This window comes from Phragmites australis, chromosome 1, assembly GCF_958298935.1.
Source record: "Phragmites australis chromosome 1, lpPhrAust1.1, whole genome shotgun sequence".
NCBI classification, from domain to species: Eukaryota; Viridiplantae; Streptophyta; class Magnoliopsida; order Poales; family Poaceae; genus Phragmites; species Phragmites australis.
The window spans coordinates 34,718,839-34,790,927 of record NC_084921.1 but is presented as its reverse complement, the minus strand read 5'-3'; the positions used below and the strand labels follow the sequence as shown (position 1 = coordinate 34,790,927).

General features: G+C 44.7%; 3 protein-coding genes and 1 pseudogene across 3 annotated transcripts; 2 read left to right on the top strand and 2 right to left on the bottom strand.

Moving 5' to 3' along the window:
- Nucleotides 1-10,751: 10,751 nt before the first annotated feature.
- LOC133916398 (uncharacterized) lies at nt 10,752-11,562 on the top strand. The gene is made up of 2 exons (XM_062360049.1): nt 10,752-10,966; nt 11,067-11,562. Exons 1-2 carry the CDS (start codon nt 10,877-10,879, stop codon nt 11,367-11,369), a joined length of 393 nt encoding a protein of 130 aa, XP_062216033.1. The 5' UTR covers nt 10,752-10,876; the 3' UTR covers nt 11,370-11,562.
- Nucleotides 11,563-25,792: 14,230 nt separating this feature from the next.
- On the bottom strand, nt 25,793-26,348 carry LOC133884326 (uncharacterized). Its single transcript, XM_062323686.1, has 2 exons — nt 26,163-26,348; nt 25,793-26,090 (listed from the first exon to the last, which is right to left on the bottom strand). Exons 1-2 carry the CDS (start codon nt 26,231-26,233, stop codon nt 25,793-25,795), a joined length of 369 nt encoding a protein of 122 aa, XP_062179670.1. The 5' UTR covers nt 26,234-26,348.
- A 16,964-nt stretch (nt 26,349-43,312) lies between these two features.
- On the top strand, nt 43,313-44,244 carry LOC133888871 (uncharacterized). Its single transcript, XM_062329251.1, has one exon. It carries the CDS (start codon nt 43,464-43,466, stop codon nt 44,163-44,165), a length of 702 nt encoding a protein of 233 aa, XP_062185235.1. The 5' UTR covers nt 43,313-43,463; the 3' UTR covers nt 44,166-44,244.
- Nucleotides 44,245-58,100: 13,856 nt separating this feature from the next.
- Nucleotides 58,101-69,619, bottom strand: LOC133884318 (aspartic proteinase oryzasin-1-like; annotated as a pseudogene).
- Nucleotides 69,620-72,089: the final 2,470 nt, after the last annotated feature.

Sequence of the window (72,089 nt, the reverse complement as noted above, 5' to 3'; positions counted from 1 at the left end):
CTGCCTATTCTTATATAGAGCACGCTAATGGGCCTTTAATCAACATTAAAGCCCATTATGACTCTAAACCCTAATGGTCCTTTAATCAACATTAAAGCCCATTAGCATATCCAATCCGCAAACTCGATCGCCTCTAGGGCATATTACCAACAATCTCCCACTTGCACTAGAGTCAGCACAAGTTTTATATTCCATCCCCTTAAGTGTGTGACCCGTTAGGTTCATGTGTAAACGGCCGCTATCCGGAAACCCTTTTCCGAATTGCAAGTCAATAGCGGTACCTAGCAGGACATATTGACTCCCGAATGCACACAAAGATCATATCGGCTGAACCTTGATATACTCATGCACCAATCCCTTTACCACACGATACCAGTCAAGCTCAAGGCGAGATTCGTGCCACCCTTGTGATAGCTCGACCATTCACTCGATCAAGTAGTGGATTCACCATGATTAACTCTTTAATCACATTGGCATGGCCATGCACTTTCCAATCCAACTACCTCGAGGGGCCCAGAGATATCTCTCCCGTTATTTAGGAGGGGTAAATTCCATCTTGATCACTCACATCCCACGACATGTTTCATAACATACCCGAAAGCAACCTTTATAACTACCCAGTTACGGAATAGCGTTTGGAAGCCCCTAAGTGTGTTACTACACATTCTGGAATCAATGATGATCTCAGGTCAAAGGATTCTGTAGGTACACCATTTGAGATAACAACTGATGGCACATTAAAAATAATAATCCCAGCAGTATCTCAGGGTGGGTCTATCCAACATCATGTTCTCTAACATGTGTCCACATTACTGATTTGATATCTCCATATCTATGATCCGTGAAACATGATTATCATTCAGTCAAATATGCTAATCTATAAATCATTATTGTCCCACACAATGATATGAGATTAGGGACTATTTAGAATAACATCATAAAAACAAAGAGTTTCACAAACAAGTCACATACTTGCTGATCAATGTAAATGATAATTATTCATGGAACCAGATAACAATTATCCAAAAGTACATTAGCATAGACAGAACACATTCTCTCACATGCACTAGAGTCTATCCCGCAAGTATCTAATACCCATAGAGCTCAAGTGTGCCTCATGCTTGGGCTGTGGGAGAGGCTTCGTCAACGGATCAGCAATATTCGAATCCGTGTGCACCTTGCATATCTTTACATCACCTCTATCAATAATCTCTCGAATGAGGTGATAGCGCCGAAGTATGTGCTTGGACTTCTGGTGCGACCTAGGCTCCTTGGCTTGTGCAATGGCACCACTATTGTCACAATAGAGGTCCATTGGACTGGACGCACTAGGGACCACACCCAACTCAGAAACAAATTTTCTGATCCAAACAGCCTCTTTTGCAGCTTCCGAAGCTGCGATATACTCGGCCTCCGTTGTGGAATCAGCAACCGTTTCTTGCTTGGAACTCTTCCAACTCACCGCACCTCCATTGAGGCAGAACACAAAACCAGACTGCGATCTCAAGTCGTCCTTGTCGGTTTGGAAGCTAGCATCGGTGTAACCATTTACAACGAGCTCCTCCTCACCTCCATAGACTAGGAACATATCCTTAGTTCTTCTCATGTACTTGAGGATACTCTTTACTATAGCCCAGTGACATTCACCTGGGTTCGATTGATATCTGCTCGTAACACTTAGAGCATAGGAGACATCTGGGCGTATACAAAACATAGCATACATGATGGACCCGATAGCAGAAGCATACGGGATCGCACTCATCCTCTCGAGCTCATCAGATGTCTTAGGACATTGATTCTTGCTGAGAGTGATGCCATGTGACATTGGCAAGAAACCTTTCTTGGAATCTTGCATATTGAACTGATTCAATACCTTGTCAATGTACGTGCTCTGGCTTAATCCGATTAGTCTTTTCGACCTATCTCTATAGATCTTTATGCCCAATATGTATGCTGCCTCTCCTAAATCTTTCATTGAAAAACTCTTTTGCAATGAAGATTTGACAGCATCGAGCATTGGAATATTATTTCCGATCAATAATATGTCATCCACATATAAGACCAGAAACACAAGTGCGCTCCCACTAGTCCTTTTGTAAACACAAGGCTCTTCTTCATTCTTGATGAAACCAAACCCTTTGATCACTTCATCAAAACGAAGATTCGAACTCCGAGAAGCTTGCTTTAGTCCATAGATGGACTTTTGCAGCTTGCAAATCTTCCCAGTATTTTTCGGATTGACAAAACCTTCAGGCTGTGTCATGTACATATCCTCACTTAGGTTTCCATTAAGGAAAGCAGTTTTGACATCCATTTGCCATATCTCATAGTCAAAATATGCAGCAATTGCTAGGAGAATCCGAATAGACTTTAGCATTGCGACGGGCGAAAACGTTTCATCATAATCAACACCTTGAATTTGCCTGAAACCTTTCGCCACCAATCGTGCCTTATAGATGTGAACATTTCCATCAACGTCTATCTTTTTCTTAAAAACCCATTTACACTCGATAGTTTTCACACCATCAGGTGGATCGACCAAGTTCCAAACTTGGTTTTATCTCATGGATTCTAACTCGGATCTCATGGCTCCAAGCCATTTTTCGGAGTCTGGTCCCACCATTGCTTCCGAGTAAGTCTTAGGTTCATCATTGTCCAACAATAATATGTCGCGATGCCCCGTGGTTAGGAACATAAACCGCTCGGGTGCACGACTGAACCTTTCCGACCGACGTGGGGCTGGTGTCTCGACAACAGGTTCTGCAACATCTTGCATACCGAGTTGTGGTTCAATAGGAGCTGAAACACTTTCAAGTGGTTCCTGAATTTCTTCGAGTTGCACCGTGCTCCCACTAACTCTCTTCGCGAGAAACTCTTTCTCAAGAAAGACACCATTCCGGGCGACAAACACTTTGCCTTCTTCCCGGTTATAGAAATAATATCCTTTGGTTTCCCTAGGATACCCCACAAAGAAGCATTTATCAGATTTGGGAGTGAGCTTATCAGACGACAAACGTTTTACATAAGCCTCACAACCCCATATCTTAAGGAAAGACAATCCGGGATGCTTCCCGGTCCATATCTCATATGGTGTCCTCTCTACAGCCTTAGATGGAACCCTGTTTAACGTGAAAGCAGCAGTTTCTAGAGCGTATCCCCAGAAGGACAATGGAAGATCAGATTGGCTCATCATCGACCGGACCATGTCTAACAAAGTTCGGTTCCTCCGCTCGGACACCCCATTCCATTGTGGCGTACCCGGTGGAGTCAATTGTGGAACGATTCCATATTGCCTTAGATGATCACCAAATTCATGGCTCAAATATTCACCTCCACGATCTGATCGCAGAAATTTAATTGTCTTGCCTATATGATTTTGTACTTCATTCTGGAACTCCTTGAACTTTTCAAAGGATTCAGACTTGTGCCTCATTAGGTAGATGTAACCATATCTACTAAAGTCATCGGTGAAAGTAATGAAATATTGAAAACCACCTCTAGCTGTAGAACTCATCGGTCCACACACATCTGTATGTACTAGGGCCAATAATTCATTTGTCCTCTCACTTCGACCAGTGAAAGGCGTCTTAGTCATCTTGCCAAGTAAACAAGACTCGCATGTATCAAATGATTCGAAATCAAATGAATGTAGAAGACCATCTTTATGGAGCTTCTGCATACGCTTCTCATTTATATGACCTAATCGACAATGCCAAACAAAAGTGGGATTCAAATCATTAAGCCGAGGCTTCTTTGTATCAATGTTATAGATAGTTATATCCTCAAGATCCAATATATATAATCCATTTACTAATGGACAATTACCATAGAGCATACCATTCAAAAATATCGAACAACACTTGTTCTTTATTATGAATTCATAACCATCTTCTTCCAAACATGAAGAAGAGATAATGTTTTTGCCCAAGGCAGGAATATAATAACAATTATTTAATTCCAAAACTAATCCTGAGGGTAGCGATAAGGAGTAAACGCCAACGGCCAACGCAGCAACTTTTGCACCATTACCGACGCGAGCATCCAATTCGCCTCTTGCACACTTCCTAGTCCTTTTCAGTCCCTGCAACGATTTGCAAGTATGAATCATTGATCCGGTATCAAATACCCATGAATCATCAGGACGAGTAGCAAGATTAATTTCAATAACATTTATACCTGAAGAGGAAGTCTTACTTCCCTTCTTCTTTTTGAGTTCTTCCAAGTACAATTTGCAGTTCCTCCGCCAATGACCAGTCTTATGGCAGTGGTGGCAAGTGTCAGAAGCGGCAGGGCTAGCCTTGGGCTTTCCAACAGGTTTAGGCTTAGAACTCGAGATCTCATCCGAAGTTTTAGCCTTGTCCTTGCGCTTTCTCTTCTTGCTATCCTTTTGAACCATCATCACATGACTAGAGCTCTTCTTAATGCTTTCCTCAGTAGTTTTTAGCATCCCATGCAATTCAGCCATGCTTTTCTCCATGCTGTTCATATGAAAGTTCAAAATGAACGGCTCGAAGCTCGCAGGGAGCGACTGAAGAATTACATCCGTAGCCAACTCAGGGCTAAGGGGAAAACCAAGTTTTTCCAGGCTTTCAATGTAACCAATCATTTTGATCACATGAGGACTGACTGGACTGCCTTCTGTTAACCTGCACACAAACAAGGACTTTGAGGTGTTGTACCTCTCGGCCCGAGCTTGGTTCTCAAACATGCCTCGGAGTCCCACAATCATATCATGGGCATCCCTGTTCTCATATTGCTTCTGAAGCTCAGAGGACATACAGGCAAGCATGAGGCAGCTAACATCCAGTGAATCGTTGGTGTGCTTCTCATAAGCCCTCCGATCCGTGGCAGGAGCATTATCAGCTGGTTCATCAGGATAGGGGACCTCTAGAACATATTCCTTTTTCTCTTGTTTGAGAACAATTCTCAGATTTCTATACCAATCAATAAAGTTTGTTCCAGAAAGCTTCTCTTTTTCAAGAATCGATCGCAAATTAAAACTGGAAGTGTTACTAGCGGCCGGTGCCATGATCTACAACAGAAAATGCAGGTTCAGCACTATGCCTATGTGAATCTTCTATTAAACAATTTAACAAAAGATACTCCACTATATGTGTTTTCCCTATAACAACATATAGAGGATCAAGATCCATATTCAACTAAGTTCTAGTGAGCTTTGGCATCACTGCTAGAAACTTAGTGACATAGGTAAGCAACGCCTTGCTAATCACATCCATATGTGACTCTTGTTTGTTGGGTGGCATCGAATGCCCCGGCGCCCAACACCATGCCCCAAAGCCCAAAACCGTTTTGATAGCTTTATCAAGTAAACCAATACTATACGTGTGGATGTCCGACATCCACTCTAACTGGTTAAGATAAATGATGGCACCCTGCTTTGGCAGACCTACCACACAATGATCAAAACCTTTGTAGGTGCAGCTATTGGAAGGGCATCAATTACTCTTGATTTTTCTGAGGGAAACTACTCAATCATGAAAATCATATCCACCACATATAAAACATGAAAGAATAGTATGACAGGAACATAAAAACATCACAGGCAATCATATTAACTGTGACATAGTATGGCCCCTTCACATGGTGATCTCCATCGCCACGGTTCCTGTCCTCCGGGTCATCATGCTTCAAATCTCCATGATCTTGTTCTAGTCTATTACACCTAATAGCACTAGATAAATTACATGAGAAGAAGCATCACAAGTCGACACGCAGGCCGTTATACAATAACATGACAGCCTTGGGCTGCAATTAACCATGACTCGCAGGCCATGAAAAATTACACATATGCATCACATATCACAAGGCCATACCAGTCACAACATTCTCTGCAAAAACGAGTTAAGCGTAGAATCGAATTCTAATGTCGTGATGGGATCATGTTATTACAACAATCTATGCGTGTACGCGACGGCAGTCTCTTTTTATCACATCTGGTGTACCTCTAGTACCACACAGCTTCTGACGGAGTGAGCCAGGAATCATAACACACGGACATCTAGTCCACACACTCACTCATCAAAACTCACTCATCAGAAGTCTATTCAAGTGTGATCATGCCTTCACGTGTCCATGACCGTGGACATGGCTATTCGAATAGATTTACACTCTGCAGATATTGTACAACTTTACCCATACGATATGCTCAGCCTCCAACCATTGCAAGCGGAGGAGCGAATCATACCGAGACTCTCCAAATATCTTTCCTGCCGGGTTTTTCCACGAGACACGTCAAGTGAAGGGTTGCGGGTAGGCTACGCTAGCACAAAATAAATTTTCTCTACCGCATTCAACCAGGAAGCCATGCGAGTAGGGGATCATGAATCGTTACCACTTGACGAGCAGTGCAGCGGAAGAAGAGTTGGAGCAGACCAATCCAACGTCGTGCGCGTCAAGTAGTCGATCGTCAACCTCGTCCCGAGCACGTCCCGAGCACCTTCCGAGTACTCGCGGGTACGTCCCGAGTACTCCCGAGCAGATCAGCACCGCAATAGTAGCAGCGCCTCCACGGTATCCACACGTACAAGGATGAAATCGCCGTGCGCCGGTGTGCTAGCACCGAGCGCCCGGCTAGGGTTTCGAAGGGAGTTCGGGAATAGGAGGCGGCTAGGGTTTCTAAGGAACACCATGCGCCTTGGCCCCTGCCTATTCTTATATAGAGCACGCTAATAGGCCTTTAATCAACATTAAAGCCCATTATGACTCTAAACCCTAATGGTCCTTTAATCAACATTAAAGCCCATTAGCATATCCAATCCGCAAACTCGATCGCCTCTAGGGCATATTACCAACACCAAGTCCCAGAGCTGCATGTTCCGAAAGCCAGCCTCCCTTTTTAAGCCTAAGCCGGTCCCTGAAACCTCCAAACAGCGGGACAGATAGACCCTTAGCTGTTCTCTTGGCTGCTTGTTGCTCTCAGCCTCCTGGTATGATGCCCAACTCAGTCTAGTGAAGGAAAGTCAAGTCTTGCATATACAGGACGCATTGTTGCACGGGGTGACTAAGCATGACGGCACAAGACTCAGTCCTTAAGCGATCGGGCTAGGCATCTTCATGGGCGATGAATACCACCATGTAACTCAAGCCCCGAGAGTATCCTCCCTGGAGGACCACTCTACCTGTCCGCGCCAAAACAGTTTTCACCCATTTTTACACATCACCAGCCATGACCCCCATGGCATCAAGGATTTCACGACCATCTGGAATTCACAACCATCAAGGAGGCATGGTATATGAGTTGTCATTGATAACAGTAATTCTTTCCTCCGAAGGAAAGTGTTTAAAAGCGACGTCTCCGAGGAGACATATTCCATTATAAGCATGCTAGATATCAAGGTATCGTCTATCGTTAATATATTTAACAATAGGTATTTCTAGGGTGATATGTATTCCGAATGATGTTATGTAAGGCATGGCAGTGTTGATAGGATTAACTACTACAAGTAGTTTTGAAGAAAACGTAATATATATCACATGCGATAATAAGTCCGGTTTTAGTTGATCGTGTATATTATTTGGAAAACATAGGTTCAATATGATCAAAGAGATAGGACTTGCCTTCTCCAGAATTTTCTTCGAAGTCTTGATCGTAATTAGGATCCTTCTCACTCCTGATACTTCCGACGCAGCACTCGCAGAACTCGGGTTGTCCTGAAATCGCGACTACGATCAATAATGGCGACATTAAAGAAGAATCAATTAAACACTAAATGAAAAGCCAAATGAGCCCTAATGGACACCATAACGTGACAGATGAATAGATCTCGATTTTACATGAGTTTCGGCGAAAGAATCGCCGAAATCGGAGTCAGAATGGAGAAGTTACGGCTCCCGACAGATTTAATCAAAATTTAAATCGAGAAATTAATAAATGCTACTGTTCACCAGCGGGGCCCACATGAACAGTATGGTTTTGGGCTGAATGGGCTTGGATGGGTCGGATCCGGGCCTAGATGGGCCTGGGCTGGGTTTGGTACGGGCCGGGCTACGCAGTGTTGGGCTGCACAGTGTTGGCCTGTTCGGGTTTTGGGCTGCTTGACTAACGGACTCTGGGAGCTAGGTCGGCCCACTAGGCACGGCCTTTGAACGATTGGGCCGGCCTAGCAGGCCAGCGGTGCTCGGGCCGAACGGTGGCTCAACTGGCCAAGCCAAGTTGCGGCCTTTGGCCGGCCCAAGTAAGCGCGTGGGCGCGCGGGCGAGAGGCGGAGGGGAAGGGGAAATGACCAGCGATGAAGAATTGACGACGGCGCGCACGGGAAACTCATCAGAGAAGCGTTTCGACCGAGGCTTCACAAAAACAAGTGCATGCCATCCAACTACGTGCTACAGCGGACTCGGCTGAGTACTCATCGACGGCGGCTGGCAGCGAGAACGGTACCAGATCCTAGCCAAAGAGGAGACAACAGCACGGCGCAACTGGACAGCACCTCCCCTACACTGGGAGGTGCCAACCTGCATAGAGAAATGGGCCTACGGCCTCTAGGCATCATGACACGACGGCCGGTCATGCGATTGGAGCACCAGCACGCCGGCGGCGACAGCTACACGGCGACGGAGAGCAGAGCCCACAATGGCACACGGCATCAAGCTAAGAGAGAGTACGGGGACACCTACACGCTATCTAGGAAGGGGTGCTAGGGGCTTAGGGTGGTCACCGAGCTTAAGGACGACGAGAAGCAGGTCGGTGGCCGACGATTCGTCGAAGAGGCGACGGCGGCGCTGCTCAGCTATCGGCGTGGATGAGCTCCCGTTGGGCTTCCGGTAAACGGGCAGCGACACGATGACGACGAGGGTCCCCCGGAACCTCTTAGCAGCACGTTGACGGGGAACGGGTGACGGCGAGGTCGCAACGGCGGAAATGGCGGCGGCGGTAGAGCGGTGGCGTGACGAATGAAGAAGAAGAGTGAGAAAAGGACCGGTTGCGCTACTTATAGACGGTGAGGGAGCACAGGGAGGGGGGTGCGTGCGCTGGCATCATGAGGACGTCGGCGGTGAGGTGGCAGCGGCGCCCACCTTTTTCTCCGGGGCATGGGCGTGCTCTGCGCCAGCCAAGCGTGGATGTGGGCACGAAAGTCGCACGGTATGGCATGAAGCATGGGCAACAACAGAGAGAGAGCGAAGAAGCGGAGGTCGGTCGGGGCGCGGGATATTTCCGGCAGGAGAGAGAGGCCGGTGGTCGGCGACGAGCGCACCACGCTGGAAGGAGGAGAAGGCGAGAGCGCACGGGCACGCGGTTAGATGAGCGATGCGTGGCCAGCGTCTTGCTATAGATGCGCGAGCGCGCGCGCGAGCGGTCCGGCACGGCGCAGGGAGTTGGGCCGCTCAGCTATGCAGCAGGCTGGGCTCAGCGCGCGGCGGGATGAGAGAAAGAGAAGAAAGAGAGAAAAAGAAATGGGCCGTGGCTGGGCCGCAAAAGAGAGGGAGGAGAAGATTTCGGTCCGAAGGAGAAGAGAAAATAGAAGAAAATAGGAAAAAGAGAAAAACAAAAGAGAAGGCGGGGGGGGGGGGGGGATTGGGAATAATTTAGAAATGGAATATTTTGAATTGAATTTGACTTGGGGTTAAGATTAATTCCATTTGGAATATTTGAACTTTGATTTGAATTTGGAATGCAATCTTTGGGGGAAGGATTTGAATTTAAATTGGACTGGAGCCGAAAAGAGTTTAAGAGTAGGTTTGAATTTGAGAGACATTCAAATTCAAACCTCCACATAAGAATAAAAAATCTCAACTAATGCATACAAACCAACTTAATGCAGAGATTTATCTAAAAAATGATTTTAGAGCACTTCTAATTACCTAAGCAACTTATAGACATGAATATATATGCATACTGGTATATATACATCCACTTACCTATTCTCTTAAACCATAGTTAACTTAATTAACCCTAAAAAAATTTAATTTAGAGTGAAATTTTGTAACTTGTTAATATGCTCAAATCAGGATGTTACAAAACCGCTGGTGACGAAGGAGGAGGAGGCTGCGGCGGGGAGGATGCCATCTGAGCCGATGCTGATGGCTTCGGCGGAGGGGTGTTGGGCCTTGGGATGGGTACGGCTTAAACGGCGGGAAGCGTACTCGCAGTGAGAAGCCGGCAGAACCGGAGAGTGGTCGGAGCATCGAAGGAGTTGGTGTGGCATCGCGCATTGGTGTCTGTGGGCCTGCCAGGGCCCGGTTTGAGAATTCAGCCCATGAAGGCCTGTTCTTCTAACTTCTTTACCCCCCGCCCCACCAAAAAAAAACTATTTACATCTAAAAGAATGGGTACATTTGGTTGGTGCTAAATCTTTTTACAACCCCCCCCCCTCCCCTTCACACCAAAAAAATCTGTTTACATCTAAAAGAATGGGTACATTTGGTTGGTGCTAAATTTTGCCTTAGATATTTGAGAGCAAAATTGTAATGAAACTGATCGTCTAGAATCTAACGAGGATTGGCAGGAAGATAGAAATTAACTTTTCATTTGAATATACTCCAATCTTCGCAAAAGGAAAATTAGATATAACACTGTTCAAATCTACCAAACAAACGGACTCACTACAGCACAATTTTTCAGCCAATTTCGTTTACCTCGATCAGTTTGCCAATCAGCAAGAACGGATTATTCTTGTTACAAAGTACAGAAAAGTATCCAGAACTTCTCTCCTGGCCCCTACTTCTCAACCTGAGTAGCTTTCCCTGGATCGTGTAAGGCCCATGGCCAAGTGTCAGGAACCGCCTCCCGGACAACACCGAAGCCTCAAGAAGTCATCAGAGAACCAAAGGATAGCAAAGCGATAAGAGGAGGAACAGAGCAGCCGAAGCCAAGGCCGTCGCACCTGCGCGCGAGGCAGCAAGGAGGCCCCCATCCGCCATGACGCTCTCGCTCTCCACCTCCTTCCTCCCCACTCCCGCCGCCGCGAGGACCACCGCCCGCGCCCTCCGCTCGGTCGTCCCCTCCCAGGTAAGCGCCCACGCGCGCCGACCCTCCCTCCCGCAGTCCCCACACGAATAATCGTCGGCGCCGCCATTGATTCTGAGACACGAAACCGGTGGCGCTGCAGGGGATGCGCTGCTCGATGCGCAAGAAGGGGCTGCACCCGGAGATCTACGAGGACGCGAAGGTGTACTGCAACGGCGAGCTGGTGCTGGTGACGGGGGGCACCAAGCCGGAGTACACGGTGGACGTGTGGTCCGGGAACCACCCCTACTACGTCGGCGACACCTCGGCGCTGGTCGTCATGGACAGCCAGATCGAGAAGTTCCGCAAGAAGTGGGGGCACGTCAAGGAGTACTGGCCCGAGGACCAGTGGAGGGAGATGCACCCCGACGGCGACCCGGAGTTCGAGCCCGAGGGAGACAACTGAGCAACGGCTTCCTTCAATCCTTCCTCTTCATCTTCCTCCCCTGGTACGCTTGCGTTGATTCTCCTGTTGCGTTTGCATTACTCTCGAGGTGTTGGCGTAATGTTTGTTCGCAATGGAACTATGGACATGATAGTATGATATGCTATACCGCTGTGCTTACTCTATAAGAGTGATGTTTGGTTTCCCTATGAAAGCGAGCTGCATTTTTAATTTCCGGCCGTCTAGTCCTGACACCAGTACAACCGAAAATGTACTGTTTTGTTTGGACAAGCACATAATCTGCTGCAAGTCTACCAAGACCATGGTGTTTGATCAATGCTGTCATCTGCTACTTTTGGTCCTAAACATTTCGGTTGTTTACTTTCTTGTATAATCGATCCATATAATCCGGTCAAGGTGATTGTCTCGCACGACTCGCGTTGAAATGGTCTCTGACTATCTTCAGTCGGCTCTCTATATCTTCATATAAAGAGACTTCAAAAGACTCTTCAAAATATTCTCTTTCTATTTCTCTACCCATTCCGACGGACTATCTAAATCTCATTATTTAAATTCATCTCACTTATATTATATTAATATCCTATAACTAAAAAATATTCCCAACAGCTATATTTCTAATTATTCGAAATTCTAGGAAGGATCATGCAGCATTTTGTGATAAGTAGAGGTTGGTATGACTTGCACTCAGCTACTCGTGCTATTATGTTCATCGCAGGTTTATGGGGCTTAATTTGCTCATGCAGTTAAGATACAAAGTCTTATTGGACATATATTGCTTGCAAAATCAATAAGCTACACTAGTATATAAGCTCATGAAGCCATGATCTATTCTATAATTTCAACAGAACCAAGCGTACAAGCTACTGAAACTTGTAAGTCATCAAGCTGTCAGGCCCCAAAACCATTTATTTGCTTCAACCTCGTCATATCTGTTAAGGATATCAGTTTGGCTGAAACTTAACCCAGATCTTTGGTCACAACTTGGATCACGGCAAGAAGGTGAATCTTAAACTCCTACCATGAATCAGTTCTCAAAAACTCGTCTCAGACTTGCATTACGGGACTGTAAATCACAAATTTGTGTAATTCAGACAGTAGTCTGATGAGGTGGTAGTGGGGCGCTCCTCAACCCTCTCCATCAAAACATTATGCGCATCAGGAAGCCTTGGGAAACTTTCATCCAGAGATGCTGGTATGGTAGGCTGAGATGTTGTCACAGTTACGAGAACTCCAGAACTGTAGAAGTGGTTTGTGGTTAATCTCTCCATCTACAAATGCACACAAACCTCGGTTACCACTGACACAATAATCCTGCTAATCCTCACCTAGGATCAACGCAGCTGAAATGGAAAAAAAATCCTTGTTTATCATGGCAAGGAAATCTTGGGCCAAGAGCAGGAAACTGAGAATCTCTCCTTTGAAGAACTCTCATGTCTAGCAAAAAATATAAAATTGAGTAAATTGCACGTGGCACCATCCAAATTGACTTCACAAAACACCGGTTCTTAGGTGCCAGTGCGCAGGGGAAGAGAACGACCATGCCGGTGATCAAGGAGACGGCCGATTTACTCAGTGAAAATCACGATTCTTCCTTACAGCACTACAAAATACAAGCCTAATAGTGGGCCTGTTTAGCAGAGTTCTCAGAGCAGGTTACCGGCTGAAATCATGGGAGTTTTGCTAAACAGCAGCTTTTAGTTTCCTGATTGAAGTCTGTGGGAGTAATTCTCTGAAATAAACTAGAAGCTGGGGAGCTGAAAAAAAAACCAACTTTCTCTGATTCACTTCTCGTATAGAATCACTTCCTCCGTATATTTTATTCTAGAGAATCACTTTCAGCCGCATAATCACTTCTCTCAGAGAATCACTCTCCTCAGAGAATTTAAATCAGGGAGAGCTCTACCAAACAGACTCAGTATATCCATTTTCCTCAGAAATATACCCTCCATTAAAACTGAAGTGCATGTCGTGCAAATCCTCCTGCGCAAAACACTAGGCATAAGAATCCAACCAATCGTCGGTAATGACAGGACCGCTTAATCGACAAGTCCACAAATTCCACTGCCCCCACGAGCCCATGCTCCTTGCGAAGAACTCGCGCCTCATACCAATCCATCCAGCAATCTTAGACTAACCATACCACTCCCTAGAACAGCCTAACTACGCCACGGCCCTAATCGTAATACAAAATTTGACTCCCGGAACAGCCAAACCAATCGAACCAGAACCAACGGAACCGAACAGAATCAAATCCTAACCCTACCCAAGCGAGGAGGAGACGGGTAGCCCGAATCTCAAGTAGAGGGAGTGAGAGAGACTCCGTACCTCACCGCCGCCGCGTGTCGCGAGATTGGCGGGTCGTGACGGAGGAGGGGCTGGTGAATTGAATCACTCGCGTCGCCTGGCCTCCAACAGAGAGCAAGAACGAGGGACGACTACCGGAGAGCGAGGGGCTCGTTTGGCAACTAGGGAGCATTATACACTTTTAATGTTTGGGAGGCTTTGAATTGGTCTAGATTTTAGTAAGCTATACAAGAAGTTGTCATTATAAATATGTAGTTGTACGCATATGCAACGCAAATGGAAAAGGTCAAGTTATCAAGTCAAAATGATGAAAAAAGGGGATAAATATCTATCAAACATGATGACAGAAAAGGCATGCCCATCAGAGCTAATACACCTTTAATCAAATTGTACTGTGTACAAAAACAACTTGAGGCTAAATCTATTAATACATCTTAACATCATCCGATCATTCTTAAGTGCATTCTAACTAGTCCAATTCATAGTTGACAGTTACAGAGACTAAATTTTCATATGGACCACTTCGTATGCCGGCATCATAGAAAAAGAAAGAACTTGCAACAATAACCCATGTTTGCATCTTCAATCAGCACACACAACTCCTAGATACATGTGGACATCTCACAAATGAGCGAACTGCATCATATAAAATTCAAACCAAGCTATTAAATTGAAAATTGTAGTGGCAGCAATCCAATAGCAAAAAAATCTTATGATGCACTTCATTTGAAAAAGAATAGCAAAAAATAATTCAGTACTTTCTTATTTCTCCGGCCATGAAGTTGACAACCAGCTTAAACAATAATAAGAACACAAGATGACATTATGACATTGAAAATTTTCCAAGCCAAACCAACCTTATCATGAATTCCAGCCTATGTTTTAGTCACTGCCACTAAAAATATAGTACTATGACATGATATATACACCCTCCGTTCCAACATACAAAGTGTACTTTGTTCTATGTAAGTCAAACTTCTCAGAGGGAACCAAACACCTAATCATTTACTCAAATAGATGTCAGACACTAGACTTACATAGCGCAAACTATTGACTTTTGTATATGCATCTATATGAAGAACCCATCTTGCTACAGAATAATGAGTATTTATTTTCTAACCCAAATAATTTAACTAAACATGACATGAAAATTATTTCAAACATGAAAGCATCATATCGGCATGAAAAAGATACCATTTGACCTACATGTTTAATTACCACTCCCTGATCAAATCTATCCTAGAAATTTGATAACTTTGTCATAGATTGGCAGCAAGAACCAAAGTTGAATGCTGAGATCTTACTCACATAAAAAACTTCAAAACATAATGTTGAGACTATGTTCATGATTAAGCAAATAAACCACTGAAATACTAAAATAGGACTAAGATGTTCAATACTAAAATTAACAGAACTACTGAAACATGGACAAATCATTTTGATTTAGGCATCAGAACTTTGGATGAACAGAAACAAACTACACTAGAGATTCACCGGGATTTTACCTATTTAATTCCAAAAGTCCATAAACACCAACCATCTCAAGCAAAAGCAAGTGCAGCCTGTTATAGAAAAATGTAATCAATGATAAAAAGGTAACTAGAAGAAGACATAAAACATAAAATAATCCTTCCACTTACTAATTTTTTTCTTAGCCAAATTAATCACGAGGCAGCTTCTGCATTCATGAATATCTCTCTATTCTGGGTATCCTTGAAAACATCAAAAGCATCAGCCTTCTCATTAGTTGAAAGTTCTTGCATTGTGTTCACAATGGCAATGCAAGCTTTGATGGAGAAATCATCCTCTTGTGCCTTAGCTTTAGCCCTATCTTATTCTGCAGTCTCCTACTCTACTTGCTTTGTTTTAGCTTCCAGGTACTTCCCCATCATATCAACCCTATCTTGTTCTGCAGCTCCTCCTCTACTTGCAGTTTGCTTGCGTTTTTGTCCAACATTTCCCCCTTTCTCTCTTGGGGTAGCATCCTCTCTCTCTCTCTCTCTCTCGGAGTAGGACTTCTTGAGGAAGAATCGACACTTCTGAATTCTGAATGATGCAGTACCATCACATCCTCCTCCTTATCATCATCATGTACACCATGAGAAGGGTCATTTTCCAGTTCTTATGCCTCATCATCATTGACTTGTGTGATACGTTGGGTTAGCTCAATAGAGGTAGTTCATGGTTCCCTCAACAGTATGGCCTGCACCAAAAATTTAACAATAGAGATGGGTCATTCTCAGTGTCTTTGCTTCATCATTATTGGTAAGAAAATTTCAAGATTCAACATTATCATGTTACCGTCATACAACTCTCCCAAAGCATCAACGAGAGGAAAAGGCTTAGTTTGAAACTTCTTAACTTTAGGGAAGGACGGTTCAATATAAGAAATTCAATGGCTAATTAGCAAAGTCCACATATAACAAGAATCAACAACTCTAATATCATGAGTTAAAACATGAATTAGACAAATAATTAATTTGCCATGATGATGTTATGCCAAATGGGTTTTTCTGCTTCTATCATGCATCTTGTGCTCATTCCAATGTGTCCCACTTTGTTTCTTGGCCTCCTTAAGCATCGTATACTCTCTCTTGAGCTCCTTCTCTTTTTCTTAAATTTGGGACTTCGAAAATGAGACAAATGAGAACTTCTCATGGAAAAGTATAACAGTTCTATTCCATGCTTTTGATGACCATCCATTTTGACCCCTATAGCAGTCATTGTTGTGCTGATGAAGTAACTCAACCAACCCCTTTTCAAGTCCAGTGTTCCAAGATGCTCTAGAACGGTCTATGGGACATAATATTGCACTAAATTCAGAATGATTCAAATAATACTTATGGAAAACAAGAAAGGACTTTCAAGCAAAAGGGAAAGAAAAAACAAATACCTTGTGGTGAAGACACCCTCTTCTTCTTCTGTATGGTTGCCACTTTCGGTGATGCTCCCTTCTTATGTTGGCTACCACTACTTGGCGATAACTTCTTTTGCATAAATGCAACTTGCATCATGTTGAATCTTGGAGAACCTCTTCCAATTGTCATGATTGTACTATTTCATTGAATGCATTGAAAACAAAATTACATCGGATTGTTTATTACAATTATATAAGCATCTGAAACTTAAATTTAAATATCCAAACAAATGGAAAAAGTGCAATTATAGAAATACACCCATCTAGCATGACTAGTTATGACTATAATTGTTCCACATTTGCATGGCATATATATCTCTAACAGAATTTCCATTATCTATTTGACTGCTAAATGACACCGCATCATTGTTGTAGTCATTGTCTCCTCTGGGAAGACCAACAAATTCTTCAGTGATATGTTGTCTGGTTGGTCATTGAGCCACCCACCATCCCCATTTTGCATTCGGATAAGATTGTGGAACACCGCTGCTGCCGCTGGTATCTTCACTTGGTTCTTAATAGGATGTAGTGTTCCTACTTTTAAGATAGGGAAGTATTTCTTCATAACTCCAATCACTCTCTCTCTATGTGATTCCGCAATATAGCATGACGATGATTGAACAACTCTTTGTAGTTTCTTGGTCGTTGGTGACCATGACCAAACTCTTCCAAGTGGTATCGGACACCATAATAGGGTGCAAGGAAGGATGGTGTATTAGCATAGCCACCATCAACAAGAAAGAATTTTCCCTAAGGAACATGAAAACCTCCAAGTAGTGCAGACCTAAGGACCCTAGCATATGTGGTAGATCCTTCCCAACCACATGATATGAAAGTGAATTTTAGGTCAAAATCACAGGCTAGCATAACATTTTGGCTCAATGTACCCTTTCTACTCCTATAAGGAGCAGTCTTTTCTTGAGAAATGGTAATAGGAATGTGTGTGCCATCGATAGCTCTAATGCAATTATGAAAGAACAAAACATGCATATGACTAAGCTGAATTATTTAGGAGAAATAGAAAAATATCTAGCGTAAGAGTGTGAAAATGTTCACCTCAAAGTAAGGAAATAATCGTGGATCACTGCTAATCTTCCAGTGAGTTTCGATTGCAGCATTAGGCTTCAAAAAATTTATAGGTAAGAATTGGGATTATATCAAACACTGCCTAATATGCTGGTGGATGGTTTCCCGCTGTGCTGAAATTCATGCAGGTCCTCATAACTTGCATTATGGGACAACATGAACATGAAGAAACCTAATTTCTCCTCAACTCGAACTCCTCTTGTGTCATGTAAGAGATTCTCTGTTCTAAAGAAGTTTGCAATCGCTCTAAAGATATTGGGTTCCATACGGAATGCAACAAGGCAATTCTTCTCATACCCCTCAAGTATTTCCTTTAGACACTCCTTGCCAGGCAACCTAGATGTATGCCTTCGTCTTTTCTCTCTCTCTCTCTCTCCACTAGTACCCAACAGATGCAAAGCGGGAAAAAGAAAGAATATTATCTTTTCATCGTCTTCCTCCTTGTTCCTAGTTAAACGATCTATTCTCGAACCCATTTTTCTACAAAATAAATATCAGTTACAATTTAACCCAAATCGAGATTGCTCAGGACAGAGCAACATGTGGCAATAAGTAGTAATATGTGTGATGAGGCTGATGTGGGGTGGGACGGTGGCGTGCTTGGAGAGGGGTAGAGCAAGAACGGCGGTGTGCGGGGGGCGGTGTGCTAGACAACGGGATCTACTACTCACCATGCAAAACCATAGCAGTATTAGTAGGTGCGGGAGGAGGAGGAGAAGAGTTGGGGAGGAGAGAGGATCTCACCGGCTAACTTCACTGGCGGCAGAGGGAAGGGCGTCGCCGGAGTCTAGAGTTGAGTTAGCTACCAGAGTCGATGAGAGGAGCAGGGCCGCAGCTGTCGAATCGAGGAGGATAGCAGCGGGCACCATGGCCTCCAATGCATGCGAGAGCTATCCTGGAGAGGAACAGCGCCACAACTGTTAAATTGAGGAGGAGAGCAGTGGGCACCGTGGCCTCCAATGCACGCGAGAGCCATCCCGGAGAGTAGCAACGTCGTAGTCACCGGATTGAGGAGGAGTAAAAAGGGCACCACAGCCTCCAGCGCACACGAGAGCCATCATGTTCCGCACCTCGATGGGGATTTTTCTTTTTCCCTCAATTTGGTGTGGATTTGCGTGGGTTGTCCTGATCCGCAGCCTAACCAAATACATTTTGTACACCCCCGTGGTTTGGGCCACACGTGTATAAATTTTCCTAGCAGACTGGGATGAGGGCTTGATCCATGCCAATACACGGGCTTTCAAACGAGGCATAAAGGTGTCGCGCTCAGCTTTGGTGACAGGAGGCCCTAGAGATGAGCATGTCTGGCGGAGAGGCGTGGAACGAGTGGGTGCAATAGTAGCATGAGGACAACGATGGCGCACAAGACATTTCCGCGGGAGGCTCTAGATAGTGGTAGTTGGGATGCCGAGCTCGTTTGCCGTCCGACAAAAGTGGCGAGCAATGGGAGGAAATGCTGAGTCTATAAAATGGCGAGGGCTAGTAGAGAGTTGATTGGAGCCAGTTTTTTAGGCGCATTTGCTAGATTTAGTGATAAGGAGGCAGCGAGTTGCTCTTAGATACGCTGTTCTCCTACATGTTCTAGAGAAAAATAATCAAATTTGACCATAAATGGAAGAGGTTGATTAGATGCAACACACTTGTTATATTGATCACCAGGATATTTATACACATACAGGGCTGATGATAGCTAACTAATCTAACAAACTAGCTAACAGTTTACAGATATGTCAGCTGAATACATGGGAATGTCATAGGAATCGATACAAGCAACATGCAGTCATCGACTCAGTATTGATTACCGTTTGCTAACACCCCCGTCCAGTCAAAGCGTCGATAGGTCAGATGCATAGCCTGCCACGAAATTCTTGAAACAAACTTGTAGGCAGTCCCTTTGTCATAATATCAGCAAATTGTTGACTCGTTGAAACATGAAACACACGAACATAACCGATGACGACCTTCTCATGGACAAAGTGAATATGAAGTTTGATGTGCTTTGTTCGACGATGATGAAGTGGGTTTGCTGACATGTAGACTGCAGACAAGTTGTCACAATAAACCACCACAACCTTCTCCAAAGAGTAGTGCAATTCCCCTAGCAATTTACATAGCAAACAACATTCAGCAACGACATTGGCCACATCGCGGTATTCTTCCATAGCATTTGATCTCGACACGGTTGGCTGGCGCTTTTATGACCAAGAAACAAGACTATTGCCAAGAACTACACAAAAACCAGATGTTGATATTCGTGTATTAAAATAGCCTGCCCAATCTGCATCAGAGTATGCAACAATGTCGGACGAGGAAGAAGAGAATTGAAGACCGTGTGTTGATGTGCCACTTGACTAGAGACTGATGACAATCTCTTGGATCATGCATGTGCAAACACACTTGCTGCACAACAAAACTAATGTCTGACTGAGTCATTGTGAGATACTGAAGAGCTCCAGCTAGGCTGCGATAAGAGAGATGTATCAGATATTGATGATTCAAAACCCAAGGATTTGATGAATGAGGCAAATCGACAGTATCAGGCCTGAGGCGCCTATTTTAGCTCGTACAGAGATTTGGAGAGGTGACAAAAATGGTCAAGATGGGTGTTGTTGATGAATTTGGCTGTTTGTTGACAGAAGACATCCTCGATAAGATTGCCATGTAAAAAGGCATCATTTACATCCAATTGATGAACCTGCTAATTCCGAGAAGCAGCAAGATGAAGAACAGTGCATACTATAGCCGGTTTGACAACATGGCTACAAGTTTTTGAGAAATCAACACCAGGTCATTGCGAGAATCCGTGAACTACCCATCACACTTTATAATGTTCGAGGCTCCCACCAGGATTGAATTTTTGTCTGAAGACCCACCAACCGGAGACAACATTGGTATGAGGAGGGCGAGGAACAAGATGCCAGGTATTGTTATCCTGGAGCGCATGAAATTCAGTATGCATGGAAAGCAACCAATTGGGATCACAAAGGGCGTAGAAAATGGATTTGGGAATTTGGGAGATGGAGGTGGTGGCAACAGTTGCATATTATAGATTCAGTTTGAAGATGCCTACTTGTGAGTGTGTGACCATTTGGTGACTGGTAGGTGGTGGCAATGGAGTAGGCAGTTTTGGTGATTGTGGAGATGTTGCATGGTCTGAGGGATGCAGTGAGAGACCTAGTGTCTGATGCGAGTCCTGCAAAATCGGTGGAGATGTAGTTGGACTCGACTGGTGAGCTGCAGATGCCAGAGAATTGTAATGTGGTGACTTAGTGGACACGGATGGTGGAGATTCAGGTGGCAAGGGAATGCCGATAGGTGCAGGAACAGGCGGTAAAAGTGCAGGATGAGGCTCAGCTGGAGCAGGTTGTTCGGGCGACGGGACAAGCTATGATTGAACCTGGGTGAAAGGAAACTGGGACTCATCAAAATAGACATGCCAAGAAATAATTATGCGACGCATCAAAGGATTATAACAATGATCGTCGCGATGGTCACTCGGCTAGCAGAGGATAACACAAGCAACAGTGTGACACAAGTTTATGTGCACAGGTGGCTTGCAAATTGGGATTGCACAAGCAACTGAAAACATGTAAACAAGCAACAGAGTGTGGCACAAGTTTATGTGCAAAGGAATAAACGTTCATGTGGTGTCACGAATTGCAGAGGTTTGCAAGGTTGGATGTTGAGTAAATGGATGGTAGTGGTGAGGTCCTCGACCCAGAACCGCAGTGGCATGTGAGCATGAAGGAGGAGGGTGCGAACAATGTCATTCAGTGTACGAATTATGTGCTCAGAGTTCCTGTTTTGCTGCGATGTGTACGGGCAAGAGAGGCACAAAGAAATACCGTTAGAGGAGAAGAAGGAACATGAAGTGTTATTGTCAAATTGGCGCCCATTGTCGGTTTGAATTGAAACAATTGGCAAATGGAAGTGAGTATGAACATAGGCATGAAAATGAGCTATTATCAGAAAAACTTTAGACTTGTGACGCAAAGGAAAACTCCAGGCATAATGAGTAAGATCATCAACTAAAACAAGGTAATACAAATATCCAAAGATGCTGGGAACGGGGGATGACCAGACATCATAGTGTATTATTTGGAATGGAAAGGAACATTGAGTAGTAGAAGAGGAAAAAGGAAGCCTGACAAGTTTGCTAATCCTACAAGCATGACATGTAGAAGATTGGCGATTATTGCAATGAGGAACAAATGAATGAGAAGCTCGAGCCAGTGGTTGGTGTCCTGGGTGTCCAAGTCGCCGATGCCAAATGTCAATAGACGGTGAGGAAGCATGCATCGCAGTGGGAGGCCGATCAAATGACATCAGGTAGAGGTCGTCATGGCTATTGCAATAGAGGATTTCCTTTTGGGTGCCTAGATCCTTTATAGAGAAACAATTGGGATAAAACTCAACCGAAACATCGTTATCATGGGTGAAAGGACGCACGGAGGTGAAGATGAGATTCTTAATGAGGGAGACAGGGATGTCATGAAGATGTAGAGGAAGGAGTGTGGATGGAGGTGTGACCAGTGTTAGTAATGGGAAGGCATTGACCATTAGCCACAACTATCTTTGTGGATGATGAATAGGGAGAAAGGTGAAGCAAGTTACCGGAGTTGGAAGACATATGTGACGTTGCGCCAGTGTCCATGAACCATTCACCACCACTCACAGAAGGAGCATGTATAGACAGGTCCTGAAGAGCGGAGTGAAGCGATGTCGAATTCCATGCAGATCCGTATTATGGCACAGCCGGTTGAGACATGGAGGACGTTGGCGGTAGCGTGCCAGCATGGAACGTGCTAGGCGGAGTCGATCCGGGATGGGAACCAAGGAGACCGGGCCCAAATGGAGGACGCCATGGCATTATCAAGCGGGCACAAGCCCGGACCAGGGGTTGAAGGACGAAGACCACATGTTCGTGGGGCGCCAGTGTAGAGGGCTAGCCCTGCTGCTGGGCAGATCGATTGGACATGCGTTTAGTCTTGTCATGGAGCTTCTTCTTGCCCTCGAAGTGGTCGCCGTTAGAGGAACATGAGGAGTTGTTAGGCACATTCTGTTTGGCAGGCGTGTGTCCTACGATCATCACCTGAGCTGCGGTGTTGTGAATAGATTGCTCAGCACGATGTTCTTCAAGCAGCAGAAAGGAGCGTGCCTTGAGGAAGGTCAGAAACCGAGTGCACGACGTGACATGCGGGATGACATGCTGAAGTTGTTTGTTGAGGCTACGGAGAAGATTTAGCACAAGATCCTTCTCACTCATTGGATTGCCTAGATCGCGAAGAGTGTCCGTCAGACCCTTCATCTTGGAGCAGTAGGATAGAACCGAGAGATCACCTTGACAAAGGGTGCGAAACTCGGAGGAGATGTACACTGAGCGAGTCTCGCGGTTGTCATGAAACAACGATCGCATGGAGCACCACAAGGACTAAGTGGTGTCATCTAGGGAAATAACCATTTGCAGAATTTCACTAGATACAGTGGTGTAGAACCAAGAGACAATGGAGAAATCATTTTGGACCTAATCGGAATCCCCTTGCGCTAGCTGTGAGTTATCGATGTGATCAATGAAGCCAAATTTGCCGAACACAAGGAACAATTGGCTCCAAGAACCATAGTTGGAATCTTGGAGATCAAGAACAACGGGTAAGTGTAATTTGATGTTAATGAGATGTATTTGATGGGAGGGGAGAGGTTGAGTGACGACTTGCACAACGACACCGCGAGGAGAGGAGTCTAGGACGCTGGAGCTGAAGAGGAGGAAGAGCTCATGGCGAGAAGGAGGATGCCACGGAAGACCAGGATCAATGGTTCACTAATACCATGTAAGAGGTTGACTAGATGCAACACATTTATTGTATTGATCACTGAGATATTTATACACATACAGGGCTGAGGATAGCTAACTAATCTAACAAACTAGCTAGCAGTTACATATATCTCAGTTGAATACATGGGAATGCGGTAGGAATCGGTACAAGCAATGTGCGGTCATCCTTATGACTCAGGCACTGATTACTGTTGGCTAACAATTAACTTAAATGGGGTTGCATGATGAGCAATACCTTGGATGGAGCTCTTTTTTTTTTTGCTTTTTTATCGCATGAAGTTTTGCCCGCCTAGCTTCTATGTGAGAGTTTTTTTATTTTTATATTTTTTCGAGTTTAAATTTAAATAAATAGATTCTCGGCGAAAAGATTTGCAAAAGTAGGCGCCCACCGCCCTCTCAGAGGGCTGCAGCCCTCCCAGAGGGCGGGTACGGGTGCTAACCGCCCCCTGAGAGGGCGGTAGGCCTAACCGCCCCCTCAGAGGGCGGCAAGAGGGGCTAACCGCCCTCTCAGGGGGCGGTTAGGCCCTGGGGGGGCGGTTAGCCCCTAGCCGCCCTCTGAGAGGGCGGTTAGGGGCTTTTTTCATGTAAAAATAATTTTTTTCAATAAAAAAATCCTATAAAAATATATTATTTTTTTATCCTATAAAAATATATTATTTTTTAATTGAAGGAAAAAAAAGAAGGGGTGTAAGGAAATTAATATATTGGTGGTTCGAGACCTTCAGGTACAGTAGTCCTCCAATGTTTCTTTGGTGGGCTCGATGGAGCTGAGGAAGATATTGCACTTGAGAGATATGAGAAATGAGCGATGCTTCTCCGTAAGAAGGTTTGGCTACTTATAGTTGGGGGAGGTAGGAGCATTGGATTCGCTCTTAAAGAAAGGAATTAGGGCATGGGCGTAGCTGGCGGGAGGAGCATCGGATTCCATCTTGAAGAATAGGACAGTTTTGTCGTTGCCCATGGTCAGAGATTCCACGTTTATTGGTACCCGTGTTGTCATTTACTGATTTGAAAAAGCTGGGTAGTGTTGTCACATTGTGTTGTCAAGTCATGGTTAAAGTTTAGTGGTGTGGTCACTTGTTCATTGAGCGTGTCTGAATATGAAATGCATTTACGAAATGCTAAGTCGACCATACAAAGTGAACGTGTCTTAATACATATGAGCACATCACGAAGCGAATACGCATATGTTAGTTACAAAAAATGTAAAATGCTACTCATGCCTCCCTCGTTGCCGTCGTCCGTGCGCCCCATCGTGGTCCCGATGCCGCTGGTTAACCCTCACGTGACCCCTAGAGTAGGTGAGGGGGTCAGGTGGGCCGACGTGTCTGCTAGGCCTAGTAGGGACCACCGGTGTCGAGGGCTCGTCATGCGTGGGCTGGGTCCGAAGCGGTGCACTGGAAACCTGGGACCGCTGAAGGACGTCGTAGTCAGGTGTGCCCCCGAAGAAGTCACGGACGATGTCGTATGCGGTGTCGGGGCCAGCCTCATCCTCCTGACTAGGGTAGGAGGACTGTGAAGGCTCGGCAGGCGTCCATGTGTACTGGCTGGAGGGGCCCGTGAACAAATAATCACGTTAGATACGAACAATATGGTATTGAAAGTAGTAGTAAAAAATGTATAATTGTACCTGCGTGGTACGACGGTGCAGCAGAAGAAGGCCACGCTGACGTGCCGTAGTACGTTGCGGGGGGGGGGGGGGTAGGGTGTGGGGCCGCCGAAGACGGACCGGCCTCATCACCGAAGTAACCTGAACACAGTTCTAACTTATTTAGCTGAAAGTACTAGAAATTAGGAAGAAGGGTTCCCGGAGTACCTGACTGTGGACGTACAGGGCTCAATCTGCGAGGCTGCGTCAAGACTTATGTAGACGGACCTAATGAATGTTTAATAACAATAAGTACAGGATATTGATCAATAATTTTGAAAAAAATAATTCGTACCATGTTTCTCGGACCCTCCAAGACGTGATAGGAGGGGTCGTGTGGGTGCCGACACTGAAGAACGTCGGTGCACGTCTGACGGCCGAGACGACTCGGCGTGTGCACCACTCGTCCTGGGAGGCGGCCCTGCTGCATCTGTGGTAGATCGGCAGGAGGTGAGTTTCAGGGCGCGCGTCGTCTTTTCGAAAACCCGTCTAATGAAGCTCGTAACATCCGACGCACTTAGGTGATGCCCTTGCCGGACACGGTCCATGGCAGCAGCTGCATCCCTATTTACATCATAAATTATATCTGTCTGCGGATACGAACAATAGTAAACAATTAAAGTATACGGTTATGTTCATTCAATATGTAGTACGGACTTCAGAAAATTACTTACTGCTAAAGCGGCGTCCTCGTCCCAATGCACCGGGTATGTCTCCGTTGTCGATGCGATGTGGCCCCGGACATCATCAGGGGTGTAGGTGACACGAGTCCGCGTACGAGGTACATACCACCGTAGGTACTCCCTAAAGTTTCCCTCGGTGTGGGGACGCGCCTCATCAACGACGTCCTGTAGCGCTTGGGCCCATGTTGCCACGTAAGGGGCCAAGCGGTCCGCCCAGAGGTGGCCAGCTGGCTGGCCTTTCCGCGTGTACCTGCATTGAAACCATGGTAAATGTAAGGCAAACTAAACGAAGGTTGCTCAAACTAAAATTTATCAAATGTACCTGTGGACGTGCAAGGGGACTGTACGGATGGGGACGAGGGGGAATGCCTGGTGACGGCCAAACTGCCGCATGACGCGCTGCGGTGAGTACTCTTCGACGTAGATGTCGAAGACAAGGGGCGCCTTGGTGAGCCAGTACTCCTCGTCACGGGTGCACAAGGGTGACAATCCCGACCCTGCACGTGTATGAACGGCCCGAACGTTGTATGGCTAACATACCACATCGTTTGGACGTAGCCTGTCAAACTGGGTACGAAAATGCTCGTACGCGCTGCGAGGCTGCTCGTGGGCCCAGTGTGGCTGAGTGACAAACATCAATACAGATATTTAGAGAGCAACATAGTACGAACGAAGCTGTTAATGTAAATTACGTACCCGTCGACGACACCACAGCGAGGCCATTGTCGGCGCGTTCTCTTCCATCTCGTCGTACCACTCCTCTGGGTACGGGGAGCGATCCGCCACCGGCCTACCTATGGCGAAATGCTCGTACGACCATAGCTGAAGAAGAAGTGGACACCCGGCAAAAGTGGCTAGTGCCTCCTTCTTCATGCATGTGTCGCAGAGCGCCCGATACGTCGCAGCAAGAACAGCTGATGCCCAGCTGAACTGCGGTACATCCTCTGCATGCGCGTCCGCTATCGACCGGGCGTACGGCACAAGGGTCCTCGTAACCAGGTGGCCTTGGCCACTAGTGAACATCACCCACCCAAACAACCAAAGGAGGTAGGCCTCCAAATGTCTCGAGACCGCGTATGCGTTGGCTTGTGGGTGGATGTACGTCGGCTGCATATATGACTGGTGTCAGAAATAATCATTACGACATAATTTGTTAGAAATCGATAGGTTGCATGTTACCATACCTGGAACTGTAGGATCCACTTCTTCGTTGGCCCTCGTGCATCGGCTAAGAACTCAGGCACGTACGGGGGTGCATCCTCCTTTCGCTCCACCGGCCCAAATCGCTGATGCATGTCGTTCATCCAGTTAGCCTGCATATCGATCACCCCAACCGCAGCTCCCGCGCAAGGAAGGCCTAAGAGGTAAGAGACGTCCTGCAGGGTCGGGGTCATCTCTCCGCACGGTATGTGGAACGTATGTGTCTCCGGCCTCCAACGGTCGACCAGTGCTGCTATCAGTGACCGATCGAAGTAGAAACGACGGGCCGCAACCTCGGGGTCCTCCGTCGTTCGGGCCTCGACCAACCGGCAAAGCGGTAGGAGTCCGGCCGCGCCCAACCTATAAGTATTGCAGTACATCAATAATATGTAACAACAACAGCGAAATGATATGTAACACCATCAGCTTTTCTAAGTACCTGTGGGTCCAGCGCTCGTCTACCGTCAGCAGCTCTCCAGGGCCTCGTGGGCGAAACACTCCTAGGTCCGTCTGGTGCTCGGCGGATAAGAAGCTGCGATGCTTCTTGTCCACAGCAGGGTCCAAAAGCTCTGGGGTCGAAGGCTGAGCCATCTCTGCATTTGAAAGACATGTACATTAGTACATTGAGAAATAAATACAAGAACAACAAACTTCGAATGCAAATTAACCGTACGCGAAATTAACACATATTAATACAAAGTACAAAACTAGCTGACCTACACAACAGGTGCATCACCGCCTACACTTTTGGGACAATATTTGTAAGTGTGACCTACTTCATTGCACTGACTGCATCGCTGCATCCTAGGGCCAGCCTCGAATTCATCCATATCGTTACGAATCCGCCGAGATTGTCTTCGGCTTGGTGCATTCTTCATCTTTCCCAAATCAGGCACATATATTCTTGAAGGCCCTGGGTTACTTGTAAAAGTGTCAACAATGCCGTAACCATACAGCTCCTGGTTCCAGGTGTTCAGTACTTGATCTTTCATGAAATATTGTGACACATATTGCCTTGGAAGCATATGGTGCTCCGCGCACGCAGCTATGACATGTGTACAAGGTTTGTGGAGTAATTGTGGCTTCTGACAACTACATATGCACGTCCCAGTCCTTAGCACACACTCTTGAACATGCCGCTCACGTCTACCCCCCCCCCCTTCCGACCCTTATCCCGACACAGGACATTGAACCTGTGCTCTGCTATGCCCTCTTGATTTGCGCGATGCATGTGGGCCTTCCTATTTGCCTTCTCCATGTACTCACATAGCATCCGGCCATAAAGCATACGATTGTCCTCCATTACAACCTTAGCAGCTGCAAACCGATCAATGAAGTACTTGCAGGTGCCATGCAAAATGCCTTCTACAATTTCAACTAGTGGTAGGGACCTCATTCCTCTCATGACCCAGTTATAAACCTCTGCAAGGTTTGTAGTCATTACTCCATACCTGGCACCACCACTGTCGTACAGCAGAGCCCATTTTTCATTGGGCTTATTGCGTATCCACTGTGAAAAGCTCCTAATAGATGAGCCAGATCTCCGTACAATCTGCGGAGTATCGGTTGGGAGCCGACCGAGAGCTATTGGTTCCTCACGGTTAGGTGCGGCCTCCGCAGTTTGTTTAAGAGTCAGTTCATCAAGTCTTGCCCATAATGCATTGAACTTACGTTGTTGGTTCTGACTGCACAACTTCTTGAAGAGCTTCATTAACTCTTTGTTTTTAAACTGTCTGTAGAAGTTCGCACCCATATGGCGCATGCACCACCTGCTTTTGAGATCTGGCCACTGTACTGGTACACCCCGTCGCACGCTACCGTGTTGCATATCCAACAAAGCCTGCAACAATCCTGCATGTCTATCATGAATGAGACACACAGCTGGTCGGTCAAGAACAATTGCATGCTTCACCCGCTCTAGGAACCAATACCAGCTGTCCCCATTCTCACTCTCCACGAACGCAAACCCTAGTGGCAGCACTTGGTTGTTACCGTCGACCCCTATTGCAGACAATATCTGCCCTTTGTACTTCTCAGTTAGGAATGTTCCATCTAGGCATATGATGGGTCGGCAATATCTAAATGCTTTGATAGTTGCACCGAATGCAAAGAAAGCACGCTGCAACACTCTTTTTCCGCTGTACTCCACATCAGTAGAGGGGTAATGCTTGATATCATAGTAGCTGCCTAGATTTCTTGCACAAATTGTGGCTAATTGACGAGGTACATTGTGATACGAATCTTCATACGTACCGAACCTCATCTCAATAGCCTTTTGTTTCGCCCTCCATGCCTTCGCATAATTTATTGTGTACTGGAACCTTTGCTCAATAGCACGGATTATTGATCGTGGCTCATACCTTAGGTTGTCCACAATCTCTCCGTACATAACATTTGCAATGAAAGCAGAAGACAGGTTCCGATGAGCGAACTCTATTTCCTCAATATGACAATTATGTTCCTTAACTATTGAGCATTGCCAGTAGTCTGCCCATTTCCCTCTAAATGCGTGCACCCGCCAAGGGCACTCAGGAACCAAGCACTTCACATCGTACGCTCTTTTACTTGATTTAACAACCTTGAATTGCCTACGAAGAGACAACGACCAGAATTTCACAGCATCAATAACTGCCTCTTTTGTAGGGTACATAGCACCCTGTGACACCTCATTCTCATGGTATGGCCACGGTGTCTGCTCAGCCTCGCTAACCACCAACTTCGAAAATTCTTGATCCCGCCACTCCGCAGGAACTGCAGCATTACCCTCCTCATCAGAAGAATCCCCATCGGCAAGGCCTTCCTCCAACTCTTCATCCTCCAAATCCATATCTTCAATGATGCTAGGGATGTGCTCCCCTTCATCAGCTACACCCATCGCCTCCAGGTCTGGAACATCACCAACCTACTCTCTGGACCCTACATTAGCCGCCTCTGACTCATCTTCCACTGCCTCACTTGGTCCTGCTACTGCTTCTTCAGAGTTCACCTCATTTTGATCTTTCAGGTACGCCGCAGCTAATAAAACAAGCGGCATGCCACGTTCACAGCATATATCTACATACTGCATCCAAGTTGATGTGGCTTCGATGGGAACAAGCTCACCAAAGTATCCATGACTAGCACGGCTCAGAACACCTTTCAACTTCAGCTCATATTGCTGCGGATCCAGTTGGAAAAACCGCATGAGCCATTTGCACACCCCCACAATAGTCCTCTCATTAGCCTTACTAAGCCCCTTCATAACATGGCGAAATCCAGAGAGATCTACACCGTTGGTACCGTACATAATTTCACCCTCACCATAATATATCTGAAAAATTAATTTATCTCCCATTCCTAGAAACACCCGCAAACATAACACATGTTAAGACAACAAACTATATTTCTGATTATCGGATAAAATAGTTTTTAAATGCTACCCTAGGTTCGTAAATTATCATCTACTGTTGACTCATACGTCTGCATGTACAAGTAATATACTATAAACTATATACTACAAACAATATACTGAAAATAATATACTACAAATAATATACTACAGGTAACAAATTGAAAATAATGTACTAAAAATAATATTCTATATTCAACTATTATCGTGCAATTTTCTAACTAAATTTTTAAATTTTCTAAACCCTAGATCTAACTATCTAAAATCTATGTCATATACTACTACTGCACTAATTAACAACAATAAAAAGGATAAAAAGATTGATCTGAATTTTTTTTTCCAAATCCGTAGCCCAAATGCAGCAGGGCTTCGCCGATCTCTCTTTCTCCCCTCTCCTCTCCTCTCTTCTCCTTTCTCTTCTCAACTTTTCTTTTTTTCCGAATTTTATGATTTTTTCTCTATTTTTCGGGGTTTTTATAGACTCCAGGGCGCGGGGGGGCGGCGCGGGGCGGCGGGCGGGAGGAGCCCTTACCGCCCCCTGAGAGGGCGGTAAGGAGCTCTACCCGCCCCCTCAGGGGGCGGTAGGCTGTGGGGCCCGGGCGGGAAGGCTTACCGCCCTCTCAGGGGACGGTTAGCACCCGTACCCACCCTCTGAGTGGGCTGCAGCCCTCTGAGAAGGCAGTGGGCGCCTACTTTTACAAATCTTTTCGCCGAGAATCTATTTATTTAAATTTAAACTCGAAAAAATATAAAAATAAAAGGCCCAACTTATTAGGGCCTGCTTGAATTGTGGGTACTGAGAAGTGAGTACAGGACCTGTGAGCACAGAAGAAGATTTGCCACAATGTTCTCAATATTGGTTATTTCACTGAACGTTGCTGCTAAAAGTTGGCACACTCTCTTGCTCGGTCATTTCCACGCGGTGTCCCCACGCGTACCACAGCAAAGTGTGTACATCTTTCTGATCTTGTGTCCGAGAGCTACGATGAATCATCTACCTCTTGATGCTCATCGTCACTCCGTGTTGTCAGGGACCGAGGTTTGCACGAAGAACCTTCTGTCAGCCGGCTGCCGTATGTATTTGCCTCGCTCTTTCGTCCCAGCACAGAGGTTTACAAGTGTAGGCTGCAGAAACTCGCCGTGTCTCCTACATATAATCCTTCTGCGAATTTGGGTCACTCACCAACAGTGCCTGCTTGTTATGATCATTATGCTCTGCCGCAAAGCAACTGAAAAGATATCGCGGCAGTCATCATAGATCAAGTTCTCCAATGTGCGGAAGAAATGATCAGATATTCAGATTACTACAGAAGCTAGTACCAGTGCAGTGCCACCTCCCAGCGTTCTAGAGAAGAAGTCACCACCAATACAGTAGTTGCCTCCGGGACAAGGCTTCAAAAGTCAAGACAGCTCGAACCGATGGACGGATCAATCAATCGGGCGTGGCCAAGATAGCCCCAAAAGTCATATAGCCCTCTAAACTTCGTCAACTCTAGGTTGCCCAAATTATAGAAGCTCCGAGCTTGGCCGACCGGGACACGCACGCCGCGGTCTAGCCTCCATAAGAACAAGACGGCGACGGCAGGGAACGACGGTGGATGGTGGAAGGGGAGGGGTGTAGAGATGGGGGTTCGGCGACATGATTGGTCGGCGGCGCTTGTTACAAGCGGTGTGGTGGAAGCAGAGGTTGAAGCGATGGATCCATGGGGCCTTTTGACTTGGTTGGGGGTAGTATCTGATTCATTCTCGTGCCAGCTGAAGACTTTCGACAAGCTAAAAGCTATTGATACGTTTCGCTGCATGTTAAAAATTATATAATATTAGTAAGACTTACAACAACTCGCCTGTAGCTCAGTGGATAGAGCGTCTGTTTCCTAAGCAGAAGGCCGTAGGTCCCACTGTTAGATAAATCACCTGCACCAATAGTATACCTGACTCTAAGAAATGCTATTGTCATAACTAGCCGAATTGGGCAGCTAGATTAAAGATGTTGGTCTGGTCCAATTAATCTACAACATAACTTTTTTGCTAAAATAAACTACAACATAATAATCTAGCATCTTTCTTTCTCCCTCAATTAATAAGAGAATTTGTAAAACTTATTCTTAACTTATTCTTATTTATTGCCCCTGCGGCACCCTTGCCGCCATGCACAGGGGGTTGGAGGGTGAGCTATGCACCGGTGCTGGCCTTGTGTGCCACCCTTGCCGGAGAAGTGGTGGAGGTGCGCCAGCGGCAAAGGGAAGGTAAATTCTAGTTTTCTTCTTTTTATTTAGTTTTGTTTTTTTGGTAATTTATTCTGTGGTGAAATCGAAACATTTTGATGAATGACTTGAAACTTCTCTATATTTGGGCTTAAAACTTATCTCGAATTGTAACTTTTGGCATGATTTTTTTCCAAATTGAATTGAAACTTTTCTTAAATTTAAACTTGTGACTTGAAACTTTTCGTAAGTTGAAACTTTTGACTTGAAACTTTTTTCAAACGGAAACTTTTTTCGAATTTGAACTTTTTTACTTGAAACATTCTTTTTCATTGGATTTTTTGTTTCAATTTGTTGATTGATCCTTTTTTCAGTTCGAAGCACGGAGGGAGCAAGACAGGGATCGGAGACTTGTCCACGCACGTGATTGGAAAAGCCGAAAAAGGGAAACTTGGGGTATCTCACTGTTGCTAAAAAAATTCAAGTTGATTCGCCCACACGCAATTTTACCAGGCACGCGATTGCAAATTAGTCTATCCTCTTTGCATCCTTTCCAGAGTCAAAGCCACAAAACGTGCTTTGATGACAGAACGGAGCTTATGAAAAGGAGTATTCACGAGCAAATCACCAAGCTCACGGGGTTTGTATTTTAGAATGATACTACGGCTCTGTTTGTTTTCTGTTTTTATTCTGTTTTTGGTACTAAGTAGAAATCAGAAGTCAGAAGTCAGAACAAACAGGGTTCTGAAGAAGTGATTTTTGGAGAAGTCAAAAATCTGTTTCTGAGGAAAATAAATTAAAGCTGAGAAACTCGCTGAGATACGTTTTTCTGAGAAGCATGTGCTGAGAAGCCAAAAATTTATTGTAAAAGTCAGTAGCCTATTTCTAAAAACAGCTTTTCAGACAAGTTAAAAGTATAATTTTTTAAAAAAAATTAAAAATAAAAACTCAAACAAATAGGCTTACAAAACTTAGAAAGACAGACTAGTTTAGTAGGCGAAATAAGATAATTGTAAAGAAACTCAAAATCGATGGTAAAGGAACGGAGGGAGTAGTATCTAGGAGCACTATTTGAGACATAAAGCATCTCCCGTAATTAAAGCGTAACGATGATCACACGCTACATTTCATACGTCCATACGTGCTCTCCTGTTTCATCCGTCATCCAGTCAGTCATCTTGTTGCATGTTGTAATCTCAAAGTCTGTTCAATTCAACTGACCGCACGACGACAGGAGTGCCTGGTTTGGTGGCCTCCAGCACCGTCTCCTTCCCTAAACATCAGCGCCGAAGCAATGTCCTTGACGACCAGCTAGCGGCTGCATCCACCATCCATTTCCTTACGCGACCCGCAGCTATTATTGGCGAAACCGCGCGGCGCTCGCTCCCACGTTACCTGAGACGACGGGCCACCCGCATGACCTCGCTGTCTCATCTGCTCTTGAAATCAGCGCGAGCTAAAAAGGCGGCACGTTGCCCGTCCCACGTTTCCTTTTGGAAGCCATCGCCTCTTAAGCTGTCCTCGCATCACACGCAGGGGCAGACGCAGACCGAAATTCTACGGGGCTCATCCATACGAGCATTTCCAAGGGTTGTTTGACAGCCTTTCGGACCAATTTTACTATGAAATTAGTCAGAGTTATGTTAAATACTCCCACTAATTATAAATATAGATCGTTTTAAATTTATATATAAGAATTAAAAAAGTATATCAAATTATCTTGTTATCCTTTATTTATTCTGTAGTATTGAAAAAAATAACTTATTCATTTATGATAATGGTAGTATTTATTGAACAAGAACAAGAATGGAATGAAAGAAAGAAAAAAAAAGTACATAGAAGTTCGAGAATAACTTATATTTAGAGAATAGTTGAGGAGGCTAAAATGACCTATATTTGCAATCAGAGGGAGTAGCAGTTTACAATTTTTAGTTTTTAGAATGATTTTGGGAAAATAATTCTCTAAAACGAACTAGATGCTGAGAGCTAAAAAAATAGCTCCTCCTAATTTACTTTTCTCACATAATTATTTTCTTCATAAGTTTATCCTAAAAAACCACTTTCAGCCATAAAATCATTTCCTCCAACAAACATACCCTTATACCTTGTAAGCGGTTGCGCTGCTGCCTCTCGATCGCCCATCAGCCCGGCCACCCGCCTTCGTGCATTGTGCGCGTCACGCCACCCACTCGCTCGAATGTCTGCTCGTCGGCCGCCCACTTATGACTCATGACTCATCCACCTGCCTGTGCTTGTGCAGGGGCCGACCCAGGTCCATGGCAAGCTAGGCTTCAGCTCGGACCATGGGCTCAAATTTCTATTGAAATTACTGTAGAAACAATAGAAATTTTTATATCCATGCCATATTTGAATAGGCCAGCCTGGGTCTTGGCCTAGGGGCGGATTCGCCCTAGTGCCTGTGCATCTACGCTGGTTGGTCACTTGACTTGGAAATTGGGGATGAGATCGAGGAAAAAGGGATCAAAAGATTGGGGAATTAGGGATAAGAATTCACATATCAAGTGAAATGTGTTGGACTGGTTAGTTAGGATTTAGGAAAGAGCAACAGAATAGTTGGCCTAGCAAAACTCTTTCCCAACCAGCGCACTAGCGCAGCTTCTCTCTTGGTGTTTTTGATGTGGTCCTCTATTCCTCATCTGATTATTTGACCATGCGCTAGTTAAGTAGAGAAGGGTTTAGGTGGCTCCCACTTGCATCAGCTAAGGAGGGGTGCTAAAGCACCCCCGCTCAGTTAATGGTATGTTTAGTTGTCCGCATCAGTAGCATATTAGGTTTGACTATGTATATATTCTCGTGGAGAATGTCGTTTAATTACCTACATGTACCATTCCTCTCTACATCCGTGGATACAATTATATAGTTAGAGTCTAGCTCGATAGATGCATTGCATCTTCTATAATACTGCAACGGATCCGCTCGTTAATTTCAGATGCAGGATCACTATATCCATCTATGAAGATAACCAAATATTTTCATATGGTCATTACATTCACAGGTACATAATCATTATATCCGTCTATACATATAACCAAACATTCTTCTTTTTAAAATCACTGTATTAATTTAATCTACTTCTACTCATTTATAATATATACTGTAACTAAAAAAACTCATAGGACAACCAAACACACCTAACATGCGCCGTTTATCACACGGAGAGAGCCTCTTGCGTGTCATGCGCCGAACTGTGGACACCAGTCCGCCGCCCGGTCGCCGTTCACCAGTCGGTGAGGCAAAACAAGACCCAAAGTTTTTTGCTTCGTATTAATGTTCGTAAAAAAAATCGACGACGGATAAATGCTTGCACGCTGCAGTTTTTCAGCGCGTGTGCTCACCTAGTAAAAGTTATGTCCATCAGGCTTCAGGGAGAGTTTGAACGTGGAACCAAAAGCCCCCGTGCAATAATGCAGTGCAGCCCCTCCGGTACGGCTCCGGCCTCGCGTCACGCGCGGATCTCCACGCTATTGAGGTCCGCAACACAGCAGTGCGCAGCTGCGCCTGGCTGCCTGAGCAGTGAGCAGACCTGACACCGGTCTGCGGCGAGGGAAGCCATCAAGCAGAACCTGAGAATCTGTGCGGCCTGCATAAACCGTTTCGTCCCCTGCCCGTGCGACCTTGGCCTGGCCTCTGTGACTTGCCATTCAGGATTGTGCAGGACGAGTAGTTTGCATGCCACGATTCACGTGATCTCTGAGACCACCAAACCTGTGACGACCTTGTGAGGGGGAGGGGGGGTCCCCTCCTCTCTCTCTCTGCCCAGCGCGCGCGCGCCGTGTTCAATTCCCCGGATGCGCGGTACAGGCAAGGCTACCTTCTAGTAGCTCTACGGAGGGATGGCCGTGGCGTCCAGTTCAGGAGGTGCTCGACTGCTCGTGCAGTGGATGCATGTCGCTCTCGGCTCTCCGGGGACCCGGGCCCTATGGCTGATGCCCCTGTGCCTCGCACCTGGTGCGTGCATGATGTGGTCAGATGGGAGCTTTTCGGTTGCTTTCTTGGATTCCTCACCTGAAAAAGAAACGTTATGACATGATGATTCATCCATAGTAGTACTCCATTAGAGGATGAAGGGCAAAGGCTACAGATAATTACGAATATTATTAACGAGTAAGTACTCCATCAGCGATCAGTCGTGGCCCCATATGGTTGATGATTTACTCTATATAACTCAAAAAAAATTATGTATAATAATACAATTTTTTTATTTGACACCTAATACTCAATTTATCCTAATTAGCTCCCCTTTGATTGTTTTCTAGCTCCGTCCCTGCCGGTGGATGACTGAACTCGTTCAAGTCAGGTGTATCCTGTATACACATGATGCAGGAAAGGTAGGATGCAAGGGATAACCCATAAGGATATGTTTAGCATAGTTACTAGAGCAGTGTTTTAGTTGGATTTAGAGAAGCTTTGTCAAATAGCAGCTTTCAGTTTTTATATTTTAAGTAGAATTCGTAGGGGTGATTTTCTGAAATAAACTGGAAACTGAAAAACTAAAAAAAACAGCTTCCTCTAATTCACTTCTCGTACAAAATCACTTACTACATATAATTTATTCTAGAGAATCACTTTCAACTACAGAATCACTTCCCCAGATAATTACTCTTCATAGATAATTTGAATCAAGGAGATCTCTACTGAACAGACTTAACTCGTCATTAGAATCTGTATACTATTTTATTTTTCATCCACTAATATAAGAATAGATGTAAAGTATAATTATAATTGTAGTTAAGTGGACCTCAAAATCCGTGTGCCGGCCCGCTTGCATCCTAAGGAAGTGCAAAAGATTCCCTATTGATTTGGTTGAGTAGGCTGCAAAGTGACAATGAAACTCCGACCAAAAAGGATGAAAAGATGTCTAATATTTATTCAGAAACCACTTATTAACGGCCCAAAGATCTCTGCCCCTATCTCGTGGATTGGATAGTCGATCATAGTCTGCGCACAGGCATAATCGAGGTCATTTCCCGTTGGTCCATCCGAATCTCCGGAGTAAGCTGCATTGTTCGATTAGCCACAGTAAGTGATTTTATTCATAACGCAATAACTGTGATTCGTTATTAAACATGTTTGCTTCTTAATTTTTTCCTTGAGTGTACTTCACTTTTTGTAGCTATTGATTTGTATACACCAGTTGATGGTTCGAATGAATGTTGATCTAATGGCCGTACAATGTGACTTGCGCTTAAAAGAAAAAAAATCGCCTCACAAACAGGCAATGCGCGCGTAGGTTGAGTTAGTAGAGAGTCTAACAACAGTATCGAGCTGCAAACTAAGAAAAAGGTTTGGACAAAGCAGGAGCACCACCATTCAACAATGGTAAGGAAAACGTTTCTTTGTATGTCATTGGTAATTCGTTGTTCTGTTCGTGTGCCATTTTAGACTCGCTATTTGTATATGTCACTAAAATTTATGTATATGCCAGTGGCCAATGGCACACTCACAAAAGCAATGCCATTCCGTACTTTAGAGCCATTCCACACTTTAGCTAAATCCATTCAATTAAGATATAATATTGTTTGCTTCAACATACCTATATTCCGCTCAAGCCCACTGTCCCATTACAGGAGTATCTTGCTTTCTCCACCTATTTATTTTTATCATAACATCCTGTGTGGATTATGGTCAATTGTGTGTGATAGACACTATTAAACGACAATTACACGACATTGTCACCTAATAATTTAGTACTTAAAAAAATTAAAAACTCAAATTTTAAATGCTTTTATACAATAAATGTTTGTTTTTTTGGTATACCTATATTCCACTCAAGTCCATTGCCTCTATTATAGACTTATAGTATCTTGCTATATTCCACTCAAGTCCATTGCCTCTATTATAGACTTAGTGCATGTTTGGTTGGTAACTAAGCATGCCACAGTTAAGGTTAGGCATGAGCCACAATTATGACATGTCTAATTTGCTAGAGAATCTAGGTTGTTTAGTTGATTACCAAGAATTACCTAACTTATGGCAAATTGGATAATGCCAGTGTTTGAATTATTACCATAAGACTTGCCACAGGTTTGGCAAAAGTTTATAGGCATTGTTTGGTTTGTGACCAAACTTTGATACAATCACCCCTAGGTATTAAATGGTGAGGTTACCAAATTGCCTCACAATCTCCACACGTGGACTTCAGGCCAGTGTTAACGCGGTGGGATCAACCACCACTGTGCTCACATCTAGCAGTGTCATGGATGAAAATTCTTTCAGTAATCCAAACAAGGTTGTTTACCCCTCTTTTTCTTCCTTGTGTCTAAATGGCCATATCACTTAATTGTGTCATAATATTTAAATGGCTACAATTCAAACCACTATATTTTCAACAACTATTTTTAAACATATAAATATCAACGACAGTTATCATTCAAGTCATGGTAACTAGAGTAACACAATTACAACACCCGCACGCTATGGTAGAAGTATTTACGAGCTGTAGCAATCTATAGGATTTGCACCATGGTATCGTTCCAATACTAGCCAGATCTTACATATTGGAACTTTAGAAGATGATGCTTATAATATTTGCACCATATCTATTACACAATCTACTTTAATTTTGCAAGATCGATATGATCTCTATGAGAAGAATCAAGCTGCCGTACAGGCGAAACAACGGAGCGCTGCTGTATCGTTGGATTTTGATCGAAGCGGCCATGATGAGCGGATGCAGGGATGCAGCGGCGTAGCTGGTTTCACAGGATACGTTGCCCCTCAAACATATCAACCTGCATCAGTTCAGTGTGTGTAACAATGATTTCTCTTTATAAAAATAATAATCAACGTGTGTGTAGATACAACTTGAGCATTAAATTTACAAGGTTCTAACATTAGCTAATTAGTATATCCACTCTGTGAAACAGCAAAAGAGGTCAGCAAAATACCTACGAGCATGCAACACAACTAATCAGTGGCTATCATCCAGGTCGCATAAGAACTGGTACACCTAGGTCTCCAAAGTTGTGTCATTGGCTGCAGCTAGGAAACCACGCAAACCTTCATTCATAGGAAGCGGTAAGTACTGATCAATATTGATCTTATCATTGGTAGCAATGTTCAGTGCCTCTATCCTCTATCGAGGTATGCTACAAGAACCATTATATGCACTTCCTGTAGTATTAGGTGTTATTTTAGGAGCTATAGGTGATGCTAATGTATCAGAGTCATTACTACAGAGGTCAATAGCTGGTGTATAGCCAAACATGTCATTCATATCTTATGAGTCACTATCTTCATATTTATGGCCATCATCCAAGCATGTATTTTGGTCCATTGCAAGGGAACCTTCAGTATTGATGCTTGAGAAAAGCTCTGACATCTCATGGAACAATTTTATGGGCTTAGCAATCAAGCCCCTATCACTGTCTTGCATGCATATATACCAATGAGTTAGGTTCTTCTTGCATGCATATATACCAATGAGTTAGGTTCTTCTTGCATGCATATATATCAATGAGTTAGGTTCCCATATGTACTTACTTCTTTATAAACAAAAATTGTATATACATACTTTGAGTTGGGCTTTTTCAGACTCAGATATAGTCAGCTTGCATTTAATGGCATCAAAACTATTACCACTCTTGTTTAAAGCTATCTCAACTATCTTCCAATTCTCTTTGTAGTGCATGTAGTGACAACAAACTTGGATAAGTGTTACCCTCAAAGCAAACTCTTTGTTTAAAGTATCAACACACTTCATATGGTGTTGTTTTTTCCAAACAAACCCTGCGTGCTAATCTTTCTTGTACTGAATATACCAGTTAAGCATGAACTTAGTTTGTTCATCCTCCCAACTGATAGATCTCTCACAGGTAGACCCCTCACCTTCCACCTTCCCTTTTACCTTTCCTATTACTAGTTCAGTTAAAGAGAAGTCAGTAGCAAAATCATACCGAATATATATCTAACATGAAGTAAAATAGTTGAAATATAGGATTTAGTAACTCTGGAGGTTTAAACTTTTTAGTCAAAGCATGTAAATAAAATGTTTTACATAGATTAATCCCATAATGTCACAAGGGAAAGACCCAATTTTGCCACATAAGTACATAAGCAAAATGTTCTAACTAACTATCAATGTTGGCATTCCCCATTTCTCAATTAGTCTCTAACGTAGATGCTCACTTTATCTTCCCACATAGTTTGTGCTAGCTGGTCTCTTTTAAGTACCCAATCTCGGTTCTCATACGGTATGTCACGATAGATCCTATTACTCCTTGGTAGGGCTCTATACCAAGATGCATCATCATAAACATACTCATCATCACCATTCTCTAGTATCCAATTGTGAAATACATAACATGCAACCACAATCTTCACTTGTGTTTTCAAAGAGAAATTTGGTTGACTTAATAGGATATTAAACCTATTCTTCAGGGTGTCAAATGCTCGTTCAACTGTTGTCTTAAGTGAGGAGTGTCGATGATTGAATAACTCCTTGTAATCTTCTGGTTCTCTAGCATCTTTATATTCTTTAAGGTGATAACGAACACCATGGTATGGTGGTAGTATCCTAGGTCTTGCTACATATCCAGCATCAGCTAGAAAGAATTTTCCTACAATATAAACATGGCCCCTAAGATTAGTGGTCAACTAATGTGATGTTTAATGTTATCACAACTTGAGGTCATACATTCTGGTATTTTTAGTCCATTGGGATGAGTTTTAAGGTGTCTTGAAGCACATGTGAATCATAGGCTGATCCCTCCCACCCAGCAAGGACATATATGAATCAGTCAAAATCAACACCTGCAAGACCATTTTGAGTTGGAATGGACTTTCTACCCCTAAACGTATCTTGCATATGTATAGGGACAGATGTTGGTACATGAGTACCATCCAAGGCTCCTATACATCCCTCAGAGAACATAAATATTGTTTTAATTAGATGAATATGCATCCACGCATATGCTTGGAAGCCTAGCACAAGGAATGTGGTGAGTTTACCTCAAAGTAAGGGTGGAATCTTCTAGGGCTGCTTGTGATCTTTAGATGTGTTTTAGTGGTTATGATGTATATGAGTTAGCTAGTATAACAAGTGTATCTAGAACATCATTGATATATCTACTAACAGTCTCATCTGATCGAATAAACTCAAAACCAACAATTCTATTAGACCATTTTTGTCCCACTACATGCATGAACATTGTAACTTTTTCTTCCACTATGACATGAAAGATGTCACTCAAAAGACCCCATGATCTGAGATGATCACAAAGCCTATGAAAAACGGCTTTCTGTACGCGCAACTCAAAAATACAATGGGCTTAAGTACCTTATATAGACAATTTAGCCGTGTCTCTCGTGGCACATCTCTATCCAGCAAGGGACCATATGCTATTTCTATTTCTCTTTCGTATATTAATCAAATGCGAGTAACTGGTTAGACATAAAACAACAACAGTAAGCAACCTTTTCCTCAACATGTAGTAGTGGTAATAGCAATTGAAGAAATATTGCAAGTGTAACTACCTCCTTTGGTCCATCTAAGTAACAAAATGGATTTTACCTTAGAGCCACACCAATTTGGAGAGCACGAGATAGAAATTAGATGCAACAATGACGACAATCACATGGAAAACCCCCTGCCCATATGGCCATGGTGATTAGAAGGGGAAATGGAGAAAGAATCACCTAAGAGGATGTATGCACATTACTTGGTTGGGGGGAGGGCAGGGGGCCGATTGGTTGTGCACTATGAGCACTATCTGAGCACGGTGCTGATGGAGTAGCAAATCTGGAGCTGGATTTGGAAGAGAGGGAGAGTTGCCCACATCTGGATTTGGAGCAGATTTGAAGCCCTATCCTATGTCCTACCCCACTTGATCTCCTCACAGCCGGACTCTCAGATTCACTCAAGGAGCAACAAATTGTTCTAGAGCAGTAGCACGCGATTTGTCCTGCCCCACTCAATCTCTCAATCAGATTTGGGGGAGGGAGAGAGTGTGAGAGTGGATTTGGTGGATGGGGAGGGTGAGATCGAGAGTGGATGGTGGATATGAGAAGATGAGGCAAGCTACGTTGGAGACACGTTCCCTGGACTCCTAGAATCTGCTCGAGAGAGGCAAAGAAAAGGGTCACGCTGGAGTGCTCCCATGACTCTGCTGATTTGCTTCGTGCCAGTATTTTCAGGGACGGTGACGCTAGCGTGTTTCTTTCCTCCACGCGCGTATCTTGCTTTCTCCATTAACTTGGTTTATTGTAGCACTCTGTGTAGATTGTAATCTATTATGTGCGCTAAGACACTATAAGAAATCATTACACGACATTGTCATCTTATAACTATTTTTCAGCATAATAAACAAAAATAAAAATTTAAAACTAAAAGACAGAAAAATAAATATCTAGAACATTTTAGTACACAATAAATATTTATTTCGACATATCTATATTCCACTCAAGCCTACAAAACTAATACAATACATTGCTTTCTTCACTCACTTTTTTTATGCTCTGTGTGGATGGTAGTCCATTGTGTGCACTAGGACACTAATGAAGAAACTGTTACATGACATTATCGCCTAATAATTTGGCACTAATAAAACCGAATTAAAATTTGAAAACTGAAAAGAAAAAAGCTGCCCAAAAAAATGTCTGAACATCACCTATATTAAAACCCACAGCCACCACACTCCGCAGCCAAACCCATGAGTGAAGTGCAGAGAAGTGGACGGGTACACCCCACACTCCCCTAAACCCACTGGCTCACGCAGAGTAGCACTGCGCACGCCTCTCCGTCCAAACGGAAACGAAACAAAACCACCGCCGCGCTGCGCTGCTTTCTAATTCTACCGCCGCGCTGCGCTCAATGGCCGCCGATGCCAGGGGCCCGGCCGCCTCCGTGCGGCTCCGCGTTGCGTGGCGCGTCGTGCGTGCGGCGGAGCTCCTGGCCCTGGCCGTCCTCCTCTCCCGCTACTTCCCCCGCCTCCCCTGCGCCGCCGCCGCGGCCTCGTCCGCGCTCCGCCTCGCCGTCTCCTTCCTCCTCCACCCCCGCTCCGTCTTTCTCCTCGCCAACGCCATAGTGCTCCTCCTCCTCGCTCTCTCCCGCCGCGACAACGGCTCATCTTCCTCCTCCCCCTCCCAATCGACGTGCTCCGACCACGCCGCGCAAGACCAGTTCCTCCCCTTCACTGCCGCGCCGCCGCCATTTCCTCCAATCGCCGAGGCGCCGGCCCCCGAGGAAGAGGACGCGGTGTTCGAGGACAAGCTGGCGGTGCACGTGACGACAGTGCGCGCCCCACCACCGCGGCGCAGCAGATCGGAGAAACCCGGCGGCGGCGGCGGCTGGAGGAGGGCGGCGTCGCCGGAGCTGCGGCGTGCGGAGTCGGAGAACGGGCGGAGGCGACGGTCGACGTCGGCGGCACCGCCGGAGGACAAGGAGGAGTTCCGGCGGGCGGTCGAGGCGTTCATCGCCAAGCAGCAGACGCGGTTCCACCACGAGGAGTCCTTGGTCGCCGTGGCCGGGAACGATGCTCTGGCAATCGCCGGAGCTTTGGCCGCAGCGAAGTGAGTGAAGCAAGGCTGCAAGAGTGATGAGTGTGAAAGGATCGAGGGGACGGGGGCCAAGTGTGTGTAAAGAAATTTAATAAAGTGTGGGTGCCTTGTTTAGCGAACAAGTTTTGCCTTTTTGCCTCTTGTCTTTCTTTCTAGTACGTGCGTATCTGAATGGTACTGTTTGTTTCTTTCTTGTTCTTGTTCTTACTTTTTGGCTCCTGTGATCGCGGCTGCCGATGGGCTGCTGGAACTAGGATTCTGATCGCTAGCACAATATGGGTGTGATTGTTGCCCATATCGGTTTTGCTGGTAGGAACCATATATATAATATGGATGAATATAAATTGAACAGAGTTATATTTATTGAAATAAGATTATTTAATTAGTTATATCTATCTAAATAGGTTGCGCTAAGTTTTTATTTGATTAACCGAATATAAGGTCGTAGGAGCATATGTAAGAGTTGAAATTGTGATTAGTTGTACGTATGAAAATAATTTTGTGATACTGATAAACGAGCTCGCCTACATGAGCGGATACAAGATCTTGCATCCGATAGATCAGACTATGAGCGTACATTTATATCCGTTGAACCAGATTAAAATAGTACATACAAACAATCAAATACGTATCTTTTTAAAATTATACATATATAGCACGCCAACATCTATCCATACATGTAGCCAATCACATTCGATACGTGGAGGTCGCTTCCACTGATCTTGTTGATCATTGTGCGTGTCTTATTAGTTTCTACTGCCCAAACATACACGATCCAATCATAGTCAAGGGCGGATCCACCGTGGGGTGGAGAGGCTCCCGACATACGTGGAGGCAAGGTTCACAAATTTATTGGGATCATGAAAATTGGTCCTAGATGGTAATTGGAAATGCATGGTTACTATAAAAATCGGTCAAAATTTGATGAGAAATTGAATAAATTCACGTCAAAATTCGGTGAGAATTTGAACAAATTCACTTGATCAGATTTGCAATTCAGGTAAATTCAGACCGAATCGACCGAACAGTAATCGGTCAAATTCCACCGGTAACCGACCGAATTGGCCGATTTATCGGTAGATTTTTCCGCATTTCCTGTATTGACCGCATTCACCTATAACCTGTAACCGTTTGAATTTATCGATTTACCAAGCACATTTCTTGGTAACAGGTGAAGCTCAACAAAAAAAAAATAGCTTAATCTCGTAAAATCAATAACTAATTCATCTGAGCTTCAAATAAAGTAAATTTTTTGTTGTTGTTTTACCTGTAACATGATCTACATGATAAAAGTATTTCTACTCATAAAAAGTTTCATATTTTCTGTAAGAAAATGTATTTGCTAAACCTAGTTAAATGCATAGTTAACTCTTTGCTAATCCAAAAATCATGAAACCAATTTTGTTAGTCTTCTTACATGATCCTATGTCTTTTAAAAATACATGAACTCATGAAATAGTTATTGTAATGTACATGATTGTGTAAATGTGTTACAACTAGATTAATTCATAACTAACTCATTACACCTCCAAAATTAGTGAAACCACTTTTATTAGTTTACTTATACTATGCTTTATGTAGGAAAAATAATGATAGACATGAAAATATCAATTAGAGTGCTATTTCTTAATATGTTCACTTTCTTCTTGTGAACTTTGTAAAAATCATGGATAAATTAATAGAACTCTAAATGAAATGAAACCAATTTTAAAGATACTCTTAAGATACGCCCTACATAAGAAAAATATGTGTTGGCATGTTAAATTTTTCCTTAATATAAGTTAATAAATGAACTGCATGTTTTAATTTTTTTTTTCAAACTTTCTCTCTATAGAATATGTTCTGACAACGTTATCTTTGAAATTATTTTCACATAAGGTCTTAGAATTGTCTCTAGTTTTTAGTGTGATTTTGGTGTTTTTTAATTTTTTTATTTTTTAATTCAAATTCGAAAACCTGTTGTATTATGAAATTGGTGTGGACCGGTAAGCTCGGTAATTCTGGTTATCAACGGGTAACTGACGAATTTTCAAACCTGCGTGGAGGCCCCTCTATTTTTTGGTACGGAGAGGAAGAAGGAAAAAAGTAAAAAAAAGAAGAAAACAAGAAGAAAAAGAGCCCCTATTATGATCTCGATTCGTGACTGGTGATAGATAGAGTAGGTCCCATTGTCTTCTTGATCTGCACCCGGTTAGGTTAATCCACCGAGCGGCGGCGACAAGAATGTATGTCGTTCAACAGTAGGGCAAGAGATTCGTCTCGTCGCCGAGACATGACGGTTCATACACGGCTACTAGCTCGCACCCGATCGGCAGCGTAGCCGGCTGGTTGCTTGCGCACGCTAGCTCTTTGCCTTTGCTAAAAGAGCACGGCCCCCCCTGGGTTCACGAACACGTCGATTCGACCGATTCGATGCAATGCCGTGCTGTTACCGTGCAACGCATGCAGTAGAGACGAGAGAAAGTGCAGGGGGCAGGTGCGGAACATTGGTAGAGCGAATCGAAGAAGCACTGACATGACCATTCTTCTCACACAATGTTTTCTTTTAGGACTGGCAGGACGTGAGGTAATTTTTGAACCTGATCTTTAGGAAACCGACGCACGCGTGCATGTACGATCCGTACGCGACAACGAGGTACTGTACACGTAAGTTATTATTATTATTTATTTATTATTATTATTTCACCTCACCTGATGCGACGATGGCTTATAGGCTGCACAGTGAAAGGTTGACATGGATGTGGCTGGCTTTGGGTGGAGTGTGCGCGAAGACGAGCGTGCGTGCCACATGCATGCCTTGCACTGTTAGTTGGTGTTGGACCCTGCACGGCCGCCCGTGGCCTGCGGCTAGCATTCATCATCTCTCTCAGCCTGTCAGGCTCTCCTGCCACCGCAATAGGAAGAAACCTAATTGGAGCAAAACTACTACTACGGTAATGCTTTCAGTCTTCGTATCTCACTGCAACATAAAAAAATCATCTATATCAGCTAAAAAATATTATCAATTGTTATTTTTAACCGACACTAATTACTCAGTATCGTAGTCTATCACTTTCACGCTGATTTATAAACTGATATTGATAATAAGTATTAGTACTAATCCATAATAAGGAATCATCACTTATACTTAGGCTATCAATACCGGTTTGTGAGACAAGTTGACACTGATACGGAGACTATCTTTTTGTCATAAGCCGACACTGATGGTCTCTTTTTCTGTACAGAATCCAGTTGTTACTGACAACATCATAAATAATATCACACACAACACATACAACAAGATAAACATACATTCAAATTTTATATGCACATATAATCATTGATCTCAGAACATATAATATCACGTACATACACAATTCATTCACATATCATCTCATTCATGTATACATAACCACGTTCCTTCACATGTCATTCACTAAAGTTAATAACTTTTACAAGTTTGCATGAAAAGTTTATAATTAACATAAGTATATAACAAAATGGTAATAAGCGATGTCATTCAAGTTTTATGGTTACCTGAAGACTCTGAACTAGGTTTTTTGTCTTGAGAATAATTAGGTAACAAATTTCACAAGGTAATTGAAGGGATGGTGTCCGAATAACACCATTTGAAAACATGGTACTAACTAGAATCTAAAATGACTTCGTCATTGATGAACCCATAGAGTTGTTCCTAAAGAGTGATAATTCTCTGCGGCATGAGGATACATATTTCCAGCTTGAGTTCCTACAATTACAAGAATAAAAGAAATCAATATATTTGAACACGAGTAAGACTAAAAATTAGTAATCAATATTTATACCACTTACCTCAGCATCGGTAATGTCCATACATGAAGTCATATACATAGTAGCAATATAAATTGTTGCTCTCGGTCTGAATTCTACAAGAAAAGTTGGTTACGATTTTCTATTTCTTCCGGTATGGAAAGTGACATTCATTTCTCTTGACGTAGCGCACGTACACTATGTATGTGTTTGATTATTGACTGTAAATAGACTTATATTTAATCAATTCAAATTTTACTAAAGCATTAATAAAATGATTAGTTTAACTTTGTAGCAAGTCTATGAGGAATTGGTAATAATCTACTGGATGGCAAAGAGGGCTAAGTGAAAACTGCATAAAGTTGTAAGGTAAAAATATGTATCTCTTTAATTGGTACATAAGAATAAAATAAAGTGCATAGTCCTCAGTTGCTTGTGGCTTGGTGGTGATCTTCATCTGGTTTATTTTCATTGGGTCGATGAATCCTACTTCAGTGATGCCCTTTTTTATCGCATGTATGTATCTTCATTCTACATATACAAGAAGTTAATACATAAGGGTACAAAAATATATAATGTGAAATATGCATATAAGATACTTACAAACTTATAAGTAGAACGCCGAGGGAGTCTTGCTGGTACAGTTGATACATTTCATCGAAATGAATCTAGACTTCGCCATCTCCGTGGAGGAAATCACTATGATTGTATTTGAGCGCGAACATTTCTCTACCGGCCTTCAACTGTTTCCTGTACCATGTATGAAATCTCCGCATTTGGGTTGATAGCTCTGACATGGACTCGACCAGTGGTTCGCCAAACTTAAATTGCCATCTACTTTTTCCTTTTCAGCATTTGCTTCTTTTGTGATTCCAGCCTTATGAAGAAAGTTTCTTTCTAACTCTTCATGTTGTTCTAGTGTTCTTTGTTTTTTAACCTTCTCGTATGACTCCTCCGTCAACTGTTTTTTACCCATAATGCGTGCGTAGTTAGATTTTGGCGGTGGGTCCACAGGTCTGGCCAAATTCCAAAGAAACTTGCACGGTTGTTGTTGGATCGATAGCACTCTTCTTAGTCTCAGTACGTTTGAGGTGTGCAGTGATACTGGTGTTCACTTCCCTTCCAATTTCCTCATCAATTTTGTCATAAGGCAGAGGAGATGGCCAGTTTCTTAGATGCTACCTGTCGCTTCTTACTTGGTGCTCACTTCTGTGACGAAGTCAATTTATAAAATGAGATCGAATTCTAAGATTGGGCAGGTGCTACTGGCTTCTAAAGCGGGATAGGCGGTGATGGAGAAGGGGTTGGAGATCTTCTTGGTGGCTATGGAGGCGACAACAGAGGAGGTGGAGATCTTTTGGGTGGGTCTGACGACTCCAAACTAGACCCAGACTCGTCTGTATCTTCGCCAAATACTATGTCGCGCTTGCGCCACAAGACGTAATGACCTACATTTTTTGAGAGCCTCCATTCCCCCGTCTCTCCAGGGTAATCCATCTTACTTTTATGGTACGCATATATTACATTGTCCACGTGTACCCTGGCATATCCCTGTTGTATCAAGCGACCACTGAAGAGAGTCTCTTCCACCTATTTCTCAGCCAGCCTCCTAGCCACTGTGGTGGAAACACCCAAGGTGACCATGACAAGCTTGTATAGTGTGCTTTCTATGATGTCGTCCACGGAGTGACAAATTAAGGCTTCTACTGGAAGCCTCATGGACACATAGCTGCTCCGAGGACCACCAGGGCTTGTCATCAACGCATTATCTGTGATGACTAACTGCTCCTGTCTGGCTTGCTGAATAGCTACTACTATTTTAGTGTTTGTCATCCGTCTTTCCCTTGCAAGTTTTTCTTTTAGAATAGTCATCACTTCTGACATATTTTCTTTTCTTCATTTCTTGTAAGTGTCGGTGTTTTATTCAAATCTGACCATTCAAGACCTCAAACCTTGCCTCGTGTGCGACCACTGCACTCTTTATTTCCCAGTGCTAAGGTTAGCTCATCGTTCACCCTATTTGCCTGGAAAGAGCCCTGGAAAATTGGATGTGGGCATCTCTAATCTTCTACATGACTTCTTGTTATCTTTCGCTTTTGAAGCATAAGCTTCCATCAACAGCAAGAGTCACCCCTCTCCCATACAAGTATTCTTCGCTCGTGGAATCCACTCAGCCATCACAGGTGTGACACCGCTTTTGGTTACATCTTCTTCTATCTTCTCCCACTCGTCAAGTTTCCTTACGTACCCGCGTGAGCCAGTTCTGTGGGGATTTAAGTTCTTCTTGAAGTCGGTCTTGTTTGCTTCACTTATCTTTTTTCTTCCTCGAAATTCCTGTACTTCACGAAATCATTCTAAAATCTTTCACTGTTGGATAATCATCCTAGTCTGATGCTCGACCATTCAAGTGATAATCTTTGTACAATTTACCCTTAAAATTCTTAAAAATTCTGCCTATTATGACTATAGCATGATGTTTCACTATAGCCATGTTGCATCATTCAAGGTACTCGAACTTTTGCGATAACTTGCCCCACATAAATTCATTGATACTATTGGGAACCGCCCACTTGTGACCTTGTTTGTGTCTCCAAGTTCTATAAATGATTGCGACGTGACCCCTTACGAGACACTCGCATGCTGTCTTGAACAACCTGAGTACATCTAAATGTTTTATGATCTCTCTGGTTGAATCGATCTCTGTGATGACAAAACACCCCTCAGGTATCTTGCTGGGGCCTCGGCCATGCCTCGGTTCTTCGGACGACTGACCCACCGTCGCATCATCGTGGTCGGACCCTCTGATGCATCATCAGTGGTCGGACCCTCCGGAGCATCATCATCAGGTTGAGGTATGTACTCGGGCTACCGCTTCCCTCCTGTGTATCATCCGAGGCTGGATCCTGATCAGAGGAGGGGCTTTGTATCGGGGACATGTCCATGAGCAGTGACTTAATTTTGTACGTCCCATTTCTAAATAAAAAATTCTAACTATTCAAATTTCTTGTAGCTAGGTTAAAATTCAAGATTTCTTGAATCAGAGGACCCAAGCTTTGAGATTTTATAATTAAAATCGAACTTTGCAGCTGGGTGAAAATATGATCGAGCAAAGTGTTAAGAAAAGAAGGTAGTGGTTCATCAGGCAATGCAGTGTCATGGAACCCAAGCCAAGAAGTGGAATGCTGCTTCTGCCTCTACCTGCGCCCTTTGTCCTGCAAGTCCAAGCTAGCCATCACCTTAGCAACTGTTATAGAGCAATCAGTGTGATCATAGCAATAAAGAGCAGCACACACTTAGCAAGCAACTTAGCATGCTCGCAGTTAATGTGGGACCAACACCACTAATCATGACTGAGCTAACACGGTAATTCAACAACGATTACTAGTGCTTACACTAAACTACAACACTTAAATGTGCCCAGACCTTTGACTAAGTTAAAAGGTGGTTTAAATTTGCCCGTCTATTTTATTACTAGATTCATTTCTTTTGCTTCTGAATGATTAATTGTTCAGCTGAGATCATGAGAACCAATCCAATGCATGCATGACCAGGGGCAAATCTCTCTAGAATATTATATACTAGAATCATGAATATGATAATCTATTCACGCATATTAAAATCTTCCTAGTGCAAGCGAACTCACAAACAACCAGCCAGTGCCTGCACAATAATCAACTTACTGAACATAAGACATTATATTAGACAGGTATCAGAATATTTAACTATTACAGCTTTGTTTCGACATGTCCATATCTTCCTCCATAACCTCCAAAGAAAAACAGAGCAAATGGAGGGTCAAATTATCGCTAGATAAAATATCACAATGTTCAGATTACCATGTACCTCCTGCAATATTTATTCCATGTTTAGCAACCAACTTACCGGTATGATTAAGGAGACATGACGTTCCAACGTTTTAGTTGCTCAAAATGATATCAAATTTACTATGAATTTTCTGTGGCACTCAGAACATAAAAAATGAATTGGCCCTATTTGATTTGTGGTCTTAATTCTTTAAGCTCATGCCATATTTTAGAAATATCACCTGGGATAGTTCCGCTCTTTACGCCCTGCTTGGAAGAAATGTTTTCAGCTCTTGCTGGAATGAAACCGTTTCCTGAGAAATGACTACATTCCGGTGATTTATTTAGTCAGTGCAGGCTACTAAAAGATTTAACGAGATCATGAGGTCAGGTTTCCGCCAGCTGTCCACCCCAAACAAACTAAAACAATTGTCTTTGTGGCATAAGAAAGATCTGGGATTGCTAGCTGATTTATTTACCTCAGCTGACAACTGAAGTCAGCTAAGAAACAAGACGCGGAAGCAACATGCAGAAACAACAGTACATCACTGAGTTAAAGTTCTATTTCTTCCTGTCATTAAGTATCAAACATCCAAATCATTTTTCCACTTAGCACGCTCATCCAACCATCCATCCATCCTTGGCCACTGGACAAAACTAGGCTCTTGAATGCGGGGCACATGAAAATCTTCCATCCATCCATTCTTAGCTACTGAGTCTAGGGAAGAAAGAAGGGTGGTGGAGTTCTTACCAGAGTTACGGTGGGAGGAGCATGACCGGGTCCTTGCCGAAGAAGTCGACGGCGGTGTGGCTGCACTCAAGGACATAGAGGCCTGGCTCGGGCTCGTGGCGTGGGAAGGAGGTCACCGGGGTGGACCTCGAGGACGAGGTCGCCGAAGTGGAGCTCGGGGATGACGAAGCTAGGCTCATGCTCGGTGCGCCGGGGAGGAGGCCGCCGAGGAGGAGGTGCTTGGGGTGGCATGGATCTTGCAGGTTGGCACAGAGGAGGTGCTCAGGGCCCTTGTCGTTGGGATCTTGGAGGCTGGCACATCGTCGGGGAGGAGGTCAGCTTGTCAGGGAGGCGTTAAGGACGCCATCGGTGGTGGCACGTTCGGCGGTGGCTTTGGGAGATGAATGGAGAAACTGTGGCTAAGTGCCGAGATATATATGGGATAACGCATAAGTGTCGGCTGTGGTCTACAACCGACACTAATACCAACATTAGTGTCGGTTGTGGTCTATAGCCGGCACTGATGCTAGGACTATTAGTGCCTGTTTTTTTCTAGAACTGGTATTGATATTATTTTCTTTTTTTTTGACAAAACATTTTATTGTATATCTAGGTTGTAATTTATTGTATATTAGGGTTTATATTAGATCTATAATTTGTGTTGTATTTAATCGTTATTTTTTTACAGGAAATAATTTGTTGGATATTTAGGTTTGTAATTTATTGTATATTAGGTAATTTATTTTATATTAGGTTTATAATTTGTGTAGTATATCTTAGTTACATAATATATATGTTTAATAAAAATTAAAGATTTTTTACTTAATAGAAATTAAGCATACTCTTAGAAGATACGAACTAGATCTATAAATATCATACAATAGGTTTATTTGTACTAATTAAAGCATAAATGATAACTGTGAACTTTTTAATTAATACAAATTAAAGTATATTCTTACTTAATACATGTCCTTGATACAAATTACAACGAATCCTAAATTAATTATTACATCAAAGTTACTTTCATTTAACGATTATAGCTTCGTTATGATAGCGGCGTATGTCGGTAGGTTCCTCAGTGTCATCAATAAGAGGCACGTCGACATTCTCTCCGAAAGGAGATGAGTCGTCTAATTGATTATAGTCTTCCTCGTTGACGACACCCTCAACACTGACAATCTTTTTTTCCTTGAAGAACCATATAATGTTCCCCTTGTTAGTTGGATCTGTGTCCTTTATATAGAAGACTTGTGTAACATCTTTGGCAAGCTTGAATGTTTTTCTCTGTATCTAACGAGTTTGAGATTGATGGTAGTCATACCGTACTTGTCGATATTCACTCCACCTGGGAGTCTGACCCATTGACACCTTAACAAGGGGGTCTTCAACTTTTCTTCATATTAAAGATCACAAATATCCTTTATGAATCCATAGTAGGTCTCCCTGTTGCCATCGTGGTTGTAGGCATCAATACAGACACCGCTATTTTGGTTCGTGCTATTGTTTTCATGTGCTCTCATATAAAATATATAGCCGTTAATGTCGTATGCCTTGTATGTATGAATTGTAGTTGATGGCCCATTAGCCAACATTTTCAACAGTATATCATCTGTATCTTTATCTATCATGTATCTACGTAATCAATTGCTGAAATTACCTCTATGCTCTCTTGCGATACAATCCTCTGATTTTGTTGGATTTGTAGACCGTAGCATTTGCATGTGCATATTGATATACATGCCTACTATAACTAATTGTTTTAGAACTGCGAAATGTGCTTGGGTGAATGAAATATAATCGTTGGTATGGATTGTATTATGACCCAACGTTCGTTTCCCCTTTAGCCTTCCCTCATAGAAAGATGCAGGATTACCAATTGCTTTCAGATCCATATAGTCAACGACGAACTCAATGACCTCCTTCGTTCCCCACCCTTGGGACATGCAACCTTTCGGCTGACCTCAGTTATGAACATATTTCTTCAGAACTGACATGAATCTTTCAAAATGATACATCTGATACAGAGACACAAGGCCAATGTACTTCATCTCACGCAAGACGTGAACAATGAGATGAGGCATTATATCAAAAAACGATGGAGGAAAAATACTCTCAAGCTAGCATATAGTATGGACGACATCTTATTGTAGCTTTGTTAGTTTGCTTGGATCAATGACTTTATGTGAAATTGTGTTGAAAAACGAGCACAACTTTATGATTGGGTCTTGGACCTTATCCAATAGAATACCTCTAATTTCAATAGCAAGCAACTGTATCATCATCATGTGATAATCATGGAACTATGTGCCAACTAACTTCAAAGTTTTTATGTTCACTAATCTCTTTACATTGGAGGAGCAACATGTCGAAACTTTGATTCAATGCAAGCAACTGCACAAGCTGATTTTCTCTTCCTTGCTTAGGGTGTAGCAAGTTGTGAGAAGTTCGTTTGCCATGTTGCCTAGGATTTTAGGATGCAAAATTTTTCTTAGCTTTATATCTTTCAGGTCCAAACGTGCATTGAGTGTATATTTTATTTTGCCAGGTATGTCTAGTAAGGTACCGATTAAGTTGTCAAACACGTTCTTTTCTACATGCATGACGTCGATTGCATGTCGGACCATCAAGTGCTTCCAATATGGTAGGTTCCAAAAAATTGATCTCTTTTTTAAATATAGGAACGAGTTTTCTAGCTGGGAATTTTGTACTAGCTTTACCCTTTCTAAGGACAACTCTAAGCTTCTTGACCATATTATATACCTATTTCCCAGTGTGAACCTTTGTAGTTTGACGAGTCTCCACTGTCCCATCAAAAGTTCTTTTATTTCTGTGATATGGGTGATCCGGACATAGAAACCTATGGTAGTCCATGTAGACTATTTTCTTACAGTACTTTAGTCATAGCCTCCTGTTTCATCCAAGCACCATACACATCCATTGTAGCATTTTAAAGTCTATCCCAATAGGTTAGCAAGAGTAGATCAATCTTGAATTGTTACGAACAGCATTGCACGTAGGGTGAAATGCTCATGTTTGTATTCATCCCGCACCCGTACGCCATCTTTCCATAGTACAAGTAGATCTTCAAGCAATGATTAGAGATACACAATGATATCATTACCAGGTTGATTTGGCCCACTGATAAGCAAAGGCATCATAAGAAACTTCCACTTCATACACAGCTAAGATGGAAGATTGTAGATACAGAGAGTCACATGCCAAGTGCTATGACTGTTGCTCAGGTTGCCAAAAGGATCCATCCCATTCGTACTCAATCCGAACCATATATTCCTCACTTCAGCTTTGAAATTTTTGTATTTTGTATCGAAGTTCCTCTATTGCATTCCATCAGCAAGGTATCTACGCATTTTGTCTTTCTTGCGCCCTTCAGCGTGCCATCATATCAACTCGGTATTTGCTTTATTAGCAAATAATTGCTTCAAACAGAAGATTATAAGGAAATACAAAACTAACTTAGCGAGGAGTCTTTTATCATTACTCTTCTCCCCTATGTTATCACTATTGATATCATCAATGTTGCGCTTGTACCGTGATGCACTACAAACATGACACACTTCCCCGCTGCGATACAACATGCAGTCGTTTTGACATGCATGTATTTTCTCTACTTCTAACCACAATGGACAGACAATCTGCTTGGCGTGATACGTGTTTTTAGGCAACTTGTTGCTCTCCGGAAGAAAGTCCCTCAAGAATCGTGACAACTCGTTGAAGCCCTTATCAGACCAACCATTGCTATACTTTATTTGTAGTGTCAGTACAATATACAGCTTGTTGTGCTTTTTCTTATAGCTCAGGAACACCGGTGTTTTATAGTCCTCTATTATGCACTGGAATTTTTAATGTTGTCTATCACTGGTGAAGTCTCCCTCCGTATTGCACAGCATTTCGTCTAGGTCGTCATCATCGTTGCTGACAAAAGTATCTTTGAACATCAATATATCGATGTCTTCATCAATGTCATATCGTTGCCTCTGTTTTCTTCGATCGTAGCCTGCTCTTCATGCACAACTTCCTCTTGTTCATCGTGCTCGATCCAGCGGATATAGCTAGGCCTAAAACACCTACAAAATAAGTGTGTACGGATTTGCTCTATGCATGAGAATTGCCTCTCATTCTTGCAATCAACGCACGGACATCATATATAGTGATCATCATGCTTGTTTTTTTAGCTTCCTGTATGCCGCGATAGCCCTAAAAAAAGCCTCAACTCTATGAAAAAACTCTGGGTCGCGACGGTTAGCTTTGTACATCCATATCCAGTCCATCTGCAAATTTACGATTATCATTACATTTTAGCAATCATTAAAAAATCATTGAACTGATAACCATGTAATATTTCAAAATGCATATCTAATTTATTGAATTACCTTATATCTTAATTGCTCCATGTTACAGGGCCCATTAAATTTCGGCACTTGGCCTGGGTCGGAGGACCCACCTTCTAAATGCTACCGCGTCCGCTTGCAACTAGCGGGTGGACGTGCCATCCCTACAATACAATATTTAAATTCAATATGTTGATCTATTTAGAGGTGATTTTAATCTTTTTTCCTAATTCAGTGCTAGAAATTTGGAGCTATGTTTTAATCTATTTAGAGGTGATTTTACCCCCCCCCCCTTTTCCCCTTAAATCACTACTAGAAATTTGGAGATCTAGGTCACCATGGCATAATCACATACTTTCAAACCTAGAACAATCTAGCAAATAAATCTAACCAGAAATGAAATGCATATCATATCTATGTGCCCTATAACGAGAAAATTGTAATTTTTACTCAACTATAGCTCAATTGATGCTCTAGCTCCTCACAAAATTCATCATTATAGAGCAATCACATACTTTCAAACATAGAGCAATCTAGCAAATAAATCTAAGTAATGAAATATATATCATTTTACTAACCTTGGAGCACATTGTGCACGTAGATTCATCTAAATGTTGAAGTCTCAAAACACAAGGTTGGACACAAATGGCAAGAGCCGAGCAGAACAGAGTTCTCTCTCTTTTCTGTTCGAGCTTCGATGGGAAGAAGACATCTCTATTATACTATATATTTATTAGTGTCGACCTGTAACACGAACCGGTACTGATACTGAGTATTAGTATCGGTTCATGGTTACCAACCGACACTGAAGTATCTTTTCCGGTTTGTGCCAAAAGTCGGCACTGATACTGAGTATCAGTATCAGTTCAACCCAGTTTAATCATTGATCGAGTGCGGGATGTTACGAACCAGCACTAATACTTCATTAGTGCCAATTCTAGCCTAGCTGGCACTAATGATCCGGTGCAAATGACGAGTTTTGTTGTAGTGCCTCGTTCCTTAATTTGCCAATGTTGTACATAACTCAGCCATTACAGACAATATTATCCACTAGTAATGTCACACTTTGGTAATCTATTTGTACATGTCCGTGCCCATTTTGGATGAAATGATTCGTTCCGTGCAGCAGAAGCACAATTGGTCGACATTTTTGTGTTGATATGTAATAGCTATAAACAGTAAGGCACAATAATGTGTGCCCATGTGGGTTTGTTAATAAGACATACACGAACGACCACATTTCAGATCTTACTCCATCGAAGATACTGCAGCTAGTAGCGAAACGCTCGTCTCTCATGCAGTCATGCTGAATCTGAGAACCCAACCCTCATCTTGCCGTAGTCAAAGATGGTGTAAGACATCACCCAGTATCCTGCATCAATTTCATACGAATCAGAAATCACATCTCATGAGAAACAAACCATAAAAGGATTAATCATGGTCTGGAGCGGATGCAGTTCTTCCAGGTTCGTCTACTGAACTTACCAGAGAGGGCCTACTGGAGGGGGAATGTCCAAAGCCGTGAACCAGCTCATGCACTCATGAATCCCTCGCCAAACCTTGAGAATGTACTGCTCGACACGATGATCATATAAAATTTGGTGAGACTCTTTAGTTGCACCTAATTACTCCGTTAAGAAGCGAAGCTTATGTAATGCTGTAGGTAAGTGCATGCAGTACCTGCTCAGGTTGGAGCTCAAATGTCCTTCCACCTATGCTGAATGCGACACTTTGCAGGGAGTTAATGTGTCTACAGTCCACAGGTGATTTCACAGGACTAGGCATGCTTTCGCAAAGCTGTCGATGAAGTCCACTTCTGGTTAGACATGTTTGGTGCATGAATACAGAACGAGTTAGTGACTAAGACAGCCTCACCCTGTTGACGTACTCCAATGTGCCCTCCTTGTTCTTGTTCTGGCTGAATTCACTTTGCATCCACGTCACAGCCATCTCTCATGCATTGTATGTAGCATCAGGCGTGCCATCTACAGATCCCGCTACACTCTCAATACCAGCACTGCATGATACAGAAGAAGCATACGAGATTATCTAAATGCACACACAAAAACAGAAGACTTTGTTGGAATCTAATGACTTTAGAACCACAACCAGGCTTTCCAATCATTTCACAAACCTAACACTGTTCAATCGAATGTGCAAAGCCCGATCTTCGAACATACTTCTGCTGCTGGTGTCTGCAATTAACCAGAGAAGTTGAATTACTAGTGTGACTCCACCAGAACAGAGTGTATTCATTTCTCTAATAAAGTAGTAGAAACAGTAGATGTCAAGAACTTAAAAGTCCTAAGCAGAGAGCTCAAACCTGAGCTCCCAGCAGCTCTAGCATTTCGAGCCCATAGCCAGCAACGACTTGTTTGCACTCTTGGTTAACCATCCCAGCAGCTCCAATCTGTTCATTGATCTGGGCAATAGCAACCTACACAGTACAGAGAACTCAAATGAAAAAAAAAAATCCTAGGACAATACTTTAGTACTAGTTTAGAGTTTTTTTAATTGCATTTGGAATAAACATAGGATAATACATCAATGGTAGGATGAAACATATGGAAGGCTATGGATTTCTTACTAGAGGACCAGCAATCAACGAAGTTGCAGAGTCTGCTATGACCGCACAACCATCCACACAAATTCCTATCATGACATACATTATCTATCAGAGAAACGAAATGTTGCGACTATAAGTATACCTGGTGGCTGAAACAACAAATAAGCTTAACGAGAGCATTACCAGTGCTCTTTCCACCAATAAGAAAGTCACCCATTTCAAACTGCAAGTACCAATAGTAAAACAAGTAAACTCTGAAGAAAAATTGGTATAAGAGTAGATCACATCAGTTTCAACATTGTAATTTTGCTAGAAATTGTTGGGCCTTCCTTGGATTACGAATAAACCTGCAGCTGAGTCCTTTTCAAACTCTAAGGCTATCCAGGAAAAAAAATTAGATGTTCCCTTTGCGGAGATCATTACTCTAATGTGCTGGAGCATTTAGACTATTTGCATCCATCTACAGAGATAGTAAAATATAATTTCAAAAAGTAATTCACCATGGTTATCCAACGTGCGAGACAAAGAGAGTGGATCCTATGATCCAATGGCTTGCATCTTTATAATAACTTGTATATGTCTCTTCTTAATTTTTGTTTTTGGTCTGTAATATTCTGATATAAACTTTTCTTTTTTATTTTAATGCTTAACTAGTAGAGGACGATTCTACTGTTTCACTAGAAACAGGAGATAATAGCAGGTTCAGACAAGAAGGCCAACCTGCCAATAACCTTTCCGAGTAACACGGGTGCATGTATGGACTGCCTTTGTAATGGTTGCGATCGACACCTCCAAACACAATTTCACCTCCTTCCCCTTCGTTTGCATTTCGGTTTAACCAAAAGGAGAAAACAGGTTCTTTCACCAGACTTTGGTTAACCATATTGTACCTGATAGGGCATTGAAGATGTCAAGTGCCACAAAATACAAAACAATTACTGCAAGTTATGTTCAGTTACAAGCAGTGTATGACAAACTTCATGATGGGGTTCTCACTTGATGAACAACAAAGTGTTCATCAGAATAGCTACCGAGAACAAATATTTGTTGGGTGAAACTTTGTTATCAAGACCATGACCAAGAAATCAAAAGTATATTTAACTTAAAATGCATTGGTCAGTTAATTATTGCTAAACAGATTCTTACATTTGGCACAAGATACGAGTTATCCATGGCATGAAATCTAAGGTGCACTTAGTAGCTGTAAATAAACACTAGATGACCTGAATAAGTGGAACCAAGTATTTAAATATACGACGGTACAAAAAAATTACAAAACGATTAACATTGGAAACAATTGCTCGAAGAAAAAAAGATGATTAACAATGGAAATTATCATACCAAACTGGGGTTGAACCTTCAACTGAAATTTCCTTAAATCCAAGTCCAAGGATGCCATCAAATTTTGCTGCTAAAAAGTGAGACCAGGCTCATGAGTAGCTTCAATGAATTCCTGGGTGATACAATTCGAGTTCAATAAAATCAGTGATGTCATTCCATAGGTCAAATAAAGTTCATAAATAACAAAATGGCAGATGAAGCACCTGATTTTTTTACTACTATATTGACAACTGTGACCTGATCTTCACTGTAAAAGCCAGCAATTGTTCCTGTGCCGTAGTGAATAGAAGCAGGTGTTCCTGAGCAGCGCAGAGAAATGGAGTGCTCAGGCCATCAGCAATCATAATCTTATCTCCAAAACGCAAAGAAATGGGTTTGAATAGTACCATTCTCTTTGTAGGTGCTGGAACGTCTTGAGTCATACTTGGGATGGAAGAAACATGAGAGCTGTTCCCAGAGCAACCAAAAATCAGCAACAACCCAAACATGACAACTGTTGGATATGTGTCGAATAATTGTACGGAGTTAGTTACGTATAGAACTTAGAGTTGTATTAGCGGTACATGGTGGAATCCTAGTAGGACTCTAGTGGAATCCTAGTATGACTCATGTCTCCAGGCCTACTCATAAATATGAGAGGAGAACTACTGTTTGTAACTATAACGGCATAGCGATAAGTTCGCAGGGGGCAGCAAGTCTGCGGGAACCCCGGAAAGCGGCCGGTGTTGCTAGTTGGGGAGGAGCGCCGGTAGTCATGTCCCGGGGATGTAGGCTTTGGCTGAACCTCGTTAACAAATATCGTGCCTCTGGTGTTATCTGTGATCGTGTGCATCATTTTGGTAGATCCATCTGTTGCTTCCGTTGATGGCTTATTTCCTAACAAGTGGTACCAGAGCCATGGTTGGATTGGATCTAGAGGTGTTGCATGGAAGATCATGTGGTGGCGCGAGGATTATGCTTCTACAAGGCGTTGTAAAACACACGGACGGTGTGGGCAGATACGGCATAAGGTGGAGCATGATGGTGGCCGGTGCGCGCAAGTGGTGCGCGTACCGTCACGGCGAGTCGACATGAGCGCCGGCGAAAGATTTCATCAGGGGCAGCGCGGATGCTCTTACAAAGAAGTCACAGACGTGTGGCGCAAGGCGTGTAATTGGTGCAGACGGCGCAATCATCGCGGCGGCCAGGAACACAGGGTCGCATGGGTGTTCGTGTGGGACTCGAGCGCGGCACTGGCAGTTGGGCTCGGTGCGGAGACCTGCGAGGAGGCGTGGCTGCAGTGGCCGGCGAATGGCGAACGCGTGGTGCTGGGACGTGCGACGCAACATCAGAAGGTGTCGCAGACCATGGTGAGTACGATGTTAGCAGGTGCATGGGTGGCCGGGATGGGTTGGTCGATCAGCTCGGTATCGAGACAACGTCGTGGCATGAGGTGTTGGACTCGGACTCGAGTATAATGCTGCTATTGTTGCTACTGCTGGACTCGGACTCGACTACGTCGTGGTGGTGTGGCCTGCAGTTGGCGTGGCATGGCTAGCCCCAGAGCAGAGCGCGGCTGGACCGGGTGCGACCTGCATGGCCCAGTCGGAGAGAGGCTCTCGAGAGCCTGCATGGCCCAGGCAGGGCAGGACGCAGCTTCGGAGGCCGGGTGGGCTAGCACACGGGGACATCCGAGTCGGCCTGTCAGGTGTGGCCAAGGCCGAGCGGGGCACACGATAGCGCGCAGAACAGGCCCAACATGACAGCTCGTGCGGCTGATGGGGCTCATGGGGGCACTTCGGCCCATGCGCGTGCATGGACGAGGCACGGCTGGAACCCAGTTGGTGGCTGTTTGGTTCGACCAAGGCTTGGGCAGTCCGGCATGGGAGCTGAACCCACGTGGTTGCTGGACCATGCAGGCCGAAGGTGGAATAACAGTACAGACAGAGACCAAGACCAATTCGGTGTGTATGCTGGTGTGCTCGGATGGCTTCGATTTTAGAGGCATGGGAGCCTAAGCACGCGCAGAGACCGTTGGGAGATGGTGTCAGGGTCGAGTACACGTGGCTTCTAGAGGCGGGCATAGTTTGGTGATGGGCGTGGTCTGGTTGGTTCACATAAGGGCGGTTTGACAACGACAAGCGGGTTCAGTATTTAGCAACGTGAGACCAATGTTTTGGTCAGGTGTCAGATGGATTGGCGTTTGGATGACAAGGTGTGTCGTGCGAACGTGCATGAGGTGCGTAGGTGCTGGAGCACGACAGGAGGTCATAAAGACGCTGATGAATTTTGCAACATGCGAAGGAGGAGAGACAATCGACCGGTTGGCTAGACCTCAGGCCGGTGTTGCGGTGCTCGATGATGAGCATAGGATATCGATGGTGTTCGGTCGTGATGCACATAGCGACTGATGAGAGCTCGACGGTGGTAGCCAAACGGTTTGCAGGCACATGGCAGACAGTCCAAGGATGGCTAACGAATAGCTCACTTGAAGGGTGAACATACCGTGGTGCAGGGCGGACAGGCTGGTGGCGACAGGTCAGTCATACTGCGGGTAGCAGAGATGAAGAGACTGGCAACAACGACATAGGAGCATGAAGGCTGGTGGTGGTTACTCTCTGTGGCATGGCAACACATGGCGTGAGCTCAGGATGCAGGATGTCATTGGAGAGGGCTTGCGTGCTTCCAAATCGGCAAGAGTGCAGATCGATTCGAGTTGTATGTACGGGTTTATGAAGTGTGGATCGATGAGCGTGAAGATGCATCAAGGGTTGAATTGGAAGGAAGTAGAGATTGTGGAGGTCTTTACTTCAACTGGAGTAATCTAGTTGGTCTGAGACTGCAGGAGGCTACGGTGTAAGACGTCAGAGAATCGTAACCTAAACAGTCAGGTGAAAGTGCAATGCTATTGTGGTAATTTCAATGTATGACTCGGAAAGCAATAGTGAAGTTCTCAGTATCTAGAAGCAGTCAATCAGGAGCGTGGATGTCGGATTCAGTTGGATTTCATGTGACGCCCAACATGGAACAATTTTTCTTCATGAAGTCTAGTGATTCTGGTTGTATCTACTTATATGACGACGTGGGCTACCGTGCTGTTGAAGTAAGGTACTATCAAAATCGAGATCTATAATGGAGTTATGTGCATTGGGGAGTCAGGCAATATGTCAAGGCTAAAGAGGAATCTGATTTCGCTCAATGAGGCTGTGTTGATAGAAGAGAAAGGTGCTCAGTTGCAGGTGGAGTCATGGAGTATGAAGTTGTAGGGATAGCAGAGTCTCTGAAAAGCGGTGAGTCTGAGTAAAACTCATTGGGCAGCTCTCGTTGAGCGGCAAATGCGACAACTCAAGTCCGGTGTACATGGAGATTCACACATGATGGCTTAAAGGTCGAAAATTATTCGCCAAGGTAGAGTTTGTTGGATATGTGTCGAATAATTGTATGGAGTTGGTTACGTATAGGACTTAGAGTTGTATTAGCGGTACATGGTGGAATCCTAATAGGACTCTAGTGGAATCCTAGTAGGACTCCTGTCTCTAGGCCTCCTCATAAATATGAGAGGAGAACCGCTGTTTGTAACTATGATGGCATAGCGATAGGTTCGCAGGGGGAAGTAAGTCTACGGGAACCCCGGAAAGTGGTTGGTGTTGCTAGTTGGGGAGGAGCGCCCGTAGTCATGTCCCAGGGATGTAGGCTTCGGCTGAACCTTGTTAACAAATATCATGCCTCTGGTGTCGTCTGTGATCGTGTGCATCATCTCAGTAGATCCATCTGTTGCTTCCGCTGATGGCTTATTTCCTAACAACAACCATCCAAAATCAAAAGAAAACAACAGCAGTAGCAACAACAGAAGCATTAGCTATTGGTACCCAAAAAATGCACTTGGCAGAAGGGACCCAAAGGTTCGAGCTCCCGGTATCGAAGACCACGGTGAATTCTGCGGCGGGCAGCTGATTCCAATCTGACCAAAGTACTGCACATTCATGTAGTTCTTCAGCATGACAATGTCCTCCTGATTGTAATTTAGTAAATTGCTATTGCTGGAGCATGAAAGCATGCCCCGAACAGATATGGCAAGAGTCTCACTCATAAGAGGAGGCTCAAGCTAAGAGCTGAACAGTGAGCCGAGATGAGAGAACGAGAGAGAAATGAAGACAATGTTACGGGAAAAACCTCCGGGATCCTCCTCTCCTTCTCTTTGAGGGCTTATTTATAGAGAAAAGGGATAGGGAAAATTACCAGTCTGCCTCTAAGATATTATGTTATAATCATATGCATAGAGAGGTATTTTAGATATTTCACCTCTTTACATATCACATGGTGGTTATGATACTATGATAGCTCTAGTAATACCACAATGCATCATCTAAATATCTCTAGGCTAGGGTAATCCCCCAACAGTACCACCCCTCATCCGTTGGTTCCGAGGTTCTGAGAGGCGAGCGGATGCACCATGAATTAGCTCCAGTCCCCTCGAAGTCTGGATATCTGGGGTGGCCTTCCGTTGTTGCAGCGTGGACACCCTTGGTCAGGAGCAAATGCCACGAGGTTCACCGAGGTCACGTGCCAAGTGGTGACAGTGGCGTAGCTTGACGGAGTCACGCCACCTGAAGCGTCACTACCGAGGGTGACATAGTTGTAGCTCGATGGAGTTGTAGCGGTGGTTAGCCGCTGCGAGGCTCAATGGAGGTAGGACTGTCCGGAGCTCCCCACGCCGGTAGCCAGAGATGGAGTCGGCGGCGATGCTGAGGGACGCGATACGCAACCCCCTCAGTGGTTAGTCGCTGTGAGGCTAAATGGAGCAGGGCCGTTCGAAGCCCCTCGCTGCGGTAGCCGGAGATGGGGTTGGTGGCAATGCTGAGGGAGGCGGTACGCAACCCCCTTAGAGGTTAGGTTAGCCGCGTCAAGGTTGAACGGTGTAGGGCCATTTAGAGCCCCTCGTGGCGGTAGCCAGAGATAGAGTCGGTGGCGATGCTGAGGGAGGCGGTACGTAACCTCCTCAGTGGTTAGCCGTGGTGAGGCTGAACGGAGCAAGGCCATCTAGAGCCTCATGCGGTGGTAGCTAGAGATGAAGTCAGCGGCGATGTTGAGCTAGGCGGTACGCAACCCCGTCAGCAGTTAGCCACGGCGATGCTCAACGGAGGTAGGGTCATCCATTGCCCCTCTATGCGGTAGCTAGAGATGGAGTTGGCGGCGATGCTGAGGGAGGCGGTACGTAACCCCTCAGTGGTTAGCCGCGACGAGGCCCAATGGAGGCAGGGTCATCCGGAGCCCCCCGCGGCGGTAGCCAGGGACGGAGTCAGCAACGATGCTAAGGGAGGCGGTACGCGACCCCCTCATCAGTTAGCAACAACGAGGCTCAATGGAGGCAGGGCCGTCCAGAGCCCTCTGCGGCGATAGCTGGGGACGGAGTCGACAGCGATGCTAAGGGAGGCGGTATGTGACCCCCTCATTTGTTAGCAGCGGCAAGGCTCAATGAAGGCAGGGTCATCCGGAGCCCCTCGAGGCGATAACCGGAGACGGAGTTTGCGGCGAGCTAAGGGAGGTGGTCCACCACCCCCTCAGCGGTAGCCGCGGCAAGGCTCAACGAAGGCGAGGCCGTCCAGAGCCCCCACAGCGATAATCGGGGATGGAGTCGGTAGTGATGCTGAGGGAGGCAGTCCATCACCCCCTTAGCGGTAGCCATGGTGGGGCCCGATAGAGGTAGGGTCGTTCGGAGCCCCTGCGACGGTAACTGAAAGTGAGGTCGATGACGATGCTGAGGGGGGGCAGTCCGCCACCCCCTCAACGGTAGCCGCAGCGGGGCCCAATGGAGGTAGGGTCATACATAGCCTCGCGATAGAAGCAAGAGGTAGAGTCGATGGCAACACTAAGGGGGGCAATCTGCCATCCCCTCAACTGTGGATGTTGGAGGTGGAGTTGTCAGCGAGGCTTAGGGGGCAGTATGCTACTCCCTCAGTGGTGGATGCCAGAGGCAGAGCCGTCCGAAGCCAACATATTCCGAGTCTTGTTTAAGTTTGTTGGAAACTCAGCTCTTGCATTGTTCATGTACTTATGTTGAAAACAATGTGTTCCGACAGGGATAGCAAAATTCTGCAACTTGTTCAGGATCAGCATGTTCTATTAGTATGTGGTTATACCACTTGTGAGTATATATATGTACGCTTGTATGTATGTATGTATGTGTACATGTATGTATGTATGTATGTATGTATGTATGTATGTATGTATGTATGTATGTATGTATGTATGTATGTATGTATGTATGTATGTATGTATGTATGTATGTATGTATGTATGTATGTATGTATGTATGTATGTATGTATGTATGTATGTATGAATGTATGAGTATATGTATGTCTGATGTATGAATATGTATGAATGAAATTGTACTGTGTTGACTTTACCTTTTGGCTTACAATTTTGGTCGCACCAACGCTTTGCATGTCTCCCCTTTTCGCCAGCCCCCTCGCATCCTGCGATTGCTTGTGGCTGGAGGATGCGATTCTTTAGGGGTGTTTAGTTGCGTTGGTTGGGAGAAAAACTGATGTCTACATTGGCTAGCAGTTTGATGTGACCTGCGTATTTTTTGGAGCGTAAGGTGTTAGACCTCTCCAGCACGGAGGCTAGGCTTTCAAGATGCCATGGGGTTCACACTGCTCCAGCACAGAGACTCGCCGCCCAGGAGGCTCGGTGGGTACACACCTCTCTAGCACATAGGCTAGACCTTAACTATGCCGAAGGGTTTATGTCATCGCTGGCACGGAGGATAGACCTTTAAGATGCTGGTGGGTCCATACCTCGTTGGCTTGGAGGCTCGGCGGGTTCACACCTCTTCAGCACGTAGGCTAGGCCTTAAAGATGTCGAAGGGTTTATGTCCTCACCGGCATGGAGGCTAGACCTTCAAGATGTCAGTGGGTCCATACCTCGTCGGCCCGGAGGCTCGACGGATTCACACCTCTCCGACACGTAGGGTAGGCCTTAAAAATGCCGAAGGGTTTATGTCTTCGTCGGCATGGAGGCTAGGCCTTAAGGATGCTGGTGGGACCATACCTCGCTAGCCTGGGGGCTTGGCGGGTTTACACCTCTCCGGAATGTAGGCTAGGTCTTAAAGATGCTGAAGGGTTTGTGTCCTCACCGGAACGGAGACTAGGCCTTTAAGATGCCGGTGGGTCCATACCTCATCAGCCTGGAGGCTCGGCGGGTTCATACCTCTCCTGCATGTAGGCTAGGTCATACAAGATGCTGGAGGGTTTCTTACCTCTTCGGCATGGAGGCTATCACCTTCAAGATGCCGGAGAGTTTTCTCACAACATCATCGTGTGCGGAGGTTTTTAAGATATCTTCATTTGTGGAGGCTTTTAAGACATCTCCGTTTTGCTGAGGTTTTCAAGACATCTCTATTTGGTGGAGGTTTTCAAGACATCTCTGTGTTGCAGAGGTTTTTAGGACATCTCTGTTTTGTGTTGGTTTTCTAGTGTTATGCGCCATTTGAGCAAAAGTGTGACTTAAATTTTAATGTCTACTATTTGAACAGAGATATAACTTAAGTTTTATTGTCTACTGTTGTCAGCGAATAACTAATTGCAGCATAAGCTTATGGCTATGTTTGACGGCTACTCTTAGCACATGCCAAACTAAGGCCCTTAGTACGTCATGTAAGCGTCATGTAAGGGTCAAAGCGGTGGGGCGTACATTTCATGGATTGGCCGCACGAAGCCATCCTGGATGACCGCGATAGCAAGCCAGCGCGCCCGCATGTGGTGACACGACTATCGAAGGACTGCGTGCTCCGGATGGCCATGGCGGGTTGATCGAGGTTCGAAGCCAGCATGCCCTCACCTCCCGCATGGTTAGTCTATCGGAGGGGTTGCTCCACCAGGGCCTCCTGGTGGAGCTGGAGCCTAGCGTGCCTCCGCCATAGGGGGCTCCGTCTAAGTTTTTGGGGAGCCTAGAGGGCCTCAGGGCTACCTTCGGCGTGGGGCGCAGACTCCAGTGACATGGACTGGAGCGCAGCACTCTGCCACAAGAAAGTAGCCTCTAGGTGGGTCAACGTCTGGCACGGAACTTGGCCTCCTGCGCAGAGGTGGGCCCCGGCACGAGGTGGCTAAAGCATGGCCTCCAGTGCGGTGAGCTCGGCTCGCTAAAGGGATCAACCGCACAGAATATGTGGTTTGGACATGTGTGTTTGAGCGATGAGCATGGCCTCCGGTTTGTGCTGGCTTCAGTGATAGAACGCACGCATTTTGCTTGTAGAGAATATACATGCATGAGCCATGCACGAGGGAATGGCAAGACAGTATATCACCTTAGGCACGAGCTCCCATATACCTTCATGCGAATCCCCCATGCGAAGTATGTCTGGTAGAAGGCCCTCATAGATGACCAGTGGGATGAGACAGCGGAGGGCAGCGACAGCGCCGATGAATCCCAAGATGCTATGCTAGAGCGGGTACTCGACTGGAGAGTTATGGGACTGTATCTTGGCAGGGACGCACAACTAGGCAGAGGTGGCCGGAGAGCGACCTTTGGTGCAGGGCGACCTGTGGCATAGTGAGGCAGCAGGTTTGATCGTTGTTGTGTCATCCACCTACGTGCTTGCTACCGCTCTCGTGTTGCTGTCCACTTGCATCTGCATGCTGTCCATGTGCTCATTCGTTGTGTGCTGCTAAGTACTTTTTTGAAGATGGGCCAGAGGGTTTGGTTCGGAGCGGTGCCAGAGGAGCCTCTGGCTCGGGTGGCCAGTAGCGCGGAGAGGCGGCTTGGAGGGGTGACTTGAGGCGTTGAAGGATCTGGCCGAAGATGCAGCCGGTAGATTGCTTCCGGCGTGGAAGCGGCGGGAGCTGTTCCAAAGGGTGTTGTTCTGGAGCATCAGTTCTGGATCGAGCGCTTGACACAGAGGTGGCGAGAGCTGTTCTGGAGCACCCAACATGGAGGAAGTGGACGGTGGCTTGGGGACGACCTATGACGCAGAGGCGGGAGCTCAAGCTCTAGAGCACGGGGTGGGCCGAAGTCCAAGGTTCCGAACGACGACAATAGTCACCGAAGCCGTCCGGTCGTCTTGTCGGCACCGCCTTTGTTTGCAACACTATTGTTGTTGCTGCTACCAGCCTATGAGGTGTCGGGCTCCTTCTGCGGCCTCTGGCCGTGGATCGGCCCATGCGCTGTGCCGCTTTTGGTCAAGAACCCAGACAAGCTCCTATAGTCGCCCATGCCATTGTGCCAATATGTCTCTCTCATCGATCTGTAGCTCATGGCTGGACGTCTCGTGCCCATCGCGGGACACCAGGAGCAGGCCACCGGGGACTACCGTGCGGTAGATCGAGCAGCTGATGTTATGGTGGAGCCCAGTGTCGATGTAGTCTATGTGGAATGCATGGGCGCAGCTAAGTGGTTGCTTGAGTCACCCCCTGATGCGAACTCGATGAGGTACACAATGCACTCAAGCGCCGCTGACGTTGAGTAGGCGCAGCGATACTCGATGATGGTGAGCGCAATGATGACGCCTGGGTCAAGCTCGCTGGCAGGTCAGTCCCGCAGTATGTGAAGAATGTTGTGGATACCCACTCCACCAGCTCCTCACAACATGAGCGGTGGAGCAGCCTCGAGCCTGGACAACTATCGCGGAGTCAAAAGGCTTGGCCGGAGGAGTGTGCGTGCAGCCGGAAACTCCGAAAACCAAAGCTATGGAGGTCGAAGGCTCGGGTGGATAGAGTAGGCAAGGCCAGAGCTATGGTGGCAAGATCTACGGAGGATGGAGGCTCCGATGGTCGGAGTAGGTGAGGCAGGAGGCTCCGGAGGCTGGAGCTACGGAGGCCGGAGGCTCTGGTGGCTAGAGCTACGGAGGCCGGAGGCTTTGGTGGTCGGAGTAGGTGAGACTGGAGACTTTGGAGGTCGGAGCTATGGAGGCCAGAGGCTCCGGTGGCCAGACAACGACCTTCGGATAGTAGGCTCCGGATGGGAGGTTGGAGCGTGCGGAGGTAAGTCGTTGGCTCAAGAGAGCGGCCTCCTCCCTGTCGACTTTGAGCTGGAGTGTGTGCTGCGTGGAGGTATTGATTTTCAGCGAGGAGCCGGAGCGAGGTGGTCGGAGCATGACCTTCGATGCGAGGAGCGCAACCTCTGGCATGGAGAGCGGTTGAAGCTCAGGCCTTCGACTGCTGCGCAGAGGGGCCAGAGCAAGGTTGTTGTGCAAAGGAGAGCTGGAGGGCTGGCCTGCTGTGCGGAGGTACGCTACCTCGGCAAAAGGACTCCCTTCTCATCTGATGTAGACACCAGCTCTTGGATTTTCATCTCCTGCATGCATGTTGGGCCAATAGAGACGAAATGAGATACATCTAGTAACAATAAATACTCATGCATGTGGAGCCTAGACACGTGTTCCTATGGCTTGTGAAGAGCAGAAAGACTACCCATGTATAACGCACGCCAGGCCTTATTACTCAAAAAGCTACTGCAGCACGACACTCATCTATTAAGGCACAACAAGGTGGGCCCAGAGAACATGGGCATGCTGGGTTACCATACTCTCATGCGCGTGCCTCTGACAAAGAGATAAACTTGTCAGTGGACAGGATAGGTGGACGCCACAAATGTCAAGTGCTACCCTCCGGCACCATCCACATGCACTCTCTGACATAGACCATAACTATAGGCACTCTGTACGTGCACGCTAAGCAAATAAATATATTACTATTTCCTACACCCCGAGGTCAAATATCCCTAGGTCATGGTGTGAACGCAGGGGCTTTTAGTCAACAAACACGACACCGTGCCCTGTTGCGGACATGCGTGTGTCAGGACCGGGAACCCATGCCGAGGGGATAGGGACTGCCCCCTAACACGCTAGCGATTTATACTCATCTGGGGAGAAGCAACTAGCACAACTCTATTTGTTCGTTTATTGCTCCTGAGGTTCATGCACACTCACCTTCACATGGAGTAGTGTCCGGAGCTATACGCACGCGTATATATGAGGCGATGGTCAGCCTCCTTAGTCTACAGGATTGTGCGCTGCCCATCGATGAGTCACGCGACCAAAGCTACCCTCCGCATAGCGTACGGAGGACATCATGGGACGCCCAGTGACGGGCCTCCTCGGGCCTTACCGCACATGATGGAGGGTCTGACGGGAGACGACACACTTGTATGCGCGGAGCCACACTGTTGCAGCCTCCATGTACTAACTGTCGAGGCTGCGAAGGGAGGCGGGCTTGCTCACGTAGAACCGCACGACCATTGCCCTTGACATATTTTACATCCCAAAGGGGCTATAATTGGAGGCTATGGAATAGTTGATCAACTGTAGGGTAATGTTGTGTACTAGTTTCGCGGGAGGGGCATGCGTAGTCCGGCGCGCCGAGCTATGCAGTATTCAACTCTAAGCTCAAGTATTGCAAGGGTGC

Coding starts and splice junctions, on each gene's coding strand:
- LOC133884326 (XM_062323686.1), bottom strand. CDS start 26,233: ATGCGGCAGTTTGGCCGTCACCAGGCATTCCCCCTCGTCCCCATCCGT. Junction 26,091..26,162: donor GTCCCCTTGCACGTCCACAG/GTACATTTGATA, acceptor GTTTCAATGCAG/GTACACGCGGAAAGGCCAGC.
- LOC133888871 (XM_062329251.1), top strand. CDS start 43,464: ATGGCCGCCGATGCCAGGGGCCCGGCCGCCTCCGTGCGGCTCCGCGTT.
- LOC133916398 (XM_062360049.1), top strand. CDS start 10,877: ATGACGCTCTCGCTCTCCACCTCCTTCCTCCCCACTCCCGCCGCCGCG. Junction 10,967..11,066: donor GCTCGGTCGTCCCCTCCCAG/GTAAGCGCCCAC, acceptor GTGGCGCTGCAG/GGGATGCGCTGCTCGATGCG.